The sequence below is a fragment of the Urocitellus parryii genome, unplaced genomic scaffold, assembly GCF_045843805.1.
Source record: "Urocitellus parryii isolate mUroPar1 unplaced genomic scaffold, mUroPar1.hap1 Scaffold_40, whole genome shotgun sequence".
Lineage (NCBI taxonomy): Eukaryota > Metazoa > Chordata > Mammalia > Rodentia > Sciuridae > Urocitellus > Urocitellus parryii.
In genome coordinates, this window is record NW_027553586.1 from 8,196,299 (window position 1) to 8,268,387 (window position 72,089).

The window sequence follows — 72,089 nt, forward strand, 5'->3', positions numbered from 1 at the left end:
GCTCAAGAAAGTTATGCTTATTCTGCAGTAGACCTTGAAAATAGTTTTTTATCACACCTCAGTCCAACCTTTAAAATGATGGTTTAATAGAAATATTAGCTAGTGAGTAGTCAAGTGATTGAATGTAGAAAATGTTAGAAGATTCTAGTGGTCTAATTTTCTCACCACAAAAAAAATGAATATTAGAAAATACAGGAAAGTGTTGAAAAAAGAAAGAAAAAATGCACTAAACACAAATAATGGAAAGCCAAGTTCTGTATATGAAACAGTAAAATGTGCACTTTTTGTAAAATTTAATGGGAAGGAAGAAAGTAGTATTGATTGTTCTTGATGGTAAGAACATCCCTCCATGAGCAGCATTCATGTCCTGATATTGGATGTCAGAAAGGCTAATAAATTCGAGAAAGAAATCATTCTTACTTCTGGTGTGTGTTTTGTGATGAAAAGTATCTTAAAGTCAAATTTGTGAAAATGCTTATGGATTTTTAATCTTCATAAATTTTCTGTAGACAAAAACACAACACATAAATATTTTTTAAAGAGAATAACTAAATGAGGAAGCATGAACACAGGGACTTGTAACTATTAAAAAATAGAGTGGGGTGTGGTGGCCTGTACAGATGCTGATACTCAGAAATAATAAAGTGTCCAATGTAAATTAAGCAAGAAATCACAGAACACATACCATAAATGATAATCAGTTAAACGCTAAATCCTTTTAAATATTTCATTGATTAGCTCTTAAGTAAAAGAATTGGCCCCATAAGTTAAATTGGTTTTCCTCCCTCTCTAATTGCAATTAGAAAAAAATAATGGGAACGTCTAAAACATTGTGTAGGGTCTTCTATTTTATTTCAAGATTATGATCAATATAATCAGACAACTAGTAGTAGGTATGGCTTAATTTATTTTCCTTTTAAAACTTTACATAGTTGCAGATAGAGAGTAGGCTGCTGATTTGGGTGTAAATTTTGGAAACTACTGTTTTATATGGCACTGGGGATTGAACTCGGGGTGCTTTATCACTCATATATATACAAAATTATTTGGTACTTAATTTTGAGACCTGGTCTCACTTAGTTACCAAGGCTGGTCTTGAAGTTGTGATCCTTCTGCCTCAGCCTCTATGATATTTGGGATTACAGGTATGTACCACCCCATCAGGCCTGGACACTACTTTTTTTTAAACATGCATCTAATAATCAAAATTATTTTAAATATTTTTGCCTTTTCTTTGATATAAAATATTCAATACTATCTTACCAAATTGGTTTTGAACCTAATATTTTTTTGAAAAGGCCAATATTCATGTTGAGTAGTTATACTTTTTTTTTCTTACCATAACAAGATTTACTCATTAAATTCTATCCTGAGTTAGCAAGTCAATTTTATCCGTGTTTTAGAAAAACAAATTGCTATAAATTGTTCTGGTCATGGTTTTAATAGAAGTACCTTCCTCTTAGTCACAATCAAAAAAAAAAAAAAGGTAGGAGAAAATTTAGTAAAGTCAAAAGTTAAGATTCAACATTTGGCCAGTTCTTGTTTCAACCAGATATTTATGATTTGATTTTTTCTCTTTTAAATTTCTTCTTCTGATTTCTCTGATGGCCGTTTCTATGATATTTAATAGTCAGCTTCATTTAAAAGCACTTGTTTATGTGAAAAGTGGATAGTAAGGGAAATAAAAATCTGAATCAAATTCATAATACTCAATATGTTTCTCATTATTATATACAGTTTCCTCCCACCATTCTGGGATTTCAATTTATAGAGCTTTAAATGACTTCCATTCCTCATTATATTTCACTATCAACACATGCAGAAATAATTCCTCAAAAAATATATTAAATAAGTAGCAATTTCGAGAAAACCAGATATAAATTACACCTGTGAAATTAAACAATATATGTGGAAGTTTGCTAAAGAATACTTGGCATATTCAAAGAATAAAATGAAGAAACTTACCAGAATTGTTGCTTTCCTTTATGTAATAGGGTATAGTTTATTGACATGTAGTTTCAAAAAGACATTAACATTTTCCTCATGAAAAAATAGTTGTTAGTCTTTAACATGAATTTTACTTGATTTTTTTTTTATTTTTACCCATTTATCTTGCACACTGAGAAGGTATTTGCTGGGGTAAAACACAGTGAGATACTGATCAATCAATTGTATTTTCAACTAATGTTGTAAAATACATCTCTGACACATTTGCTTGTTTTCATTTTATATAATAGCCTCATGCACAATCAGCATGAGAAGAGTTTGCTCATTAATTTTGGTATCAATAGTGGGTTAGGTACATTGAAAAGATGTTGAGAAAATTACATTTATAATGGTGGAATCTTCCAATTCTTTGTTTTCATCTTTCCTGTGGTGCTTCTGCTCTTGATATTAGTATAACTTTAATTTGCATTGTCCATGCAGTTTCTTAAAACACAAGACACTTAGAATTGAGGAAATCACACATAGTAAGTTTATTTCATAAACTGATATAAGACTCAATGAAAGACTTTAGCATTATTAATGTACATTTTATCAAAATTCCATTATATCACAATGGTATATACAGTATTAAAATTTTATACACCTAAAGGTTTTTTAACAATGAATGATAGGCACCCTAAGCAAGTATGTAGTTAGAATTATTCATTTACTGAGCTTCATTCATTCATAATATAATAGTTGACAAAAACATACATCAGAGTGTTTTTGAAAAAAATGTTTGGTGAATTACTAACAATGCAGCATGAAATTTTTATTTATTATTGGTTCATTATACCCACATCTTACATAGTAAGATTCTTATAATATTCAATAAGTTGTAGCTAAAATCATGAAATACCACATACCATATTGTACAGATTATACAAATGCTCTTATTATTTCTTCATTCTTTTTCACAAATATTTATCAGGCACTTACTATATGCTAATTAGAAATAAGTTCATTATAATTATTTCAGATATTTTTTAAAAAACCGCAAGACCTCATTTGAAAAGAGCAATATAGATTTTAGAAGTAACTACTGCTTCTCTAGTGAATAATATGTATAGAAATCTGCTAAGGTCTTGGGGTATGCAAATATGTTTGAGATGCATCAGAGATTACATATGAAAAAAACAGTACTATTTATTATATTATTTGAATAAAGTGAAATATACCAAAGGTTAAATAAAAATAACTTTTGGGAAAAAAAAGCAAAATGGTGCACTAGTATTTGAAATAAGGTAATAATAATTTTTACTATAATTAGTTGTTTCTGAGTCTCATTTCACTCTTTACTTTAATTATCTATCCATTGTGTTAAGAACCCCTATAGGTGTTAAAATATATAAGGTACATATATTGTGGTGTGAGGTGTTATTGGAAAATATTAGCATTCAGAGAATAATGCCATCAATTTTCTGTTTTGCAATATTAAAGAACTATTTTGGATTTATTGTAATGGATAGTTTTGTTTAAAGGTAACAGTAGTTTTTCAAAGTAGAAATTACTAAGAAAAATTTAGGTGGTCCCCAAAAGTTTGTAACAACCATATTTAATGAACTTTGTGTCATAATGTATAAGAAAAGTTGCTTCCCTACCTCAAACCAGACATCATTGGAATAACCTTGTGTAGTATCAGCACATACAAGTTTAGATGAGGACTTTTGCTTATTTTCTCCTTTTACTTCCCAAATACAACATGGCTTATTTTTCATAAACATATTTCTATGCTTGTTTAACCTCTCACACATCTCAGAATTCAGTAGGAGGGATCCCTGACAATCTAGAAACAAACATATCTGAAATAGTGTATAGATTAATATATGAAGAAGTTCAAAAAAATATTGATCTGGCCATGAGATGGTGCAGTAACTATATAGAAAGCTAAAAATTGAAATTGAAGGAAATATAATAATCCTGAGAATTACTATAAATCATGTAGTATTTGGAAGCAGATATTTTAAGTAGGAAGCTCTTGAGACTGATGTCCAGTGCATCTTTTATATGAATATTTGCTCTGGTTTTGAGGGCCACCAGATTTTAGCCAGTAAACTTTTGTCTTGATATTGCATAATCAGAAAGCCCAGCATCCTGTTTTTATACCTAGGCATGGTTTACTAAACATTAATTGAGTTTTTTCACAGACTTTTCCCTTATTTTAATATACCTAGCCCATTAGTCTTGTCACATTCTAATTCATTCACTCTTCAAAAAGTAATTCAATTAAATTCCCTATTGTCTTTAAAATTAAAAAAAATCAACCTAAAATAATTTCTATACTCTAAAGCATTTTATTGTAGTATCTAGAATATTTATAACTACTAAGAAATGACATTCTGTGTCTCATTTTTACCATTGTCTCTCTCATATTACTTTCCTTATAATTTGAGTATGTCCCCCAAATGCTCATGTGTTTGGAACTTAGTTTCAAAGGGAGAGAGTTGGAAAATAGTGGAAAGTGAGATCTAGTAAATTGTGGTTAGATCATTGGGGGAGATGTTCTTGGAGAGGGTTAATGTAACTTTCATGGGGCACAACATAGTTCTTTTTAAAGCTGGTTGTTACAAAAGAGCAAGTCTTTTTTCTGAATTTCTCTGACTTCCTGTCTCATTATGTTCTCTCTACCTCTCAAATGAGCCCTCACAATAATGCCACCTCATGTGTAATGCAGGTGAAGGAGCTGTCACGGGAGCTGAGAAGATTCTGGTACAGTGCACTTAAATCTTCAGAACTATGTATTCAAAACTATATTTTTATTTATTTATAAGTTGTAGTTAAATACAATACTTTTATTTTATTTATTTATTCATTTTTATGTGGTGCTGAGAATTCAACCCAGCTTCTTGCATGTGACAGGTAAGCACTCTACCACTGAGCCACAACCCCAGCCTCTCAGAAAATATTTTTATGCATTTATATCTCTTTGTATACATTGGCCTGCTTCTGGTATTTTTCTAAAACATTATAAAACAGACTAAAACAACCTCTGTGTCTTATTTCTAAAGAAGACAGGTGAGACTTTGCAATATATTATCAAAAAATTCTGTAAAAGCTTTAGAATAAAAACTGTTATGCATTCACTGAGTGACTTTTAGTGAGTGATTAAATATTTTTGAGTCTAAGGCATCTTACTATGAGAGTGGGTAGAACATCTAAGATTGCATTTTAAAAGCTCTGGTATAGTTTCGATGGTAATGGCTTAGCATTTCTGATTCTTATTTGTTTTTATATTTCAAAGGTGATATCTTGTATTTCTTATATTCCTCATGGTGCTTAGGTTAATGTATTGCCATTTACTTTGGGACTCAAATATGAATATGTGGAATTTGTTTTGTTTAGTAAAGCAAAAGCAAGAGTGGTACCTTAGAATATAGCAAAGACTCTATGAGAATGTTTTTATTTGTAATGGGAAGAATTGTCTTATTGCTAATGATTATAGAGGGAATTTACATCTTGATGACGCCCATTAATCAGAAATACTCTGAACTGACTAGATCAAACCATTAGAAAACCATGAATAAAGAGGCAGATTAAAAAAATAGGTTTGTATAACACCATTTTGAGTCTCCTATTAGAGTACAAATTATAGTATTTTTTTCTTACCAGTGAAAGGACTCAAACACATGTAGCTGCAATTTAAGCCTTCTGTAATCACACAAGTCACCATCAATCATAATACCATTGTAGGAAGAGAAATGTAGATCTTCACAGGCAGAACAATCAAATACAAAAAGTGCGATTTGCCTTATGCAAAAAAAAAAGACCTCATTATTTATGTCATACTTCTTTTAGCTCCCATGTTACATATCTTTGAGCTCAAGATATTCAGCCAGAAGAAAGTGGATTTGTTTTATGCTAGATGAGTTAAGAACTGATATAATTAGAATGTAGAGTAAATAATTTTGATTTGGGTTTCAGTTGTTTCAAGTATGATGGCTTGCCCAGGAAAGCAATGCAGAAAATATTGTCCTCCACTTCACAAAGTGGAAGCCACAGGCAATCTACAGCAGGTATTGAAATGTCGTGATGAGACATCAAACTGCAGTTGTTTTTCTCATGTTTTTGTATCATTGATTGCTGTGGATTTTGAATATTTGAAATATAAAAACTATATTGAAAAATAAACATTAATATTCTTTTGTATTTTAAGGTAATTTTTAGGCTCATAGCCTAAAGACATAATACCAAGTATAATTACCTCATATTTTTCTAATGTAATCCCAAGACAAAGGATTTGGAATTTGACTGCAATAAAATATGCAGAAAATTTTTGGAAAATATTACAAAGCATACAAATGGAAGTGAATAATCTTTGCTTACTTTGCAACTCTTTTTCATTCAAATGCTGTTGTAGCTCAAACTGGGTAATTATGATTCTTCAATTACCTTTAACTGATTATATGTCCATTTTTGCCCTAGAATTTGGAAACCACACTTCATCCACTACTGGTCTCTTGCTTAAGTCTTTACAAGTTTTTATTTCTATATTGTTGTGTGTTGATCCAATTGATTTTATTTCTCATTTAATATAATTTTATATATAATTAAATTGGTATAAATATGTCTATATTAGAGAGTGTACAATGTCCGCAGACCTTGTTCATAGGCATACGTGGCTGTAAACTCAGTTCTTCATTAATTATATGTAATGTTAATAAAATTGAGAATGATATTCAATATGATTTCTGTGTGGATTCTGTGTATAAGAAGCTTTTATTCTATTGTACCTGAAAAGCCAACATTTAATGATAAGAAACATAATCTTTACATACAACCTTCTCAGTTTACCTCTTACTACTTGGTCCTCAGAAAATTAGACTATAAAACATAGCTCATTGATTATTTTGCATAAGTATAAGGCCTCACTCAACCTTGACTCCACATCCATTTCTCTAATTCACTACCTATAGAATAACAAGGACGTCAGAATTTACTAATGTACATGAAAACAATGATCATTGACCTCATTCCATGAAAAATGAAATGTCTTCAATAAGGATGAAGTCTAGAAGGCCACGATGCACACAAGAAAAATAAATCTCTTCTTTCATGTAAGAGCTACCTTTAAGTTTGTGGAAATTCAGTCTATTAAAATCACTAGGAAATGTTAAAATGTTAAAAAGTTAAAATTTTAAAATTTATAAATCAAGATATGAAAATGTGGGGCTTATTTTCCTATATTTATATCCTTCTTATAACTCTTAATTTTACCATAAATACAAATAGAAAAAAAGTAATGATCTGACTTATGCAAATTGTATTCCACATTAAGTTTGATTAAAATGTGTAAAAGTATTAACAGATGCTAGAGTATTATTCACTCAACAGTATGTTTTACTGTTACATAGGACATTTAGTCAAGTGGAACACTATGATATCTGTCATTTAACAACAGGATGCAATACATGAGTGTTAACACATAAACAAATATTCAGTTATAAAGACATATTGCCTACATAAGTTAAATATAGGTTAAAAAATGCACTGTAAACCTGGCATGATGGTCCATGCTTGTAATCCAAGCAAACTGGGAAGCTGAGTAATTTCAGAAATTTAAATTCAGCCTCAGCAACTTAGTGTGGTTTCAACAACTTAGCAAGATAGTCTCAAAATTTGAAAAAGTGGAGAGAGGGCTTAGGAATGTGGCTCAGTATATAAAAATACCTAAACTTAAACTGAAATACAAAAAAAATAAAGTTTAAAATATTACACTTGAGTGTTAAACATCAAAAATAGATTTCATATAATTCTTTTCTCAGTATTCAAAAGTGAAAATAGTAATTTTTGATTTAGAAAAACAATTATATTCTTTCAAAGATGAGGTTCCTTCACTTTGCATATATGGTATTTATGACTGATATTTCTACAAAATAACTTGATAATGCTTAATAAATTTAAGCAAAATTTAAAGACAACTGCTTTTTTCCTAAACTTAAATGAGTTCTGTGTTTTATTCATCCTCATATACATCAAGGTGTAATATATAGATAATAACTTTACTATACTCTCACATTTATTATAAATGTTTCATTGTTATATAAGGCATACATTTTGGACAAAATCTGTTCAATGTTCACTACTAGTATGAGTTTTCAAATGTTCAATGAATTTAAAATTTAAATACATTTTGGAAGTATTATTTAACTTTTTAGAGTTTCTGGGCACAATGAATTCTCCAAAACTAAGCAGTGTTTAAGAAACATGTCGCTACATTTTTTTTTCCATTTGTATTTTCTCTCACCAGTATGTATCCACAGGTGCTGAGTATTGCTGAATACATTTTAGAGGCATTGTCACATTGTCAATTTTCACATTTCAAAATTTTCTCTACACTATGGTTATTGTGGTGAGGATTAAATATTGTCCCATTTTTAGAGTAATGGTACAATTGTCTCATTTGTAGAGCTTCTCTCCAGTGTGTTTTCTCTGATGCCTAGTAATATATGATATATAATTTAAAATGTTTCTACATTCTCTACATTTAGATGTCTTTTTTACAGAATAAGTAACCTAGTGGTGAAAAGAATTGATTTCTTATTAAAGCTTTGCTGCATTGTTTCAATTTGTAGGGGTTTTTTTCTGTATAAATTCTCTTGTTAATAAGGTTTAGTCTTTCTCTTTTTTTAATGCTTATTTTTTAGTTGTATTTGGACACAATACCTTTATTTCACTTATTTATTTTTATGTGGTGCTGAGGATTGAACCCAGGATCTCAAACATGCAAGGCTCGCACTCTACCACGGAACCACAACCCCAGACCCAAGGTTTAGTCTTTCTTTAAAAGTATTATTAATTTATTCACGTTTCAAATTCACCAGGATGTCTTCTGCTGTGGTGAAAAAAGTTTTATTTTTTATTAAAAGCTTTTCCACATTATTCACTTTTGTAGGGCTATTCTCCAGTGTGAGTTCTGTTGTGGTGAATAAGGCCTGTTTTATTGATAAAAGCTTTGCCACATTCCTTATATTTATAAGTTTTCTCTCCAGTGTAAATTCTTCTGTGGCAAATAAGGTGTAATATTTGAGTAAAAACTTTGTCACATACTTTGCATTTGTGAGGCTTCTCTCCAGTGTGAGTTCTGTTGTGGCAAATAAGGTGTGATATTTGACTGAACGCATTGCCACATTCTTTACATTTGTAAGGCTTCTCTCTAGTGTGAATTCAGCTGTGGCAAATAAAACCTGATTTTTGAGTAAAAGCTTTGCCACATTCTTTACATTTGTAGGGCATCTCTCCACTGTGATTTATGCTCTGGTGAATAAGGTTTGATGTGTCACCAAAAGCTTTGCCACATTCTGTAGATTTGTAGGGCTTCTGTCCAATGTGAGTTCCTCTGTGGTAAATAAGGTCTGATTTCGACCAAAAGCTTTGCCACAATCTTTACATTTTTAGGGCTTCTCTCTAGTGTGAGTTCTCCTGTGGACAATAAGGTTTGATTTTTGACCAAAAGCTTTGCCACAATCTTTACATTTGTAGGGCTTCTCTCCAGTGTGAGTTCTCCTGTGGCAAATAAGGTTTTATTTTTGACCAAAAGCTTTGCCACAATCTTTACATTTATAGGGCTTCTCTCCAGTGTGAGTTCTGCGGTGGCAAATTAGGAGTGGCTTTTGACCAAAAGCTTTGCCACATTCTTTACATTTGTAAGGCTTCTCTCCAGTGTGAGTTCTGATATGGCAAGTAAGGATTGATTTTCGACAAAAAGCTTTGCTACATTGTGTACATTTGTAGGGCTTCTCTCCAGTGTGAGTTCTGCTGTGGTAAATAAGGTCTGAGTTTTGACCAAAAGCTTTGCCACAATCTTTACATTTATAGGGCTTCTCTCCAGTGTGAGTTCTCCTGTGGCAAATAAGGTGTGATTTTTGACCAAAAGCTTTGCCACATTCTTTACATTTGTAGGGCTTCTCTCCAGTGTGAGTTCTCCTGTGGCAAATAAGGTGTGATTTTTTACCAAAAGCTTTGCCACAATCTTTACATTTGTAGGGCTTCTCTCCAGTGTGAGTTCTTCTGTGGTAAGTAAGGTCCGATTGTTGACGAAAACCTTTCCCACAATCTTTACATTTGTAGGGCTTCTCTCCAGTGTGAGTTCTTCTGTGCCAAATAAGGCTTGATTTTTGACCAAAAGCTTTGCCACAATCTTTACATTTGTAGGGCTTCTCTCCAGTGTGAATTCTGATGTGGCGAATAAGGTGTGATTTTTGACCAAAAGCTTTGCCACATTCTTTACATTTGTAGGGCTTCTCTCCATTGTGGGTTCCTCTGTGGTAAATAAGACCTTTTTCTTTCTTTTTACTAAAATCTTTGCAACATTCTTTATATTTGTAGGGCTTCTCTCCAGGATATATTTTCTGGTGATGAACAAAGCCTGATTTTTTATATGATTTCTGGTGTTCACTGTCACTTGTAGTTTTCCATATTTTCTTTTGTGGTAAATAGTCAAGATCACAACTTCCATATTTTGCACTTATCACTTCATGTAATATATGGTTTAGGCCTTTTTCTGGTGAATATTCTTGGATATGATTAGGAGTCATGGCTGAAATAAACAAAAACAAAAAAATATCTATTAGACTGGGATACATATATTTTGCATACATAAAATGAAATTAAGGTAAAATAAGTATATCAAGAGTGTAGCAGATTAATAAGTCCAAAGTCACCATAAATCCAAAAAATATATTAGTTCAATAAAAATGTACAGAAAAAATGACCTGGAGAATAATTCTTGTAGAGACCACAGTATCCAAGAGGAGTACATCATAAAGAAGAGTAATATAATAAAGTGTAAAAAAGAATCATTAACAGCCTTTTGTCCTTCATAAGATAGTATTGGGTATTTAGGAAATATCTACCAGCTATCTTCACTCTCAGTAGAATAAGAGAAATGTAAAACATATACAAACATTTCTGGCTTTTTCCAAGAGTGTCCAAAAAAATGGTTTTTGTCTACCATGACATAGAGACATGAAAATAACTAGTAGATTTTGAATGATAATACCATAAATATTCAAAAAGTGTAAAGAGGCAATGAATGCTTAAAAAGAAATATGAAGAAAAAATGTACTAAGAAATATACACATATATGTCTATAAAGTTTTCTTGTAAAAACATTTTAAAAGACTATAAAAACCTTGCATAGCCTATGGCCATAATATTTGGATGAATTCAACACATGACAATCAAGTACAATAAATTGATTTTTATATTTTTACATTTGTGTGATATGAGAATTTCCTTTATTGACAAATAAAACTTTGTTTTTTTTATAAATATATCATGGTATTTTATACTATATATACAAGGTAAAATGACTAAATAGAATGAGTTAACAATCCTTATTTTATATAATTATCAATTTTGTACTTTCAACATATTTTATTCCTTCTACTAGTATTTATGAAGAACATAATACACTCACTATGTGGTAAAATAAAACTCTTGACCCTATTATGCTCAATAAAATAAAAATATGGAGACTTTCACTATAATATAAACCCTACACAAAACACAGTACCTGGTGAGCAAAATTTTGCTCAGTAAATTTCTGACTTCCACATGTGAATCAAATGCTCCTACAACTTAATATTTGCATGCCACTTTTCACTTAATTCAAAGTCCTGCATATATTTTTTATAACACTTTAAGAGACAAAATATTTTATCACTAAATAATAATAGTATATAAGTACACATTTTTAAACATTTGACATTGATGGGCACACACATTGAGTCCCTACCTTTAATACTGAGAAAAATGTTGGCACTAAACACAAAAGCAGAGATATCTCTCCAATTTTCTGATTTAATTGTTCATGGATACATATTTAGTATGGGCAATTCTGGATCTTTAGGTCATCCAACTTTTAATGTTTCATGTGTAATGCTTGAGAGTACCCCAAAAATTCTATATCACGAACTACAACACAAGTCTTTTTAAGATTGTTTGAGCCATGCTGTTCCTAAATTTCTGTGACTTCTCTCAAACATGACGTACTTTTGCATCACCTCCCAATTAGCAAATGTTACAAGGATGTAGCACTGTTCTTGCCTATTTTATTTTATTTAAAAGTTTTTATACATTTTTCACAAAAATGGAGCATATAATCTACTGATGGCTCCTTTACTGAACAAATAAAAAATAATACAGCAAATATAAGCAAAGAGAAGCATGGCCAAATCCAAGTGACAAAAAATCAAAAATAAAACATTAAGAATTTAACATTAGGATACTAACAATTATTAATTACTCAAACAACATTAAATAACTATTTAAAAAAAGTTTAGATTGTGAAATTGAAAAATATTAACATCAATGGGCACAATGTTTCTGTGAATAATTTTTTAAGAAAAAATGAGAGGGGCTTTCCTAGTGTGCAAATCTGAAATTCTACAAATATGGGAGAGGCTTATCAAGCAGTACCAAGTTTAAGACAAGTCTAAGCAACTTGTAAAATACTGTAAAAATTAAAAATCTATAGGATATATAAAAAGAAGTTGGATATGTATATATATGTATATGTATATATATACACACACACACACACACACACTGTATTTTGTGTAGGGTTGGTATTATAGTCAAAAACTCTCTCTCTCTCTCTCTCTCTCTATATATATATATATATATATATATATATATATATATATATAGAAAAGAATCCAAGCATGCTACAATAAAAAACAATGATCCAGAAATTAAATCACTAATCAAAATATAAAAAAAAAATAAAAAATTTCAAAGTAGAAGTATAATGATTTATTCACTTCAAAATATTTATGATTACTAATGAATTATTGCAAAACACAAAAGAAAAATTTAATAACAGAATTGAATCTAAAATAGAAAATGTCAAGTAAGTTCCAGCAGAAAGGATGGAAAGAAACCAAGCATGATCTGCTCCTAGAGGCCCTATTTGTTTAAAGATGGATAATGCTCCTGCCTTTACATCTCATGCTTTTGCACAATTTTTAATCAGTGAGATATAGTTTTAAATCATGAAATTTCTCATAATTCTTTTGGATAAGCTTTTGTTGAGTGAGCAAACTGTATCCTAATACTTGCATTTTAAAACAAAAACAAACAAAGATCTAGCCTCTATTATATTAATATGCATTAAATATTGTTTAATTTACAGTTAATGTGCTCAATATACAGCATAAAGTTAATACTCAAAATTGGTCATCTGCATTGAATAGACATTTTATTCTCAAATAGCCATTACCAATAAAATTATGTAATATATGAGGTTCCACCTGACCAGCATGACAAGCTCCTATGCCTTTGCTCACGTTGGGAAAAGCATAGACTGCTACACTTATGCTAACATATCCTGTTTTGACTCTAGCTTCATCTTGAAAAATAGCAATTACAAATGTACATCAGTGACTTCACAAGCTGATTTCTAAGTTTCATTTAACCTTGGAAGATAAGACTTCATCAAAACAAGAGAATAATCATTCTCCTCAAAAGGGGAGAAACATTAAAAGAGGACCCCAAGATACTTAAATTCTAGTTACTTGTTGAGATATAAAACCATTAACAGCCTCAGCTCAACAGGTGTTGGCTAAAATGGGGTTAGAATGTACTCTAGATAACTTTGTTACTGCTTTGATTGCAAAACTCACACAAAACTCTTTAAATGCTTTGCTCTTAACAACAATTTTGCTCTGTTTTTGTACATCAGCTATGGGAAATTCAGTACTGCCAGATCCTAGACTTCAAGAACCCATTACAATATCTTGACTCACTTGCATAAAATTGTTATAACCTGCAGAAATGTCTCATGGTATTCATCGTTGTCTTAGCAGAATAATGTGTCCTTACCATCCATAGTATTTAATAGGTCAAAGTCCTGTGCAATTTATTCATAAAAGATCTATTCCTCTTGATAAAACTGTGATGATTCAGTGAAACTTTTCTCTAAGGCAGAATTTAATGCTTTGACATTCTCCTTGCTGGGTTTACCTGGACTAGCTCTACGGGCTTATAAAACTACTATGAAACTCGCCTATGCTATCATAAACAGTATTAGTCATGCCTCCATGGATGTAAATATGCTTAATGAAGAACAAAAACAACATTGTCAAGCCATACTTGACAATTATGCTGCAATTGATTGTCTGTTATTGTTACATCATAAAGGATATCAGAAGTTTAATACCACATGTTGCTTCAATTTAAGTTATAATAGTAATTTTATTTCAAAACACTTAGATTATCTTAAAAATATCATTAATAAGGTTCAACAAGATGAGGATTTTGGACTTGTTGGATTGGTAAACTTCATGTTTACTCAATTTCATCTGGGTCAAAAATATTCATAGGTGGATGTTTACTGATGTTGGAACTTGCTGTTGTCTATGTCTGCCCTATTTTCTGCCCCCACCAGCATTAAGAAGATAAGTAATATTATTTATTCTAAAGGCCTTAAAAAAGAGGGGAAGTATTAGGTATTCTGATCTTGGAATTGACAGGAGAGTGTGGGGTGTGATTGTAACTGGCACCCAGAGTCCCACAATTGTAGTGCCCAGCAGTTTCTCCCTGAAGATATTAAAACACCTCTACAGGTGCACTATCTAGATTCTTTGGTAATGTCCTTAGGGAGAAGGGGCTCTATATTTGTATTAACTGGACCTAATCTTGGTTAGCTATAACATGGGGTTAAAGAAACACTGCGTTAGAATGTAGTCATGGTATCAGAAGCTATGTAATTTTGGGGTATTATATGTGCAGCTGTTAAGAGAGGTGGCCAGTTTTTTTTCTTTTTTCCTTTTCACTGTGTGTGTGTGTGTGTCTCTCTCTTCTCTTTGCTCCTTTAAATGTTTCCTCACAAGAATATTTGAAACAGATCATGCTCGCGCTCACAACAAAAGGTAAGTTTTGATGGTTAATCTGAATAAACTGGGACATCACTAAAGAAGAAAACAGAGAACAACAAGGAATTTGAAAATGTGATAAATATAGGGCAGTATGTGTTCAATGATTCCAATCAAAATAAATAAACCTAAGCTTCTGAAAATTTCTTCTGCTGGGTAACTACTCTTTCAACATTTTTAGTTTGATTTTCTCCTTGACATTTGAATGACTCAACTGTGTCCGCTGCTATATGTAGTCTACAATAGTTTACATTATTAATTATACTAGGTACTACTTATCTAAAGTGAAGCATGTGTAATATACAAATAAAGAGACAGATTAAAGAATGAAATTTTATATATATATATATATATATATATACATATATATATATATATATATATATATAAAGAGAGAGAGAGAGAGAGAGAGAGAATATCTGTACTAAAAATGCCCTTTTTCTTTGAAACACAAATCTGAAACTCATTTTTATAGAGAAGTTCCCAGAAGTTACTCTGCAACACAAGTAAATTAAATAATAATTAGTAATTAATAATTTTAAATGGAAGTTAAACTTACCCAGGAAGGCCAAGTTTCTATAGTTCTCTAGCATCACATCTCTATATAAATTTTTCTGAGCAGGCTGAAGGCATTCCCACTCCTCTTCAGTAAAATCAATGGCTATATCCATAAATGTTAACAGTTCCTAAAATAAGAATATGTAAATAAATAACACATTGACCACAGGAATATTTGCAGTCTATAATGTAAATACAGTTGAAATTATAATTAGTAGACTATCATGTAGGTAGTGTTTTGGAACACAATGATACTATTATTTACTTCTGCAGAAAAAGTGATTTAAGTTCAAAAAAGTATACATACTCCACATTTATGAAACACAATATAAAATGCACACATTATCACAAAAATATATATTTTGTATTTTTTTTAATATCTTGATCTAAATTATACATATTTTTCAGATGAGAAAATCATGGTAATTAAGAAAGGGAATCCTCAAATTTTAATTGTACAATCTCTAATTAGAAATTTACTAATGTGTAGAATCTTATTTGTTATTTCTCTGATAGAGCTGTCTATTCTGAATGTGTAGTGAGATCTCTAGTAATTCCAATATCAATGGTATAAGAGAAATTTTGAAATGCAACAAGGTAGGCAGACCACTTAATGGAAATATTTAATAGTTTATTTAAGTTTAAACATTTTATGGTTTTTATGCATGTTATTAATATAAAAAATAGCAACAACAATCCTGTTTGAATTTTCCTTTTTATAATTTTAACATTTTTAACATACAAAATTGTATATATATATATATATATATATATATATATATATACAATATACACAAACTTTGATCGATGTTTATATTGTATGATATTTATAATAGAATATACATTTGGGTCTTCAAACAAATATGTTATTTTTTTTTTATTTTATTGGTTCTTTCTAATTCTACCTGACAGTAAATTGATTTTTATAGTATTATGCAAGCATGGGATATATCTTATCCTAATTAAAATCCTGTTCTTGTTGGTGGCTACAATGGTAGGATTCACTTATAGACATATATCTTTTATATTTCTATCATTGTCCCTTTTATTTATTTATTTGCTTATTTATTTTTGTTTACCATTGTGCCATCTACTGATCTTCCTTTCTTACCCTTCCCCACTTTATAAGATTTAGATTTTCACATATCAGCAATAACTTTCAATATTTGGTTTTAAATAAATGGTTTGTTTTACTTAGGAGAAAATCTCCAGATTTATCCTTTTCCTGACAAATGTCATAAAGTCATTCTTCTTTATGGCCGATTCATAATTTATTGTGTACATAAACAACATTTTTTATCCTGTCATCATTGAATGGACCCATTCATCACTGAATGGTTGGTTTTATATCTTAGCTATTGTGAATTGTGCTGCTATAAACATTAATGTGGCTGTGTCAATGTAGTATGCTGATTTTATGTCCTTTGGACATATACAGTGCAGTAAAAAAACTGGGTAAAATTGTGGTTCCATTTCTTTAACAATATCCATACAGGTTATTATGTTTCACTTAGACCTCCATACAGCTGGAAAAATTGGAATTCATCTATACCTGAGGTGAAAATAAAACATACAAAAAAATTAGTAAGCCATAAAATGACTAGAATTTATTATCAAATCATACATCCCAATAAAAAGTAAAATTCAAAAACTAAAAGTAAACAAAGTCTTAAGCAAAGAGCAAAATTAGAAGCTATTAAAGATAAACTTAACACAGAGTTACCATAATCAATTTTTTGTGCTTTTCAAAAGCAAATGAGCCCAGTCTAGTAATGGACAACTGTAGTTCCAGTGACTGAGGAGGATAAGAAAAAAGGTTCATAAATTCTAAGACAATATTATATATAATATTGTCTTATATATATTGTATTGAGCAACTTAGTGAGGCACTTAGCAACTCAGCAATACTCTGTCTCTAAATAAAATATAAAAAAAGGACTGAGGATGTGGCTTTATTGTTAAGCACCCTTGGGTTCAATATTCAGTACAAATTTAATTAAAAAAGCAGATACAATTAAAAAAGCACTAGCAAATTAGAAAATTCAATGAATAAAAATTATATCAATTATTCAGTATATATTTGCAAATATAGGCATATATAATGATTTCTCACTTTATGGAAATAAACTCTGGAAAATTTATCCTAAGAATCTTCCGAAATTTTCCAATACTCTGAGTGCAATGACAGAATCTAGATGGTATAGACTAGTACATGGCTAAGATATTTGCTAGATCCATGGTTGTACATAAAGTCTACTGCTGACCAAAATACCATGATGCCACATGATTGATGTTATGAAGTAAAATCAATCAGGGTAAACCTCATAATAAAATAAATGGTGGAACTACAGAAAACACCAACAACAAAACTCTTAAAACATGCTAGGATATTGGGAAAAGAGTGCAATAATAAAATGCTACTTTATCCCTTCACTCATAAAACATAACAACATATTTTGAAACATTAAATGCTGAATATAAGTTATTAATAAATAATACTGAAATATATAAGAAAGTACAACGCTCAAAAGTTTACATACAAAAGATAGGGTTCATATGGTGGTGCACACCTGAAATATCTACTATTCTGGAGTCTAAGGCATGAAGTTCAAAATTTAAGGCCAACTGAAGAAATTGAGCAAACCCCATCTGGAAATAAAATTTAAAACAGAGCTGAGAATATACTCAGCATTAAGACACCTTGGTTGAATCCCTAATATCACAAAAGAAAAAAATAGCTTTTTTTGTTTTCAAAATTATACAATATAATAGACTTAAACTTATGAATTACAAAATATTAATGCAAAAAAATCGATTCATCAAATGATTACATTAAAAGCTGCAAAACTGACAAGTTAAAAATAAACCCTAATTTCCTCACATATAATCAAACACTTATAAGAATAATAAATACAACAGAATGCACAAGAAAAACAAAAAATTCTTGAAGAGTCACTTTAAAAAGGATATATCTAAGTGTTCAATAATCATAAAAACTCCAAATCATTAGAAATTAGGTAACATTGAATAAAATCACATTGTATAGATGAATTAAATAGTATTGATGAATATGTAGAATAAATGCATTCACAAAAAAAGGAAAATAATAATTTAAGCTTTTATTATACATTTGTAGAAACTGTTTTGTAATCATATGTATATGATACACCCACACAGGAAACAGGGACTAAAATTACAGCAACTGTTCATGAGAATACATCCACATTCTTCCAGAGTTGAAACCAAGGGGCATGGCTAAAGAGGAAGAAATAATTATTAAATTTTGTAAAATGTAAATTCTAGGAGCTAGAATTTTTGTTGATGTACTATATCCAGTTTGACAAATACTATAAAATACCATGTATGTTTTATGCTGATGTCAAATGAATGTTGCATTTCATATGCAAGTATGTTTACAAAAGGAATATGCAGTATTTGAGAAAATAAAAATACAGAAAAGAACATAAAAGACTCAAATATTAAACATATTTACAAAAGATAGAACCATTATAAAAATGATCATTTTTCCCAAGGTACCCTTTAATAATAACTGGTCATAATTGTACCATTCTTTACTTTTTTTAAAGAAGAAATCAAAGCAAAAACTTCTAAAATTTTCCTGGAAAGATGAAATGTATATAAAATTAGACAAGTACTCTCTCACATGTAAGAACAAATGTACTAGTGATCATTACCTGAAAATAATGCATGTTACAATATTACAACAGTGTAGTAATTTTAAGATAAAGAAATCACAATACAGAAAACTACATAGGGCAGTTTATATTTATGCAAATATCCTTTTATTGTTAATTATTATAAATATATAAATCAAAACATATCAATAAAATATTTAGTGTTAATGAATGCTACAATCCTACTTCAAGGTAGATGTTAGAATAAAAGGCCTAGATTACAAAAGCGACTTGTGTGCAGAATGTGTATGACACTTGAATTATACACAAGCATCCACCACATAGCAGATATAAAGAGAGATAATTTTAAAAAATAAAATAAAAATAAATAAAAGCAGAATATAAGCCTACCTCCATTTATGGATACACCAAATAAATATATACTCCTGTTTTGAGTCCTTCTAAAAACTGTAAAGAAATTAGAGGCACACAAATTGGAAAACAGAAAAAAAAATATATCCACCAAGAGGAGATAAGTAGAATGCACTTGAAGATTTTTCTGATTTGAGCAATATGCAAAATTAGTGGAACAAAATGCCCAAACCCAGTGTTAATATGAATAAAGGAAGATCGATTTGCATTTGAAATATGTTATTTAACTCTAAATTGCCTGTAGTTTAAATGCTAATTTATCTGTACACACAGAGGAAGGAATAAGATATACATGAGTATTTACTTCAGGGGGGAAAAATAAGTGGTTTTCTATGGCCATGCAAGATCCATGGGCTTTATTCCATTAGACCAGAGTGGAAGAGGTGTTAAATCTTAAGGTAACCCCTTAATCCCTTAGAGGGATTTGCCAACATTCTCTAAAAATGCAAATAGCTGTTGCTGACAGTTCAACTTTTATCTAGACAGTACCAAAAAATTAACAGGGAAATGCAGAACATCACTGAAAGCCAAAGTGGAAGTTTAGCACTTCCTGATCTCTCTCACCCAGCTCACTTTACTAATAACACCAGAACTAACCAATTCTTTCTGTAAGTAATTTGTCCTGATATTAACTTTTTCCATTCAATGGACTAAATCTGAAACCTCAAAGCATTGAAAGCACTGGTAATTGTGCAGGCGCAAATCTCCCTAGATAAAAAAGTAGTGTTTTCACATTGGTGTGAAAACATTGTAATGGGCTAAAATCTCGAATATTAGTGAAGAAAAATGATTACAACCACAGATCCCTCTTTATTTCTAAAATAGGTGCACATCAATTCTTTTTCCAGTGAGCATAAGGCACCCTGGAATCTAAAAAGCTTGCATCAGAATTTTAGTGCACCATCCAACTATAAGATTTTCTGTATTAGCACAGCTGTTAGAATGGCTACTCTCAAAAAGTGGAATAGTAAGTAGTACTCCAATTATATGACTATGGAAGAAAGAAACACTGTGCTAGACTATAAAATTAGCGAAGACATTGAAAAAAAATGGAAGTTGAGAGTTCTCTCAGTTATTTCTTTGAGAAACTAAGCTCTCTACATTTATATTGCCCTTGAATAAGAAAAGCCCCAAGTACTGGTCTGAACTTATGAGAGGTATTAGATTGCCAGGTGTGGGATCCTCATATTACATAGTTCTGAAACACAGTTCCAGGAGAATACCAGAGTAGGGAATGAGAATGCTCTCCTATACATGCCACAAAAGGAAATCTGAGCATAAAGACGCTCTGACAGGTTGTCTGTCTTTGGAGACACAAAGGCAGAATAGAAACACATAAATTTTCTAAGATCAAGTGATTCTTTTTTACTTTTCAATCATGTAAAATGCTCATAAACAACAACAAAACATTTTGCTTTTGATATTTTTCTATGGTACTGGGGATTTGAAACAGCAGTATGTTAATTCTGGGCTACATACCCAGCCATGTTTTAAAATTTTGAGACAGGTTTTTCTAATTGTCTAATTAGTCTACCTAAGTTTCTGATGTTTACCTTGAAATTGCAATCTTACTGACTTAGCCACTTGAGTCTCTGGAATTAATATGCATGTATCATTGCACCCAGAGAGAAAAAAAAATAATTTAAAGTCTCATCCAGTTTTTGGTATAACAATTGAAAATACCATGTTCATTTGAAATATAATATGGGTAAAGTAACTGATAATATTGCAAAAATGTAACTGATAATACTGGGAAAGGGGGAAGTTGTCATTGAACAGGAAGCTAAAATTTTATGTATAAATACAACTCAAAATACTGGAGCATAAATTTAAAATCACACTCAGCAACTGTTTGAAGATAAAAAAAAAATATGAAAAAGTACCAGGTATGTAGCTAAGTGGTACAGTACCTCTGGCTCAATCCACAATACCACAATCTCCAAAAAGAAGGAGAATGAATTCAGGAATAAAGAAAAACTGAGATACCTATAGAGTATCTCACCCCACTCCTGGAAGAAAAAATACATGGAGTTGTGATTTGGATGATCTCCTCACTCCAGAATCCACAACACAATCTGAGAAGATTCAGAAATATTGCCACAAATGTTCTCACATAGAATTTAAGGTAGAGGCTCAAGATATTCTATAGGATACTATAGGACTTCCAGTGTCTACTGTTAATATATGGCCCAGTTGACTGGCCAGTGGAAATTCATGGCTGACCTTTCTCAGGAGAAGACACAGGACTACAGAAATCAAAGATTACACCAGGGATTCTAGCCAACCATAGCCAGTTCCCACCATAGTCAGTGCAGCCAGTTTTAACCAGACTCACCATGCAGTCTCAGGATTTCACTGCACACTCATCATTTACTGTATTTTTAGGAACCACATGTCCTCTCTATAAATCACAAAGTACCTACACAGGAGAAAAAAATCAGGTTCACGGAACATAATGAGGAAGCCTAGAAATGGATACCCACTCTGGCAGACTTCAAAGCAGATGGTCACAACTTGCTTCTCTTTACTGAATATGTGTAGATTGAACAATTCTTAAATAAGGTGTCCTGATTAGAAACAACTTATGTCTTCATATGCTCAATCTGAGTCTAGTGAGTTTTTTGAGAGTCAGGAGATAACCTCAAATCCATAAATAAATGATGTCAAATTGTAGTGTCTTGTCTGTACATTTATTTATTTATTAATTTGTTTGTTTGTTTATTTATTTATTTATTTGTTTGTTTGTTTGTTTGTTTGTTTTTGAGGCTCTGGGAATTGAAATACAGATCCTCAGGCTGCAGCGAATTTAAGGCAAGGTATCCTTGGAGAAGTAAAATCCAGCCAACCCAGAAAAGCATTTGCATTTAAACTTGCATATGTGGCCTTTTGTATTTGAAGATTATATATGTAAATATATTATTTATTGATGGAAATAATACAGTGAAAATCTTGTAAAATTTCAGTTAACTTCTCTTGTATGGAAACAGATTGAACATTAAAATTATATGAGGTGGAAAGATAATTATATTTTAGAATTTATATAAAAATAGTAAAATTCAATTTTATACTATAACCCATAATTTCCACTATGTGAAAATTACCATTATGTATTTAAAATATTACTAACAAAGTATATGTATTTTTGGAACAGCACCCTCAACACTATGTCAAGACTCCAGAAAATCTCAGTTCACAGAACCATATTTGAGAGTTATGCTTGTCCTGAGTTCAGGAAGATGAAGGACATGATCATTTCTTTTATGATATAGGTGAAAGATACATTTATTTTTTTTAACCAATATTTCTCCTGAGATATAAAAAACTAGAGAGAAACTGCCCTGAGTGAGGGCAAGGAGATTTAAACAGAAAGTGTATGGTGTGTGTGTGTGTGTGTGTGTGTGTGTATAATAATTATATATATATATATATATATATATATATATATATAATTATATATAATTTATATTTATATTATATATAATTTTATTTATAATATATAATATTATTATATATATATATAATAATTATATATATTTTTTTTTTTCCTCAGTTCCAAAGATTTGAGTATATTATTTAAATTGATTAATGGTATATTCCTCATTTTATGCCATGGTCTTAGACTCAGTGTCCTGTCTATAACATTCTCTTTTTCTTCCTAGGATGAAAGCCCCTTAAGAAAGTGGGCTTGAAATGAAGATGAATTGTGTTGCTATCATAATATCATACACCTGTAATCCCAAGTAGGGGATTTGAAATTTTGCTTCTTTAAGAATAGTACTAAAACACAATAAATAGAAACAAGAGACACTAGATGGGATGAATTCAAACTGAAAAGACTCTTCTCAGCAAAGGAAACACTCAGTGAGGCAAAAAGTGATACCAGAGAATAGGAGCAAATTTTTACCAGATGCACATCAAAAAGAAACCTAATTTCCAGGATATATAAAGAAGTTAAAGAACTTAATAACAAAAAACAAATTTCCCAATCCTTAAATGAAATGGGCTAAGTAACTGAAGAGACACACTTCTTAGAAGATAAACAATCAATCAATAAATAAAAAAAGTTCAACATCTCTAGCAATTAAAGAATCGCAAATCAAAACTACTCCAAAATGTAATCTTACTTCAATCAGAATTGCAATTATTAAAAATACAAGCAAAAATATATGTTGGCGAGGATATGAGGAAAAAGGCCCACTGTTACACTCTTAGTAGGACTCTAAATTGGTGACACCAGTCTGGAAAAGAATAAGGAGATTTCTTAGAAAACTTGGAAAGAAACCAAAATTTACCCAGCTATCCCACTCCTCAGTTTAGACCAACAAAACCTAAAAACAGCATAATACAGAGGCATATCCACATCAATGTTCATAGCAAAAGAATTCACAATTGGTAAACTATAGAACCAATCTATATGTTCTTCCCTAGATGAATGGATAAAAAAAAATATGGTCTATTTACACAGTGGAATACTGCTGAGCATTAAAAGAGAATAAAATTATGGAATTGGGAAGTAAATGGATGGAGTTGGAGAATATCATGTTAAGGCAGATAATCCAATCCTCCTAAACCAAAGACAATAATGTTTCCACTGCTAAGTGGATGGTGATCCACAATGAGGGAAGTGGGAGGTATCATGGAAGAAATGAAGAAACTTTGAATAAAACAAAGAGGAGGGAGGTGATAGAAGATGGTATAGAGGTAGGTAAGATGGTGGAATGAGATGAAAATCTTGTTGTACACAAAGTAGAGTTACATGGGTTTTGTAACAATACTTTCTGAACAACAAGAGAAATAAAATCTTGTGCTCCATTTGTGTGCTACGAAGTGAAATGCATTCTGCTCTATTAGCAAGTTAGAACAAATTAATAAATTGTTTGTTGAAAATTCAGGAAAGAGACTTGCCTTTCCCTAGATCTATATATAAACATATATGCCTATATATATATATATATATATATATATATATAAATTGTTCATAAATTATACATTAAGGGCTGGGGATGTGGCTCAAGTGGCAGCGCTCTCGCCTGGCATGTGTGCGGCCCGGGTTCAATCCTCAGCACCACATACCAACAAAGATGTTGTGTCTGCCGAGAACTAAAAAATAAATATTAAAAATTCTCTCTCTCTCTCTCTCTCTCTCTCTCTCTCTCTCTCTGTCTCTCTCTCCTCTCTCACTCTCTCTTTGAAAAAAAAAGAAATTTCTTTCCTTCCTTCCTCCCTTCCTTCCTCCCCTCCCTTCCTTCCTCCCCTCCCTTCCTTCCTTCCTTCCTTTAAAAATAAATAAATAAATAAATAAATTATATGTTATATATATAATATATAACATATTTAGTGTATAATTTATGAACAATTTTTTCATATTTATATCAATTTTATTAAAGAAATGACAACAGAAGCATTACAATTCTTATTTCATGTATAGAACACAATTTTTCATATCTCTCGTTGTATATAAAGTATGGTGATACAAATTTGTGTCTTTGTGCATGTACTTTTGATGATGGTCTCTATCACATTCCACCATTCTTGCTAATCCCCTGCCCCCTTTATTTTCCTCCCACCCCTCTTCTTTATTGAGAATCCATCTATTTCTCTCATGCTCCCCCTTCCCACCCTATTATGAGTCAGCCTCCTTATATTTGGCTTTTTTATTTGAATTGGATAACATCACTCAGCATTATCTTCTCCAATGCTATCCATTTACCTTCAAATGGCAGATATGATTATATAACTAGAAGACTCAAAAAACTCCACCAGAAAACTTCTAGAACTAGTAAAAAAATTTAGCAAAGTAGCAGGATATAAAATCAACACCCATAAATCAAAGGCATTTTTGTATATCAGTGAAAAATCTTCTGAGAAAGAAATGAAGATAACTACCTCATTTACAATAACTTCCAAAAAAATAAGATACTTGGGAAGCAACTTAATGAAAAAGGTCAAATATCTAAACAAGAAAAACTACAGAACCCTAAAGAAAAAATAAAAAAAGACCTTAGACGATGGAAAGATCTACTTTGCTCATGAATAAGCAGAATTAATATTATCAAAATGACAGTGCTACCAAAGCACTGTACAGATTTACTGCAATTCTGATCAAAATCCTAATGGCATTCTTAATAGAAATAGTAAAAGCAACCATGAAATTTATGTGGAAAAATAAGAGACCAAGAATAGCTAAAGTAATCCTTAGCAGAAAGAGTGAAGCAGGTGGCATCACTATACCAGACCTTAAACCATACTACAGAACAATGGTAACAAAAACAGCATTGCATTTGCAAGGAAAAACAGACTGCAGACGAATGGTACAGAATAGAGATCACAGAGACTAACCCACAAAATTATAATTAGTATATATTAGACAAAGGTGTCAAAACATGCACTGGAGAAAAGATAGCCTCTTCAACAAACCATTATCTCTCACCATGCCCAAAACTCAACTCCAAGTGTATCAAGATCCTAGAAATTAAACCAGATACTCTGTGTCCAGTGGAATAAAATACAGGGTCTAATCCTCATCATGTGGTATTAGGCCCCAATTTCTTTAATAAGACACTGAAAGAACAAGAATTAAAACAAATAATCAATAAATGGGGTAGAATCAAACTAAAAAAATTTATTCTCAGCAAAAGAAACAATCTGTGAGGTGAAGACAGAGCCTACATTTTAGGAGGAATATTTTATCCCTCACATATCAGATAGAGCACCAATCTCTTGGATACATAAAAAACTCAAAAAAACTAAACAAATAATAATAACAGTGATGTTTATGATGATGATGATGATGATGATAATAATAATAATAATAACAATAATAATAATGATAACCCAATCAAGAAATGGGCCAAGGATCTGAACAGAGAGTTCTTATAAGAGAATATACAATCAATCAACATTTTTTTTATATATCTGATTGGTTATGGTCCTCCTTTTTCAGGACCAAGAACAGTTCTGGTTCAGTTTCTAAGGAAGGGAAACAGGAGCAAGAATTATTCTCAACTCTCCTTTATAAATTACCAAATAAATTATCTGTGTCATTTTCAAAACATAGCTGGACATGGGAAATATAGGTTTGGAGCAGAGAACATTTTTATTAGAAACACAGTGTAAAAGAAAGAAAAAAGAAAAACATAGTTATTTTTACCACATTGAACCACAAGAGAAACAGAACCTGGAATTCAGAAAAGAAAGATTCAAACTTTTACACTTGGGAATGTGGATGACATGGATGCCTAAAGTGAAAAGGTTATTACAAGCTTTTGAAAGAAAATTCATGTGAGTGGCAGATAATGGTTAACCAAATAGAATCTGCACAGTGTATTCCAGGGGCTTTGTCAGCTGTGCACTACAGAACATACAGGTATTCATAGCCTCATGAAGAACATTGTTCATCTGTGCCCTCTAAAATTATTCCTATTGTACAGATGAAAAAAACATGTGTATCTGGATATTAAATGGCAATTCAGCAGCCCCCAGAAAACCAACAGAGACAGAACTGTGTGAAATTTCTTCAAAGACCATCAATGTATTGTTAGCTCCTGACACAGGGATGTAAGTCTAGGGAAATATTATTTTCTCTCCATTTTGAAGAGAGTGCATTGAGGATACATTTCAGGGGCAACATAAAAACTTTTTTTCTTTCATGTTAAGAAACTCTTCAGAAACAGAGCTCACAAGACAGATTTCATAGAAGGGTAAATGCCTGGAGATTACAAAATATATTAAAACAAAACAAAACAAAACAAAACAAACAAACAAACAAACAACAACAACAAAAAAAAAAAAAACATCAGTGGCCCTGAGTGACTCGGGAAGGAAATAAATCTAAAAGGCTTATTAGAAACTGAAAAGCAAAAAAGTAACTATTTTTAAAATTAAATATGTTCATTAGTTCCTATCTCCACAACATGTCATTAAGTAAACAACAAATTATGTATGGATATTTCTAGGATTGGCCAAATTTTATTTCATATTATTTTATATTAAATCCCAAAATACAGATAATAGAATTCATGATTCACTGCCAAAAAATATTACAGAAATTTTTTTTAAGGAGTGGATGTTTAGTAAGTATGTCATTTAACAATTTTATTACCATATGATTTTAAAGAAATTTATTCATTTTCCTTCAGCCATAGTGTAGAGAAATTTCTTATTTATTTTTCCTGTAGTAATTAACAATGATAAGCCCTAGAATCCACTTTAAATAATCTACCCTTACAATCATACAAGAAACCTAAAATAAATGATGAGTAAAGAAAAAAATCAATTTTAAAAAATAATTTAAACCTTTTTCTTTTTTTTGAAATCAATCTCTAGCTGCATTTTTGGATCCTTTTATCATCTTTTAAGCCAAAAATACATAAAAGACTTCTGTATGAACTTCAAATTCATACATGAGATATGTTTATTATCTATAAAATTCAAAATCTTTAGAAATTTAAGAAATACAAAATAAAAACCCATCATGGGAAAAATTAAGTTATATTGATGAACATTTAAAACAAATTAATAATCATTAACTCAAAAGAAGTTTAAATTAGTATCTATTTGTGCAAATTATTTTGCTATTGAATATACAAGATACTCCCCCTCACAGAGACTTACTGAAATTAGAGCATATGTGATCATGATAACATATAAGTATGCAATGGTACTCTTCCAAACACTTGAAGCCCAAGGGCATGGCTCAATACAATATATATCTTGGAAGAGATAAATAATAATCTGTAGGAAAAATGGTCACTGGGGCCAGTCACATTTCATAATATATCCAGTTTTAAAAAGAGCATAAAACACTATGTATAAATTTTACATAGGTGCCTTATGCAAGTGGTATTTCACATGTGTACATTTTTAGAAACCAAATATGTACAACTTATGAGAAAATAAAAGTCACAAAAAGCACATAAAAGACTGAATTATACATCCCATGTAAAAAATAAAACTCATCATTAGAAAGGTGATCATTTTCCCCCAAATTAACCGACACTATATCTCACCAAAACTGCTATGTAAAATATGAATATATCACAGTGAAGTCTACTTTTATGTGTATTCTGTAAAGCAATAATTAAAAAAAAACTATAAATAAATATATGATAGAAGAAACTTGGAGAATAGGGAAAGGGGAACTACTGGATACTGAAGGGGAGCAAAAATATATTTCATGTTTTATGGTTATGTCAAAATAAACCTGACTATTAAATACAACAATAATGTAATAATAAAGAAAAAAAATCATCAAGCTTTACTTTAAATGAAGTAAGAAACCAAAGCATAAATTTTTAAAACTTGTAACTTTAGCCAAAAACCTTTTCAATTATAAGAGCAAAAAAAGAACTTATCATGGCCTACTATTCGTATATATTGTGAAAATATAATATTACAATAATAAAGAATCACAATATAAATAAGATTCCCATATCAATACACATGTATGTAAAAACACTATGCTTTATTGCAATAGCAAATTATAGATAAATCAAACCATAACAAAAATAATCTCAGCAACTTAGCTAGGACCTTTCTCAAAATAAATTTAAACCTGTTAGGGATGCTTACTGGTGAAGAGTCCTTGCTTCCCCAATGCTGAAGTATAACACCAGAGAAGTCCACCAAGGCAAGTTTAGAGTGGAAAATAGAAGCTTTATTAGAACAGTAGAAAAAACTTCTCCCCAGAAGAAAAAGGGGACCAAAGAGGTAGAATCCATGAAAGGGATTTTTTTAAAACTAAGGTCTTTTTAGCTTTTTTATAGCTAAGGTCTTCCTTCAGCTATCATGCATTCCTGTCACATTGCTGTCCTTTGTTCTGTTTTCTTGCAGTGTTGGAATATAGGTGGGAAGGCCCAAAGTGTGGAGGACAGGTGGGCTGAAGGAGTAATCTGGGCAGGAATGGCTATTGGATTAGCATCTCCATGTTTGCTGTAAGCTGCTTCTTTAAAATTTCCTTAGGATGGGCTCAGGGCCTTGGGGACATTTTCAATTCCCCTCATCCTGGACTCCATCCTCAATATGGTGTTTATTCTTGATTTTATTGGATATTAGACCCAATTTACTTAACTACACTAACTACCTATCTGTAAATCTGGCTCCACTACCAAGGATATGGCTAAGTAGTACAGTATCCCTGAGTTCACCTAACTTTAACAAAATAATAATAATGAAGAAAGTAAAAATAAAAGAATGTCAAAATGAATATTAGCTAGCTAAAAAGGAATTTAGGTACCCTGCAGGAAAATGGACCTTGGAGATTTGATTTTGATAATTATTCCGCCTGTCAATCTCCAGCATCTGGTAAGACACTGGGATGCAGGAACACACCTGCCACATAGTATTTTATGCAGATTCTGAGGATGCCCTTTGAGCATAAAGAAGGCAGCAAAGAGTCTCTGCCACTGACATGTTCCCCACCTGGTTGGCCAGTAGGACTGAGGACATAGTGGCCAAGTGGAGGAGTTAAGCCTGCAGACTCCAGAGATTGCCCAGAGTCCCAATGTGCTAGCTCCTATTTTCAACACAGCCAGTCTTGTGGTTCCAATAGTCTTCCTTCCCCAGCCTGCTAGGCCAATGCACACTCACCATTTCCTGGTTCTCAGGAGTAGGACTACTTGGGATCCTCAGTTTCTGCACAGCAGAACAACAAGTGACTCTGAAATGTGAGACTACAGATGGCAAAAATGGAGGACTCAGGATATAAGAAGTGAAAGCCCACCTTCCTCCTCCCTGATGACACACGATTGGACAGTTCCCACAAAATGCTTTTGATTGGAAGGGGCTTCGGATCATGAACATTGAATCTGAGTGAAGTGAGCCCTTTTTTTGAGTTACAGGGAAGATTATCCAATTCAAGCATGAATAAGAGCTAGAATTTCAGGTCGTTGAGTGCTGTGTTTTTTTTTTTTGTTTGTTTGTTTGTTTTTGTTTTGTTTTGTTTTAAACTGAGAAATGTACTCCAGAGTCTCAGGCTGCTATTATTTTAAGGCAAGGTTGTTTTCCCATTAGTGGGAACTAACCCAACCAACAGAACATTTTCATTTAAACTTACATATAAAGTAATTTCAGTTTATGGATTATATATGCTTGTATATTACTTAGGAATTAATATAAAATAATGACAATAATTATCAAATTTTATTTATTTATTTATTTATTTTTTATCTGTTCTTTTTCAGTTACAGATTGAACTTTGAACTGGAAAGAAAACCCCTAAAGTAAAAATGGGATTGTGGCTCAGCTGTAGAGTGTTCACCTCCCATGTGCAAGATCCTGGTATCAATCCTCAGTACCACATAAAAATATATAAGTGAAATAAAGGTATTGTGTCCAGCTACATCTAAAAAAAATACATAAAAAAACATAAGGTACAAGGTGAGAAACCAGCCTTTACCTCAGAGCAAAGACTGTCCAAGGAAGGGGGCATGACTCTTGTCCTTGGAAAGACACACAGAGCACTCCTAGGCTCATACCCACCCTGCTGAGTTTTTTATCTACTAATAACAGGAGAGATCTGCTGTGCCTGGTGTCCCTGACTCAGTCAGGCTAAGTGGGGATCCATAGAAACCCCGTAGCAGCCACCAATCAGCATGAGACAGGGAAAATTCCTGGGATTCCAAATGAAACTTCCAGTAGTTTATGGTGGTTGATAACATTTTGGGAAACCATATAGTTCAGCATATAATCCCCTCATGGCCTAAGCCAATCTGTTCAAATGAATCCCCATCTTGTACTAACCAATCATCTTACCCAACTTGTTCCCAACAGTGAATGTGCTAATCATGTTTTAGAGTTGTTTATGATTTTCCCAAGGTGTGTGATGATTTGCTAAGATATGCTATGATCTATGTGGGGTTCCTGCCTTCCCCAAAAAGTTATAAAACTACTGCAAACCCCAGGCTCAGGGCCTCTAAGCCACCAGTTTCTGTGTGCATGGAGGACTGAGCTAGCTTGCAATAAACACCTCTTCGGTGCTTACATTGATATTGGTCTCCAGTGGTCTTTTGGGGGTCCCACATTTGAGCACAGCAGTCTCTCCTGAAACCCATGGAAAAAGAATTCAGCACTCCAGTTCTCTACAATTGTAGTTTTATAGCACAAAAAGTCACAAAAGGGAGGTGACTTGAAAACTTAAACGAATAACAGGATTTTCACAAGCATAATACAAAGGCACGGGGCTGGGGATGTGGCTCAAGCGGTAGCACGCTCGTCTGGCATGCGTGCAGCCCGGGTTCGATCCTCAGCACCACATACAAACAAAGATGTTGTGTCTGCCAAATACTAAAAAATAAATATTAAAAAAAAAATACAAAGGCACGTAGTAGGTTAAAGGTCTAAATGGTTTAGCACTTAGGGAGTAAATTTAGATCACAACATCAGAATTTATGATGCACCACTAAAGTTTCGGCATAAGTTGTTATTTGGTCAGGGAAAGCCAGAATTTATGAGTCATCACTAAAGTTTCAGGGAGGGTTGTTATCTCATCAGAGAAAACCAGACATGGGTGAGTCCAAGGCACTGGTAGTCATTTCAAGCAAATCACAGTAATTTATAATGAAGCAGAAATTAACTTTTCATGCCTTTGTGATGAGATGGCTCCCAATCTTAAAAGTTAATTAGGCTAGATTTTTCACTTGCTATAGCCATAGCTTTTAAAGTATATGTTTCATACTTTAAAAGTATGAGAATTAAATTATTAATAATAATTACTACTAATTTTTTAAAAGACTGAATAAAATAAGAAATTAGATATTTGTTATTAAATGCATAACATTTTTGATTAATATGGAAAATTTTGACAATGATAAGAAGACTTTTAATATAAGGGATTCAATATTATAAGTCCCTCATGTTCAGTGGGTCAGTCCTTCTATGATATTCATTTTTTTAGGTCATTTTGAATTACACTTCTGCAAATGTTTGTTAAGTATACAAATTTAAGATTTTGTATTTTTTAAAGTAGAAAAATGGCAGATTTGAGCTCCTTCAGGATTTTAAAACTTATAAGCAATTTGGGGCATCTTAGCACTTTTTTTTTTCATATTTTCACACAGTCCAATTCTAGAGATGAATGAGTTGGAGATATAGTCTACTGTTCTGAGCAAAAGAGAAACTGCCTTAGGATATATCTACAGCTTTTAACTTTTCTAACTTTTCAGAATTTTTGGTGATTTGAAAAAAATTATTTACTTTTAGAAGTGAATTGTTTGAAATTAATTATTTATCTTTCCTGCATTATTTTTCAGACTCATTGATTTTTTTAGAAGAACTAACAGAACAGAATTCCAAAAGTGTTCCATGTAAATTTAAAGGTATGTTTCTAATAATCAAAATAGAAAGCAGAAGCAAAACATCATCTAGTTTGGTGGTTCTGCCTCAAACTAAAGAGTTATTTATTTATTTCTGCTATTATTCACTAGGTTCCTGAGGTTGCAGAAATCACCAACCAATACAAATAAAAGTCTTGTTAGTTTGATTCTCACAACAAATTCAAGCTAATATGCACTAGTATCACTGTAGTTTCAACCAAAGGGTGTTTCTAAATAATAAAAATATGTATACATGAATATATAAATAAATATAAAATAAAATATTAGATTAGATAGATTTTTTTTTACTGGATAATCATTTTGTACATATTTCCCTTTAGACACAGTTCTGCGAACAAAGTGTCACAAATAAGACATAAATCCTACATTGCTACACAGAGTAATTAAGGCACATACTAAGTAAGAGCTTGGTATAAAACTTGGCATAGAAACATAAATAACTAGAGAACATCATAGAGAATTATACCTAAGTGCTAAGTAGCAAATTCATAGTCTTTAAGTACATGAAGAGACAAGCGATCATAGCAAATTTTATAACTCAGTTGCTGCTAATATACAGAGATAGAGATATTTATTAAGAGATGGTTTTATACAGATTTTTGGTTTAAAAAGGGAAAGATCAAATAATGGAGGTGATTTAAACATTAGCAATAATATTTTTCTGCATTCAGTACCTTTTTTGCAAATATATGAATTGTAATTAATTCCAACCAGTAAAATGCAGAAATAGCGTAAAGATTATTCACTAGGAGTAAAACTACTTAAAAAGAGAACCAAAACTTCCATTCCTGTTGAAATGTTTATTCCTGACAAAAATACTGCTTATTTTGAACCATTTCTGTCGATATGATTTTTTTGTAATATAATATTTTGGTGATTTTTTGCATATTACTTAATATATTTATGCTTCACATTTTATCTTTTGTCCTATTTTACTACCTACATTCTGAAAGAAAAAAATTCTAACTCCTAAACTCTCTTGATATTTGAGATATCTTTTAATTTCTAAGCTTATATCATTTCTATAATGAATACTGTGCTTTCAGTAAAGAATGACTATTTTTATGCTCCTGGCTAATTTACAGGAGTTTTGTTGTGTTCTTTGGTTTTATTTACAGTGACGTTAAAAAAAAAGTTAATGTTAAACCAAAACACAAAAGACCACCAACTCAAATTTTAAATCAAATTAAATCAAGATTGTATTGTGTACACAAAAGCTAGCCAGGACTGTCTCTTACAAGATTCCATGCTACAGATCATCCCCCTGATCTTCAGGAAAATGTTTTTACAGCACAAAAAGTTACAAAGGAGGTGGGTGTCTAAGGTACTTACAGCTAACAAGACTTTGACAATCATTATACAAAGGCAAATAACAGGTTAAGGATCTACGTGGCTAACATTTCAAGGTGGAAAATAAATTCAGCTCCAGACATTAGAATTTATAAGTTGCCACTGAGATTTAGAGAGATTTGTTATTTGGTCAGCAGGAGCCAGAATTTTTGAGGCACCAGTAAGGTTTTAGAGAGGGTTGTTATCTGGTAAGGGATAGCCAGGCATAGGTGAATTCAAAACACAGGTAGAAATTACAAGCAAGTTTAAAACATCAAAATATTGTCAGGCCAAAGAGAAATTTTAGTTTTCTTACACAAAACAGAAATAAACTTTTTACCTCTAAAAGCTCTAAGAGAAGATTTTATTTATTTTTGTATTTTCTCATATCTAATGGCTTCTGGCATTCCTTTGTTTGTGACCATAAATGCTTCTCTTCTGTGTTTATGGGGCTTCCAAAACAAAAAAATATAGATAAGCCTTTCTCATAGGGAAGATTTTTCAAACATAGCAAATAACTACCCTTTAACCCACAGGGTCTGACAACCATATTATAGGATATGAAAGACACTCCAATATGCTTGTTCTTCCAACCATTGTTTGCAGAGATTGACAAAAGTCAATTCATTGCACAGAATGAATGAGGTGAATTTCTGCTCTGCAGTCCAGAACAGGATGTAAAAGAGCCCCCAAAGTGAGTTTAAGACAGGGCTTTACATGACATAGCTGACAAAACCCTAAAAACAAAAGAAAACATAAAAGAAACATAAAAGAAAACAAAAAATTCAGAGAGAACCATACCCACATAATCTCATTTGACAGAATCAAATTCATAAGAGGAACAGAGGACAGAGGTAAATCTAAAGGGATTTAAACATATTTTCTTTTTCAAAATTGCTATTAATGTCTCCCAGGATTATAGAATTCTGGATCTCCTCAGTTACTACTTTATCGTTACCTTCAACCTACAATGCATGAGGCTCACTGAATTTACCCTCATACTCATGTACTTATCACTTATTTTTTTCTATAGAAATGCATATGTATATTAATATATTTTTCCCACATTTCCAAGATTCTACCCTGAAAATTTCTGTGATATCACTTCCCTGAAATGCATTTTCAGTATTTTATGTCAGTTCATCTAAGTATTCCATATCATGTGTTGGAAAAGTTGAGACAACTCGAAGGCCCTTCTTATTTGACTATTTATAAACTATAATTAAACGTCAACCCCAGTACCTCCAAAGAACTTAAGTCTCATTCACCTTTCTTATTCATAGTGCTTTATTTTTTAAGTAGGTAGCAGAAATTTTATTTTGCAGAAGATTAAGTGATTTAAAGCCATTCAGTGTACTTTGGAGGATTCCAAAAACCTATGGTTGTGGTTCTTAAACAACCTTATCACTGAAAGATCTAGATTACACTCCAGGTTGGACACTGATACAATGCTTCCATGGGAAATGGTTTCTTGGTTGTGAATATTGTCTTTCCCTTTCCCCTATAGTCTTGCAAATGTGTGGATTGTGTGAAGTTTTAGAATCACTATTTTCAACACAGTTAGCATGGACCCATTTGATAATAGAAGAAATCTATATTCTGAAAAAAAGACCTTTCACCAAGGCCTAAAGAAGTGATAAAATAATCCCTGGAAAAAATAACAGTCATCCATTAGATTATTTTTTAAAAAAACACTAAGAATAAGTTTAGTTAGTAATACATTACCATACTAGGAAAAGTGATATAAATGCAATTTTAATTTTTAAAGTTATTTCTGATTACTACAAAGAGAGTATAAAAAGCTGGGTACATGGGCTGGAGTTGTGTCTCAGTTGTAGACTACTTTGCTAGAATGTGCAAAGCACTGAGTTTGATTCTCAGCAATACATATAAAGATTTTTTGTTGTTTTATTTTTTAAATACATGACAGTTGAATGCATTAAAATTCTTATTACACATATAGAACAATTTTTCATAACCTCTGTTTGTATATAAAGTATGTTCACATCAATTTCTGTCTTCATATATGTACTTTTTGAGAGAGAGAGAGAGAGAGAGAGAGAGAGAGAGAGAGAGAACACAACATTTTTGTTTGTATGTGGTGCTGAGGATAGAACCCTGGCCGCACTCATGACAGGCAAGTGCACTACTACTTGAGCCATATCCCCAGCCAAATATATGTACTTTAGATAATAGTGTCTATCACATTCCACAATCCTTGCTAATCTTTACCCAACACTCCTACACTGGCTACTTCACATAAACTTGCCTCAGGGATTCAATGCATTAATCAAATAGATTTTATTCAGCCTATGCAATGTTGTTGGAATGGCTATTATTAAAAAAATCTAAAATTGTCATGTGTGGCGGCATATGCCTGAAATTCTAGAAGCTATGGAAAATGACACAGGAGAATTTTTAGTACAAAGACAGCCTCAGTAACATAACAAGGCAACAATCAACTTAATGAGACCCTGTCTCAAAATATAACATAAAAAAGAATGTGGATGTATCTCAGTGGTATGCAACTCTGGGTTCAATACCCAGCACCAAACCATACAAAACCAAGCAAATATCTTATAATTAATAGGGATTCAAGGGTACACAAATATGTAAAAATATTGGTGACAATATAAATTTAATAAGTATATATTTATAAAAGTGTTAAGGTTCTTTAAAAGCCCAAAATAAAAATGCCACATAATCCACTAGTAATAATTTGGGATAGCAGTGCAAAATCGTACAAGCCTGTACTCCCAGTGGCTTAGGAGAATAAGAGGTAGAAAACTAGGGATTTATTCTCAAGTTAAAGACCAGCCTCAAGAACTTGGCAAGGTCCTAAGAAGCTCAGTAAAACCTTCTCTCAAAAATAAATAAATAAATAAATAAAAGTGTTGGGGACTGGGTATGTAGCACACTAGTAAAGTGCCTTGGGGTTAATCTCCAGTATTTAAATAAATAAAAATAAATAAATAATAATTGTTGGTAAAAAAAAAAATGCCATACAATCCAGTAATAATAACTTTGGGTATATATGTAGAAAATTTGGAATCATTTTGCTAAATATATTGCCACACATCAATTTTTTATTGTACCTTTATTCACAGTATCTAATAAAAGAAAACAAATAAAGTACCTTTTAGATAGAAAGTATATCATAAAATGCCTTCCAGCTGCAAAGCATCCAATTAGTCCCTTCAGAAGCTACACACTTAAAATTCAAACTGGTCCCTAGAAGACTCAGAGAGTGGTGTTTTCTAAATACTCCAAAAAAATTGGAATCTCTGGGAACCTTGTTTCAGATAGTCTAAAACTCAGAACTAGGTCATATGGGAGGTCAGAATGAGAACACAAGACATAGTAAATTCTTTAATGGGAAATCTTAGACACTGACATAACCAAAAGCAGAATTGCAGATAAAAAATAGATTCTGTTTCACTGATTTCTGGGTTATGAATTCAAATCAAATTTATATTAGAAAAAAAGTTAAGGCTACTGGTTAAAATCTACATAAAACTGGTATTAAAAATGTACCAGGGGCTGGGTGTGTTAGTGCAAGCCTTTAATCCCAGTTGCTGAAGAGGCTGAGGAAGAATTATCAAAATTTCAAAGCCAGCATTAGCAGAAGCGAGGTGCTAAGAAACATAGTGAGATCCTGTCTCTAAATAAAGTAAAACAAAAATCCTGGGGATTTGTCTTAGTAGTCAAGTGCTCATGAGTTCAATCTCCAATATCCCCCATAAAAAAATGTACCAGGTGGCTGGGGCTGGGGCTCAGTGAAGCTCACTTGTCTAGCACATGTGAGGTACTGGAATATAAGGTCTATCTACAACTTCATATATATAGTAACAAGATATTGACATGGACTTTGATCTAAATTGCATGTACTTTAGCCCTTAAGATTGAAGTTTGTTGGGGCTGGGGATGTGGCTCAAGCAGTGGCGGGCTTGCCTGGCATGCATGCAGCCCGGGATCGATCCTCAGCACCACATACAAACAAAGATGTTGTGTCCACTCAAAATTGAAAAATAAATATTATATTAAAAAAATCTCTCTCTCTCCCTCTCTCTCTCTCACACACACACTCTCTTTAAAAAAATTGAAATTGGCCAGGCATGGTGGTGCATGCCTAACTGAGACATCATGAATCCAAAACCAGTCTCATCAATGGTGAGGCACTAAGCAACTCTGTGAAACCCTGTCTCTAAGTAAAATACAAAATAGGGGTAGGGATGTGGCTCAGTGGTAGAGTGCCCCTGACTTCAATCCCCAGTCTCCCCCCCCAAAAAAAATGTGGCTGAGTAAATATCTCAGCTTGTAGAGTGCTTGCCTTCTAAGCATGAGGCCCTGGGGTCAATCCCCAGTACAGAGAGTGAGAGAGAGAGAGAGAGAGAGAGATTGAAATTGCATGTAATTTAAATTCAGGTTAGTCCCACTTTTATTTTTTCTGCCACTAGAATAAAAGAGTTTCCTGAAATATTTGGAGTGTTTGTGTGGGTTATTTATTTATTTATTTATTGTTTACTTATTCTTATGTGTTGCTGAGGATCAAACCCAGGGCCTTGCACGTGCTAGGTGAGTGCTCCATCACTGAGCCACAACCCCAGATTGTTTGACCATAAATAAATAAACAAACAAACAAATTAATAAATAAATAAACTCTCAATTAATGACCCATTACAGTTTTTAAAAATCCTTAATTGGGACACATAAACTGTAAGGGTCTGGCGAAATGTCAGAGGAAGAGACCACCAAGAGACTGACTCATGCAATTGCAGAAAGAGATTTATTGGGGATCCATTCCAGCATGCTTGGGCTCTGTGCCCACTCAAGAAGGGAGCAGCCCCGAGCCCAGAGCAGAGGTTAAGCAGTGCTTAAGTACACCTTTTGGGAAGGGCGGGGGCTCTGCATACATCTGAACAAAACATCATGAGGTGTGGGAAAATTGAACAACAACTCTGAGACATGATTAGCACATTCATTGGTGGGAACAGGTCGGGCGGGGGTGATTAGTCACTCCTAAGTGGGGTACACATTCAAACTGATTGGTTTGGGCCTTGAATGCCTACGTGCCAGGCTACACAGGGTCCTAGGTTATTAAACAACCAGAGGGTCAATTCCAGGCATTGTCTTAACTGCCTCAGGAATTTCAGGTTTAGGGCGTAGCAGAGGAACTTAAAAATACCTGGTCCTTTACATTTTAACCCAGGCTTTGCAGCTTAGAAACTTTACCCTTTCAAAATCTCATTTAGGAGTGATTCATTCTTTTTAATGTCACCTAATTTTATTCTGCTTTCTTCTCATGTGAAAATCTCAGAATGATAAATTAAAATCTTTTAAAAATGCCCTCCAGTTCTTGAAGAAAAACATTATAAATGATGCATATATTTGAAATAAAACATGGGAAAATAACTAATAATGATGAAAGTGGAGTTTTCAGATTAACCAAAATTTCTCAGTTTGCAAATTGAATCTGGGTGCTTGTCTCATGAATTTTGAAGAAAAAAAATCTATTTAAGCAAGAAGAAATAGAACGCCCACCATCTTAGAAGTTTACTGATGGTTTTGGGCAGAACAGGAAGCATAATGCATTTAGAATAGGCTTTGGAAAAGGCATCCTGACTACCATATGGGTTCACTTTCATTCTTTCTATGACCCATCCTTTTTTCTTCAAATTCAATCAGGAATCATCACTGGGGCAAAGGACATGGTTGAAGGTGTTCCCACAAGAGGGCTTCGAGGTCTTTTACATTTGAAATAGGCCTTAATGGTTCTAATTAACATCTTTCAGTTAGCCACCAGGTGTGTTTGAGTGAGGCACATTATCCACATTACATGGTCATTATACTATCTATTCTATTTTATACTTATTTTCTGTGAACAGAGAACCCTAGTTTTGGATATGTGAACAGAGAGCTAGAAAACTAGGGGTTTATTGTAAGACCTATGGAGAGCTTAACTGAAGTTCTGGATTTCATATTTTTGTTTTGGATTTGAGATACTGCTTCTGCTACATTTAAAAATCTCAGGACTCATGAAGAGAATGAGTTAAAAGCCAGCATCATCAAACTTGTGAGGCCCTCAGAAATTGAAAGGGACCCTGTCTCTAAATAAAAATATTAAAAAAGAGGAGGGAATGTGAATCTGTGGATGAACACCTCTGGGTTGAATTTCTGGTACCAAAAAGAAAACAACATACACATACACACACACACAAAAAAATAATAATAATAATAATAATAAACAAACAAACCCTCATGAGTATCAATCCCTAAAATTAATAGCCTCTCTCATGCATGAATACAATAAATGGATTTATAGTTTTCTCCTGGTAATTATCTCAGTCTTCACTATGCAATCTGGACACATGCTGGACTCATGGCACATGGAAGCCCACAAAGGGCTTTAGAAAGAAGCTGAAAACACCATACAATTATGGAATAAAATGCCCAGGTTTTCAACTGCAGATCTAAGCCTCACTAGACAAGTCAGAGGGAGGTGAAAGCTAAGCTACCACAGAGAGACCCTCTAGCCACAAGACTCTGGAGAGGAACACGAGGAGTCCCTAGCCATGACTGCCAGTTTCCACCATTACCACTCCTGTCAGCTTTAAGCCACCTTCCTACCCAGTCTCAATATAACAAGGCACACTTACCATTTCCTGGCTCTCAGGGTTCTCAGCGTTCTCCCTGTGGTTTGTTTTCAGATTCTGCATAGCACAGACACCTGGGCTCCAGATCCAGGACAGAAGCATACAAAAAGATTTAAAAAGTGGCGGGTTCCAGACACCAAGGGAACAGAAGATTGTGGAAGCCCTCCCCCTCATCACTGGCTGTGTGAGGATTGGACAGTTCTCACCTAAGTGACTGATTGGTCAAGGCTTCAGGCACTGCCTCCAACTTGAGCCAAGTGGGCACAGAATCAAAGTCTAAATGACAGGCTGCTCCATTGTCATTGTTAACCAACTACAGATCAGGGCTGAGAATATAGCTTAGTCAGTAGAGTGCTTGTTTTGCTGATATAAGGCCATGGATTCAAACCCCTGCACTACTCGCACACACTCTCCCCCCCCCAAAAAAAAAAAGATTAAGTAAAGGACTTTGGGGACTAGGGTTATGGATCAGTGGTAGAGAACTTCCCTAGCATGCATGAGGTACTGGGTTGAATATGAAGCACCGCATTAAAAAGCCACCCAAGAGGGGGATGTGGCTCAAGCGGTAGCACACTCACCTGGCATGTGGGCGGCCCAAGTTCGATCCTCAGCACCACATACAAACAAAGAAGATGCGTCCTCCAAAAACTAAAAATAAATAATTAAAAAATCCAACAAACAAACTACTAATGATACTGTGTCCATCTACAACAAAAAATATTCAAGAAAAAAAATACTTTGTATTGGACTTGTGCACCCTCACTACAGAACTCATAAACACTTTTTATAAATAATATATTCATATATGTCTTCAGACAATGTATAAAATTCTCCTGTGATGTCTTTTCAAGTAACTTATATTACAGGTATGCTTCACAACCTGAAATCCTCCCCACCTCACTTATGATTATGATTATTATTATTATTATTATTATTATTATTATTATCATTAGAGGCCTGTTAGTTGCATTAAATGCCTCTGTATGGGGTTATTTTAAGGCAAACTTTTTTTTTCCAATAATACGACTTAGCCCAGAGAGAAATGTATTGACACTTATAACTGTTTATAAGGTTAAAGCAGTTTGTGAATAAATATGTATATATATTTTTATGAAAATGATATCACAATTACTTTAATATATTTTTTAATGTTTCTATTCTTTTTCTCATAAAAAAACAGTTTGAACTTTAAACTCTTTAGTAATGTTCTTATATCCCTTCCCCCAAAAAAGTGACTCACAAGTATAATTCAAATCATTGGGACTCATAAATTTTTGATCTTTTATTTTAACTAGTGAAATCTAAAGATTTTCTTTTTATTTTCACCTTTAAATGAAGCACACTTTTATAGCTTTCTTGTTGTTTAACTGACCTTTAATATTCTGCAATTTTTACCCCCATTCTGATCACTTCGGACTATTGATGTTTTCATGGAGGGGATCTCAAAGTGGTTATGCACAAGGTACGAAATGGATATAGTAAGATATAAGACTGATGATTCCTGAGTATGTAGATTTTGCTATACAAAATAAGTACTGGTGGATGATATGGGGGTAGGGAGAAAAAGAGCAATGAAAAAAAGAAGAAAAACTTGAACAGTAGAGGGGTTCACATGCTACAAGTCTACAATGATAGCGTGAATATAGAGGGTAGTGTTCTTGGAAGCAGCAATAAAATTTGAGGGAAAGTAAAAGGTAATTTTTTGCACAGTTCCCAAGTGAGAGAGCCAGGTGAATGGGTTCTGTGTTCAACTATTCCCACCTAGGAGTGGAATTTATAGTTAATAGGGTATGTCTCAGTAAGTAGTAAAGCACCATTTTTATGTACCTTTACACTTTTTCATGGATACAAGCTGACTTTGACAATTCCAGTCACATTACAACTTTGCACTTGTTAGCTATTCATTAATTAATTAATTCATTACATTATTTTTTATTAATTCACTTTTTCTTTACTTGTCATTGTTCTTATATTACTGGTGATTACATAATTGCATAATATTCTGAATGTTGACTTTTGGTTAAATATTGTTTTATGTGTTTATTCATACATTTACTTTTCATTGAAATGTTTTTCTTTTGCCAATTTTAGACCTCAATCTTCATTTATGAAGACTAGATAAAATCACATTATTCCAAATAACTCAAGGATTTATCATCTTTGCAGAACCCTAATCACCTGCTAAAGTTGAACCAGTCTGGGTCAAATAAAAGTTGTGTCAAAACTCCTCTTTTTTCTTATATACACTTTAATAAAGGATTTCTCTCTCACTTTTATATTTTGGAGAGTAGACTAACTTCCCAAGCATTAGTTAATATCTTAGATGAGTTTTCCAACTAGCTTACTATTACTTTTAAATTATTTACATCTTTGACACTAACAGTGTCACTAATTCTTTTTTTTTTTGCAAGATCTCTCTCTCTCTCTCTCTCTCTCTCTCTCTCTCTCTCTCTCTCATATGACAAATTGAAATCAGATATGCTTCTTTGCTAAGAAACACTCTCAGCCTTGAATAAAATATTCTATAAAGAAAAAGGGTTTTGCTGATTTTCTTAGAGCCTCACTAAGTTGCTGAGGCTGGCTGACTTAATCTAATGTTATAGAAGTTATATATATATATATATATATATATATATATATATATATATATATATATATATATATAGAGAGAGAGAGAGAGAGAGAGAGAGAGAAAGAGAGAGAGAGAGAGGGTAGTGTTCATTTGACTCTTTCTCTTGGGGACTGTGCCAGAGTTACCGTCTTCTTTCACTTCTACCTTATTTCTGCCTCCAAAGAAACTACCCTTTACCCTCATACTATCATTAATCCACCATTAGACTTTTTAAATCTGAACTCTTGAGTTGGTCATTCTTTCCCTCTTTCCTTCACAGCAATTTTTTCTCTACCCGTACCTATTCCACCAATACTTTTTCATGAATACTCACTACTACATACTCATTATCCACCAATGTCACATCCTAATCCATCCCTGTTCTGCTTTTTCCATGGATCACTTTGAGATCCCCTCCACCCAGATATTAATAGTCCAGAGTAAGGTCAGGTAAAGGTGTTATATATACAGGTTTTTAAATGTCATTTACATAACAATAAGCCTATTAAAATTGGGATGTATTTTGTCTTAGGTTAAAAAAGAAAATCTACAGACTGCACTGTTATACTGAATTGTTTAAAATTTATTAATCTCAATAATTTGGAAAAAGAAATTCTATAAAAAGGAGAATAAAGAAAAGAACATAATACATACAATTGACAAATTTGAATACACACCAAGTGTACATATCAAAAAGTGTCATATATCAGTGCTTTCAAAAGACAAATTAATTTGAAATAAATGTAGTTAATGTGAGATGTAGTAATCATTTATTAATTATATATAATGGTAGTATACATGTACATGTACAAAATGCATCTCATATAATTATGAGTATACATTGCAAAAAATGAACTCTACAGTATTTTTTTAAATTTTGCTGACAACACTATAAATACCTACATCTAGGTTTATGTATTACCAAATGTTCAGGATACATTTTGTACTTCATAAAGTTTACAACTCACCAACAGACATTTTTTTTTCAGTTTTTAAAAAGGAGTAGTATTTATTTTCAGTTAGAACATAATGCCATAATTTATCTTTAATTTTTAAATATTTTCTTAATTATATATGACAACAGAATGCATTACAATTCTTATTACACATATAGAGCACAGTTTTTCATTTCTCTGGTTTTATACAAATTATATTTACATGAATTTATTTCTTTATACATATATGTTATATAACAATATACATCATATTCCACCATTATTTTTAACCCCATGATCCCTCCCCTCACCTCCCAACCCCCAAAAGGTCATTTTGATACACAATGATGTATGCTATAAAGTTATAAAAAAGAGTATACACTTTATAATAATATGAACAGATAAAGTTTTGTAACTAATACATAGCATAATAATAATAATAATAATAATAATAATAAACTTGCCATTTAGACAGTAATAAATCATACATCTAGCACTATTGACATCTTTTAAAAAAATTGATTTCTTTTCCAAAAAAAGGGGCAGTTATTTGTGGGGGAAAATGGTATTCTATGCTTTCTTAATATCAAGAATAAATTATTTTCAGAAGTAATATATATTTCAATATAAAAATAAAATAGAACCAGGTTCCATGGCACACACCCTAATCCCAATGGATTGTGAGGCTAAGGCAAGATAATCCTGAGTTCAAAGCCAGCTTCAGAAACATAGCAAGGCCCTAAGCAACTATGTGTGACCCAGTCTCTGTGTGCCCATTATTTAAATTTCCAGTAAGAAACAACAACAACAAAAAGAATACAATATATTGATGAGGACACAGAACAAATTATCATGAACTAAAGATGGAGTAGAAATTGCTGTTATTTCATCATGAAAACTGTATATATGAAATACTCCTCACCAAGCAGCTTAGACCTGTAGAAATTATAGTATGTGTAAAATGACAGTGTACAAGTATGTGATAGCATAAGATTAGAGCTATACTTGTCAATACAGTAGAAATCTGTGGCCTAGGAGGAAAGACGAGGTGATTCAGAAAAATAAAAATAATAAAGTTTGAGAAAAAAATGGTTTCTGGAGCCCAGAAAGATTTTTGGTTTAAATTAGAGTACAAAATACCACATAAGTATTATACTGAAGTTACATCTGTTAAATACATCACATGTACAATGGATTTCAAGGAAAATATGTGGAACTCATATCAAACTAAATAAAAACTTACAAAAGCACATAAAATAGCATGTGTGTAAATAAAACTAATCATTATAAAGACAACTATTTTAACTCAATTTAATATATAATATTTTCCTATCAAAATTTTAGCATGTTTTTCTTTAAATACGAGAGCTGGACCTGTTGGTGCACAATTGTAATCCCAGTACCTTGGGAAGTGTATTGTGAGCTCAAAGACAGCATCAGCAAAAGTGAGGCCCTAAGCAACTCATTGAGATACCATGTCTAAATGTCATACAAAATATGTTTCGGGATTTGGCTCAATTCCCCTGAGTTTACTTCCAAGTGCCAAATAAAAGAAAAGAAAAGAAGGGACCAAAAAATTTTCTTAGAAATAAAATATATGTAAAATACCACAAAACCTTTAATAAAAAAACCAAATAATATAGTTATTGTTATGAGACACATTTAACGTATATTATGAAACTATATTGTAATAATACAGACCAATATATCATGATATAAATCAAATCTGAAACCATATATAGATCAATAGTATTGTTTTTTTTTAAGAGAGAGTGAGAGAGGGAGGGAGAGAGAGAGAGAGAGAGAATTTTTGTTTAATATTTATTTTTTAGTTCTCTGTGGACACAACATCTTTGTTGGTATGTGGTGCTGAGGATCGAACCCGGGCCGCACGCATGCCAGACGAGCGCGCTACCGCTTGAGCCATATCCCCAGCCCCAATAGTATTGTTAAGAGCAATAGAAAGGCATATGTAAAACCGACCATATGAAAAATAACATTAGAAGTGAATGAATAAATTTATCCAACTTAAAGTTAGAATTGGGACATAGAGGCAAAATTCACTGTTAGAGTGTGTGTGCAAAATGTGCAAGATAGTCAGTTCCAAACTTAGCAACACTATAAAAAGCAAATATTAACAGGGAATGATGTTGAAAATAAAGCAGAATATTAAATGAGACACTCTCCCTCCATCTATAGATAAATTTAAGGAAAAAACTACTGTGAGTATCTCTTTGGCAAAATCATGAATTAGTAGAGAGATTTAGATACACTGGATATGAGTCCAGTCTTAAGAAATGTACCATATTTGAGACAAAATTCCCAATTACCATCATCACCTCCAGTGAACAGAAATATGAGGGGCTGAGGATGTAGCTCAGTTTTTAGAATGCTTGCCTTGTATGCACAAGACCCTGGGTTCAATCTCTAGCACCACAAAAAAAAAGAAAAAAAAAGAAGGAAATATGAAAGAGATGATACAAAAAATGATGATATCTAGGAGCCATAAAATTTTTCACAAGTGTTTCATCAGTTGTGACCAAGACACAAAAATACCCAAATATCAAAGCTTTCAAATTTATCTAAACAAAATCTACCAACATATTTTCCCAATTGCTGTTCCTGACAGATGAAGTTCACTGAAATAGGTGAAATAGGGAGGAATCCAGTAAACTACTCTTAGCTTGAGTGAGATTTTAGCACTTCCTGAATCCTGCCCCAACCCTGATACACTAGTAATAAGGCCAGAACTACCAATTCCTCCTAGAAAATATTTTTTGTGTGTGTGGGTGTGTGTATGTGTGTATTGAATGTTTCACATTTAACATATTTTGTTTATGTTACTATGTCCCTGATACACTAGTAATAATGCCAGAACTACCAATTGCTCCTAGAAAGATTTTTTTGTGTGTGTGTGTGTGTGGATGTGTGTGTCGATGTGTGTACTGAATATCTCAACTTTAACATATTTTATTTACCTTACTATGTCCTGAAGTTCCAAACTCAAGAACAAAAGGTGATTGAGCTTATGTAAATCTCTGTAAATTTCAAACAAATTAATTTACATTCTTTTCCCAGAACTTTTATGAACTATGATACCAAACAGCTTTTCAGAAAGGAGCTTAAAAAACAATGATCCCTGTTTATTCCAACAAATCTTTACAGAATAGTCCTACTTTGGCTACTTCATATAAACTTTCCTCAGGGAAAAAATGAATCAGTCAAAGAGATTTTCTTTAGCCTGGGCAGTGTTGTTGAAAAGGTTATTATAATAATCTGAAAGAGCTAGGTGTGGTGGCAAATATACTAGAGGCTGGAGAGGCAAGTCAGGAGGATTGTGATTTGAAAGACAGCCTTAACAACATAGAAAGGCTATAAGCAACTTATTGAGAGATTAGTGATATATCACCCGTCTCAAAAAAAAAAAAAAAAAAAAGGACTGGAGACATAACTCAGTGGTAAGCACCCTCGGAGTTCAATTTTTAGCACCAAACCACACCAAACTAAACAAATATCTGAAAGATAGTAGGGATTCCAGAGTATAGGTGTATATGCATAGATAAAAATTTTGGTTACAACATAAAGTTAATAAAGATACTTTTGAAAAAAGTTTCATGGTTCTTTTTTTTAAAGAGAGAGCGAGAGAGAGAGAGGGAGAGAGAGAGAGAATTTTAATATTTATTTATTCATTTTAGTTTTTGGTAGACACAACATCTTTATTTGTACGTGGTGCTGAGGATAAAACCCAGTGCCACACGAATGCCAGGCAAGTGCACTACAGCTTGAGCCACATTCCCAGTCCCTATCATGGTTCATAAGACCTCAAAATAAAACTGCCAAATAATCCACTAATAATAATTTTTTTGAAGCAGGGTATCATTGTGAATGTCTGTACTCTCAGTAGCTTGGGAGGATGAAACAGGAGGAAATTAAATGCAAGACCAGCCTCAGAAACTTGGCAATGGCTTAAGTGACTCAGTGATATCCTGTCTTACTAAAAAAATAGGGATGTAACACAGTGGTAAAGTGCCTAAATATGTAAAAATAAATAACAACAATTCTTGGTTTAAAAAATGCCCTATAACCCAGTAATTATAATTCTGGATAAATATCTAAAGAAATTTAAACACTTTTGTTAAAGAAATTACTTCACTTCCATTTTTATTGTAGATTTATTCACAGTATCTAATAAAATGAATCAAATGAAGTGCCTTTTAGATGCAAGGTATTGATGAAAAGGTTTCTTCCAGCTGCAGATCATCAATCTACTTGCCTTAAAGGCTGCATACTTATAATTAAAACTGCTCCCTAAAAGGCAAGACTCAGATATGGATTCTTCTGAGTACTCCAAGAAATTTTGGTACCTCTGGACAAATTCTGTAAGACTTTTCCAAACTAAGGAGTAGGTAAATTTTGGAGTTTGGAATGTGGACAATATACAGTAAATTTCTCAAGGGGGAATCTTAATTCAGAGACTGTGATAATGTCTGGGGAAGAAAGAGGAAGTAAAATCAGAGTTTGAGATAAAACTAGACTTTGCTTCACTGATTTCTAGGTTATTGATTTAATCCAAACAAATATAGGAAAAGGGTTAAAGCTACCAATTAAAATTTATGTAAAACAGGTATTTAAAAAGTACCAGGAAAGAGCTGAAGGTGTTGCTCAGTGGTACAGTGCTTGCCTAGCATATATGAGGCCCTGAGCTTAATTCTCAGTGCCCCATATAAATAAATTAAATATAAATATATATTTAAAAAAATACCAGTTAAGGATTCAGGGTTGTTGCTCAGTAGTGGAGTGCTTGGCTAGTATGCATGAGGCAGTCTGTTTGATACTGGACCCACATTAATAATAATAATAATAATAATAATAATAATAAAAAAGATATTTTGTTCATCCACAACTAAGAAAAAATTATTTTAAACAAGTACAACAGTGCTATGGCCTGTAACCTTCTAATTATCTGTGTTCTAATGAAGCCCTTGCAATTGAACTTTCTTGTTATTTAAATTAAAATCCAGTTCCACTTTTATTTCCTGCCACACCAGGACAAAGGAGTTTGCTTGAATATTATGAATGCTTCTAAATGTCACTTTAATAAAGTTGTTTTACATATTTAAAAACTCAGTTGAAAGCAAACTTGGTGGCACAGGCCATAACCCCTGTGGCACAGAAGAATTATACATGGGTATCATGAGTCAAAGTTACCATCAGCAAAAGGAAGGCACTAAGCAACTAAGTGAGACCCTCTCTCTAAATAAATACAAAAAAGGACTGGGGATGTATCTCAGTGCCCCTGAGTTAAATACCTGGTACAAAAAAAAAAAAAAGAAGAAAAAAATTCAATTGAGGACAAATACATCAAACAAACAAACAAACAAACAAACAAAAAACACCTTAATTTTGGACAAATTAACTACACTATTGTGAGGATAGCTTTACGACTGGCCTAAAAAAACTCCATTTTAAAAACTTCACTTTGAAACATGCAGCCTCACCAAGGATGCCTAAAGAAGCCCTGCAGTATTGCCCTCAGACATAAACAAATCACTTCCCCTCACCTTGATAAACAGAGTGAGGCCTCTGGCAGGTTGTCCTCACCTAATAAGAGGGAAAGGTGAGAAGACCAAGGTGCAGACCACCAGACCAGATGTTTCTGGCCCTCGAGTAAATGATGTCATGAAAAAATCTGGTGGTAACTAACCAGGATTGAAAAAAGGGTAAAAAAGCTGCAAAATTTAGTATAAAGAGTAGAGCAAATGAATAGATGTTCAGCCAGCTCAATAAAAAATGCACTTGAGCTGGCGAGGCTTATGAGGACTTGGAATGACATCTCATCACTTCTCATCATTTGTATTATCCTCACCACTCTTAAACTCTACAGCCACACCTTAGTGAGAGGGGGAAAGGTAAAAGATTATGTGATGTTCTTCTCATGTGATGAAAACTTAATTTCAGTGGAAAGAAACCCAATGGGGAAAATAAAACCAAGAGGCAAGATCTCTCACACACCCAAAATATATACTTTCATGAATTTTATCAAAATTACTTTAAAATTTCATTTAACTTTTGTGCTGTCTGGTCTTATGAGAAAGAAAATTTTGTTTTAGACTTCTAAACAATGTCCTAAGGCATTAATATTTTCCCAGAGGGAAAAACAATATAATGCATTAGTATAATTTAAAAATTTCTAGTATTCATAATAAAAATTAAGAAGGATAGCTTAAATCAATTTAATAACTTAAACCACTATATCCAAAATATTATTATTTTTGAAAATATAAATTGACTAATAAATAAATGTATTTTTCAAGCTTCATCCTAAAATTCACTCTTGACCTCTCAGGGATATCTATGTTCATCACAGCTATATTCCATGTTTGAGATCTATAAATACGCTGACCTCAGCAAGGTGAAAAAAAAAATGGACAACTCAGTTCTCTGTCATAGGTTATGGAATAAACATACCAAACAACATTCTCTCTGAGAGAACAGGAGAGACTCTGCACTTTGAGAGAGAAGCCATCTACAACTCAGAAGTGTACAAAAGTGGAAACTGTTTCTCACAGGATTCTGGGCACAAATCCATTTTTATTTTAGATATCATACTTTAACCAAAAGAGATTGGTATCACTGGAGAGAAGACTCTAGGTCATCAGATCATCAGTAACCTAGAAACTAGAGTCTAAACATTTAAAAAAAATTATTTTGCAGTTTTGTCTTTAGCCTAATGCACCGTTGTGATTTCAATTTTCTTCTTTAGTATGGGGTACTCTGAGAATATCATCAAACATTAAAGGCATAGAAGTCTACACATATTTCCATATAATTCAATAAATCTTGTCAAGAGATTAAAGTTTAAATTTAAATTAATAAAAATTTAACCAGTACCTATAAGGCACAATATGTTTTTCACATACTTCTGTTCCACATGTGATTGCATCCTGGCATTCAGCCCATGTTTAGTGAATTAGATATCTATCACTGAATAAGAAGAAACCAAATAAAAATTATTGTCTCAAGTGTGGGCTTATCATCAATTAAGCCTGGGTTCATATGGGATCTTTTTACTGCATTAGATGATAGTTGCTAAGGTTACTGAACTTCAGTTGCCAAAAAAAAAAGTTGCCAAAAAAAAAAGCATGCTTCTTCTCAGAATCAAATAAATTAAGGTGGGCTCATTCTCATGGAGGTGACAGTGTTTTGAAATTAAAAACAAAGTATTCAATGTGTTTCCTGACTAATACACTTTCATAGTCACAGATTTACATAAGCCACTCACAAAAAATAAGAGCTCAGATCCAAAATTTGGGAAATATACTCTGCACTTTGGCTACAAGAGGAGTAAAAACACATTGTCAACTTTATGAGTACAGATAGGGCTAAAGAATTGCTAATATGTTGACACTCTGTATCATTCTGCTTTTTGTAATGGATGAGGTTTACATAGCTGTTCAGTGTGAAAGAATATTTGAAAGGTCTCCTGAATATTAAGCAACTTTACTGGAATTCAGGAACAATTCTCTGTGACCCCAAAGCCACAACTCACATCCTGTAGACTACATGAATTATCAGTCTTTCATTATTGTCTTAGAAGTTAGATAGTGGTACAAAAAAGCAGAATTTTTTTTGTACCAAGGACTGGACTCATAACACTTTATCACAAATCACATCTCCAACCCATTTGTTTTTAAAGACAAGCCAAGTTCTCACTAAGATGCTTAAGGCCCCACAGTTGCTGAGTCTAGCCTTGAACTTAAAATCCTTCTTCCTCAGCCTCTTGAGTCACTAAAATTACAGACACGCATTACACTATTGGCTCTTGTTTCCTGGTTTATGAATAGGCAAAATTGAAATGATAAGCAGAGAAGCAGCTGTTATAATCACCCCTTTATTAATTCTGGCTTAATTTCTAAGGTTTAAATATTGAAACACATATTACAATGTATACTGAAGGTAACATTATCTATTATAGTCAACAGTCTGTTGATCTCAATTTTATCCAGACAATTTTTTTACTGCCTAAACTTTGATTTAATTTGAAAATGTGACTCAATATGTTTGAACTTCTGGTTTTTCTCCTGGCATTATTAGGATACTAGGTTAAAACCATACAGCCTATGGAAAATTATGGTGTGGTTATAGCTAAAGAGAAGACTATATGATAAATAAAATTTTAAACTCATGAGGATGAGGTATTTTTCTTTATTTTTATGTAACCTTGGTGAATAAGATACAGAGTACACAGCCAAACCTTAAATCTTACAAAGCAGGCTCTAACTCTAGTTAATAAAGAAAAATATCAAATACAAAAAGTTGTGTTGCAAAATCACATAGCAGTTGGTTTGTTATCAGCAGCACAGGAATGGGTTTCTGCCATATAATAATATCAGTATGACTTCAATACATATGATATCTTTAGATGCAGCCACACAACAGTTGATCAATGATAAGCTGCAAGAATGATGAGCTTGTTTAGATACCATCTGGAGATGGCTTTTAGTAATCCTACACAGTGGGATTGTGTTCTAGTCATATCACAATACAGCATATTTTTTGAGGCCTGTGGATGCAAAGCTCTTACCTCCTTGCTAATAGATCATTGCAGAACACTTCAGGTGTGTAGATTTTTTGATGATGAAACCTATAAGGGTGGATCATTGGAAAGGCCAAACATGGCTATAGCTACTCTGTTGTTGATGCTTCCAAAAGGTTACTGTTATTATTATGATGATGATGATTATTAGTATTATTATCATTTATTTAAGTAATGAATACCTTTATTAAGTGTATACATTCATTGTCATAAACATTTTCTTCTGAGTATGTGTTCACTATGAAAAATATTGATCATGCACCTTTGTTTTCTGGCCTATATATGAAAGGGCTTATGGAATAATGCAGGATTCTGAGGGCTAAATGCTCTGAGATACCTGGGAGCTATTGTTACCTCTGCATAAGCATGACTACACTGCCAACTCTTCCTCACATCTTTCAATTGATAGAGACCAAAATTTTACATCCTGGGTCTCAACACCCACACAGAAACTCACATAGTCTTTAGTATATTTGCAGGTGAGAGATATCTCAGTCCTGATAGATTAATGGAGATTTTTAGGGGAGTAGTGGCAACTATGGACATGAAGAAGCATACAACACTTTGTTGCCTCAGTCCATTTACAGTGAACTCCTGTGGAGAGCTGTTACATAGTGGGATTAGTTACTTGTAAACAGAAATAAGGATTCTGACTGCACTGTGTGCAAACATAAACCTTGGAATTTGAACTATCAATGAACTGCTGAAGCCCAGGCCTCAGCCCCTGGCCAAAGAAAAAAGTGGCAGCAGTGGCATAGATGATTTGGAGAAGTAGTCAAATGAGTCATGGGCAGCTGCTCTAGTCATGGGATGAATGGTTTCTATAGATCTGACAGCAAAAACTGATGCAAGTGTATGAGAGACTACCACAATGAGAAATTGCAAATAATCAAGAAGTATAGGAATCCAAGGTATATCCAGTAGAGTAAGATCTCTGTATTTTTAAAATACCCATCAACCTTCTCCATTGTAATGATTGAGTCTGGGGAGAAGAAGGAGGATAAAGGCCTTCAAGTCCAGTAAATGGATGATGCATAAAGTGAAACAACAGCAGCCAATGGCTCCAGTGAACAACTGGCATGGCCAGCCCAGGTAACCAAGTTTAGCCCTTTTTACCTGTTAAGCAGGACTGGTGGACTTACAAAATAATTTACCCAGGTGGCAAGAGAGCAAGATTATTATTTTTTGTCTGTAAGAATTAGAGATAAATAGCATTCTGTGTTGCACCTTAAGAATGGAGAGGTTAGCATTGCTCCTTACAGTAGAAGTTGCAAAATGCTCAATGCCATGAGGCATTTAAGGACAAAAAAAGACCAAGTATGTTAGTACCTGGCCAGGCTTCCAGAGGACTGTATTTTTAGCAAGTAACCAAGGTAATAAACACTCATATTCAATCTATGTACTCAAGGTCAAAAACATTTGTTTGTGAGCATGCTCTTACATCAGTAAAATGTTGTTGATATGCCTTCTTTGTCTGACCTGCATAAAAAAAAGTTCTATTTAATAATTTGGGGGGATGAGGGATAGAAGCTAGAATTTGGTTATGGGCAATTGCTGCCTTCAAAAGTAGCATGCCTACCACCCCAAAGTTCCTCACATCTTCATTCAACTGCTTGAGCCCCAAACCTTGCTTTTTTGATATAAGCCCCTGCACAACAGCCACAGATGTGAAATCATTTTTAATTTGAGACTATCACAAATTCTCTGCTTTATGCACGGTGTTGGGTGCAGAGCAGGCTGAACTGTGTTGTCTGCAGGGCAGGCTGAACAGATGTTGGCTGCAAGATAGCCCATGCACTCAAACCCCCCACTATCTGGTCCTTTATCACCTGTTTGCCTCAAGTCTGAACATTCAACCCCGCTGAAGGCTGAGCACTCAACCCCCCTTGGGTCAACAAGGCAGCTTGCTGACCAAGAGGCCTTATTAGATTTGGGCTATAAAAACTCCCTGCTGCTGGGCCCCCCTCTCTCTTGCTCTTTCTCTCTTGCTCCCTCTCTCTTGCTATCTCTCTTGCTTCCTCTCTCTCTCTCTCTCTCTCTCTCTCTCTCTCTCTCCCTCTCTCTCTCTCCCTCTTTCCTTCTTTTCTTTCTCTTTGTTGCACTGTTGCAATAAAGATCTCTTGGTCACTCCGAGTGCTGTGGTCACTTTCCTTTCATTGGTGCCAAAACACAGGACAGGGTTAAAACCCACTTTTGGGTCCCTCTTCTTTTAGAAGTGCCACTCACCGGATAGCCTGAACCCATTTTCTCGACCACCAGAACTCCATCCACCACCGACCTTCGATTGGTGAGTTTCCCCTTCCTGGAGTCCCAAACCAAATGATGGTGTCAGGAGGATTTGACCATTGATTGTCCGGCAAATCTCTTTGCCCACCTGAGGGGAGGAAAATACCCCACCACAGCCTTTAAGGCTATGGTGGCCCTAAGGGACTTCTTCCTAGGGCAGAATAGACTCCTGGGTTCAAAATTATTCCCCTTTCCCTTCCCCTTCCCAGCTGGTAGTTTCCCAGCATAGGCTTTATAGGACTCCCTGGAAGGACTCTGTAACCTCCAGGGACACATAACAGAGAACTGAACATCACACCCCACCCAGACCTTCACGGTCTTGGTGACTCTCCTAAAATCCTAGTCCTCAGACGCTTGCCCTTCCCTTACTCTCTCTCCCCCTGTCTCTCACTTTCCCCTCTTTCCAGCCCTGGGAGTATCCGGCCTCTCCAGGAGCGGGTCCCGAAAAGCCTTGGCCAAGGTTTTCCACAGCTCTGCCTCTGTCCAGGATGAGAGCTTCGACTGTCAGGATTCGGTGACGATCAATCTCTGCAGCTCGAACCTGCCACTAAGGCACTCCTGATTTTTGGCTCTAGTGGGGACGCCCTTTTTGCCAATAAATCAGTTTCTCCTACAATGCCTCTTGGATAACCTCAAAACCCTCTCCTTGACACCAGATATCAAACCCCCCAAAATTGATCAAATATAGCACCCAGGCCTGGCCCACTTATCCCTTAGACAACCAAAGCAGATGCCCCCCCTCTTGGGTTCCTGGATCCCTCCATTCTAAGGCATCTCTACAATTACTGTGAGCATTCACAACCACTGATCCCCAATCTCCTCCTCCTCCAAACTCATCCACTATTTTTGACCCTACTGATGAATTTCCACCCTATCACATGGCTCAAATAGGTCCTCACCCTCAATCTTCTGCCCCAGCCCCTCTACTGTCTCCCCCACCTGAACAACCTGACTTTTCCTCTCCACTCACTAGATCAAATACCTAAACAACCGCCTTTCCTCAAACCATTGCCTCTTTTCTGAGGTAGCAGGTACTGAAGGAATCCCTTCACCCACTCACTCCTCTCTTCTCCTGTCAGCGCCCACACCAGGTCCCACCAGGTCCTCTTACCAACTAACCCAAAGCTCAAACAAGCTGAGGAGAGCCCTTGGACCCCTATCAGAGATCTGGTGAAAATGGCCTTTAAAGTTGCTTTGTCATCACTGAAAACAGGTTACTAAAAATTATCCCTTACAGCCTTTTTCCGGATATTCACTCCCATCTTCCCCTCTGCTCTACCTGTTCACTGCTCAAGTTTTCTAGGGAAAATCCTATTCTTTTACATCACTCCTCACTCATTCTCAGATCCACTGAACTGCTCTCAACCCCACCTTCCAGTCTCCCCCTTCCCTACCAGACCCACAGAAAGGTCTTAACTAACCTTCTCCAGAAATCTTAATTAAGACTGATTTTAGGACTTTCAGCAAAAGAATCTCTACAAAATAGTTTAATGTAGATAAACTTCCTATTTTCTTGTTGCCTTGTTTTACTTGGTCACTGGCTGGAAAAATCAGCACTCAAAAAGCTAGACACCCCCTTACTAGTTTTTCACAAAATGTGTGAACAAGACCTCTGGCCTTGAGCTGGGGCTTCACAGAAAAGGCTACATTTCTAAGATAAGGAAGTTACCAACTGGGCTCCATGATAACAGCTGGCAGGGGTGGGGGGTGGGGGAAGAGGAGAGAAAGGGAAGAAAAAACTCTCCCCCTCCCAAGTGTCCTTGAAGGGTTAACTTGCCCAGAACAGAGGGAAAAAAAACTGCTTTTTGTGAACTTCTGCAGACTGCAAACTTCTGAGCCCCTTCCCTTACATGTTGGGTACAAAATTCTGAAACAACCTAAACTTGGGGTTAAGGGGATTAATTGATTACAACAGAAGCAATGCCCTCTGAATCCGGTTGCAACCAAATAAAACTGTTTCCCTATCTTCAGTACTATCTTAGGTGCCTTGCCTTGTCCATCCCTACAACAGTATAATTCTATATACTTAAACATTGTTCATGTTTCCATGAAATGGGCAAAGATGTGATTAATTATGTGCTGCAAGTAACAAAATATCTCTTATTAAAATGGAATAATTTGCCTAAGTTCAGAAATTTACAAGGATTGTTTTAAAGTGTGAATAAAGAAGGAGTTAACCGATAGGAAAGAGAAATTAGAAGGTTCTAAGTATGGATTTAATACAAGGAGAATGTGTTTCTGGATAAGAGAGTCTATTAAGTAAATAAGAGGGTTTAAGCAAGTGATAAAGAAGGTCTATGTACCTTGGCTATATAGGTTTGAGTAAGTGATAAAGAAGGTTTATGTAAGTTGGTTATAAATGTAAGTTTTTTGAGCAAGTAATCTTGAAGGAATTAAGCATTATACAGCCATGGTCAAACAACAACTGTTATTTTGCAATATTGTAATATGTTATTTCTTTAAGAACTAAACTTGATTAATATAAAAACATCAATAGTAATTATAGTACTATTACTCTTCTCTGTATATTAAATGTGTTCATATTTTCCAGGTATATGTCATTAAAATAGAAGCTTTTAAAAAATTACATCAGGCTTGTGTTCTCCAAAAGGTTGCATGGTTATTTTAGGCTTATAAAAATAACATAAGAAATTTATTTATATCATTTAATGTTTTATAACTGGACCTGTTATCAATAAGATTAATATAAAGTTCTATACACTGGGTACAATTTAAATGTAATATACTGTATTACCTAGTATCCATGTGACATCAAGCAACAACATATAAACTTTATAAAATGATATTTAAAAACAAAGATCAGTTCTGTAGTAGAACACTTTACCTAAGATTTATAAATCTTAGCCTTACCTGAGGTAAGGCTGTGCTTCCCATCTTACTACATGTCAGAATGACTCCAAAATAGGCCAGAATTCAGCTAAAACCCAATACTCTTAATTTAAGTGAAACTGACTTTGCTGGATGTTTATGATCAAGATTAAAGTTAAACTAAAATGGCCAAGAAAACCAATATTTGGCTCTGGCCTCTGAGTCAGTCTGAATCCAGGGAACAGGAAAATTCTCTAAAGAGCTTTGCAACTCTGGGCCACATAACCTCCTGATCAGAGAGATTAATGAGACCACTAGAGAATGAAAAGCCAATCAGTGCACTTGCTGTGAATAGGAGGGTCATTGGAGAAGGGAGACATCCCTGATGCTTCCGAGGGAAGGCACATAGTCAAGCAACACCTGGACCCATCCTAGTGCAAATGGCACTAACAGAACTAAGAAGCTGCTCTCAAGTTCCCCCACAAGCGACCCCTATGGGAACTCGGCTGACTCTTAACAAAAGATAGAAACAAAGTCAATTTTGACAAACTTGATCTTAAACACCTACCAAAAACAGTTAAGCCAAAACATAGTCATTCCTAGGATTAATAAAAGACAAGAACAGCTAGAAAAGAGGAGACAGCAACTAAGCCAACAGACTCCATGGGGAATGTTCAGTCAAGTATGGCCTTGGCTCCTCCCCTTCACAGGACCCCTATTAGTCCTCTCTATGTTTCTCCTAATAGGACCATGTCTATTAAATTGCCTTCAGAAGTTCATGCCAGATCAGATACACAAATTCACCAACAAGCTGGTCAATCAACTACTTCTTAAGACTACCAGCCCTGATGCCCAAGATGGAGACCTGCGACTCATGACCAACTCCTCTGGCTCCAGAGATTCTGTGCCCATCTAAAACCCTCTCTAATTCCTTTTTCCAGTTTTCACAACCCCTCTTTCACTTCCTAGGAATGAGAACTACTCTCCAGAAGGTCCACTCTGCTTATTCTGTCTGCTCTACAGTATCCCCACAAGGAAGCATCAAAACCTAAACTCCCCCTGGTACCACATGTTTCCCACCTTAAAAAGGCACTTGTTCTAAATGTCCAGTCCTGGACTTCCACCATGCCCACCAAACTCAAAATTTCTAGCCAACCCTCTTCTTCTTTTACTAATCATTATTCTTTCTCAAGTTTTTATCTCAAACCATAGATACTGCTTCTACATCCAAGTGACATGACACCAGGATGACACCACCCACTCTCAGTTTATGGGTCAAGGCGATTGCCCTTCCACTGGCTGCAATCCAGCTGTCACCCTTAACATTACTGGATTCAACAAAGCCACCTCCAATACTTCCTAGAGTCCCTGCTATAGGACCAGTGGCTGATACCAAGAATCTCCTCCATCCAGGAATGGTTTGATGCCATCAAGGACTTGTGGCTTCAAGGAACTTTTATGGACTTTACCCCTACCACATTAGTTGTCTGTAGCCACTGAGTGTTATTTCTGGCTGCCCTGGTGTTCTCAGACCTGTCCCCCAGAACATTCCTCCACTTCCCCATCTAGGTCTAACACCACCCACCATTAAGCAGGAAGGAGCCAGAGGACTTTACGTCATCCCCGTGTCACTTAGAAAAACAAAAAGGGAGGAATGTTGGGTGCAGAGCAGGCTGAACTGTGTTGTCTGCAGGGCAGGCTGAACAGATGTTGGCTGCAAGATAGCCCATGCACTCAAACCCCCCTCTATCTGGTCCTTTATCACCTGTTTGCCTCAAGTCTGAACATTCAACCCCGCTGAAGGCTGAGCACTCAACCCCCCTTGGGCCAGCAAGGCAGCTTGCAGACCCAGAGGCCCTATTAGATTTGGGCTATAAAAACTCCCTCCTGCCAGGCCCCCCTCTCTCTTGCTCTCTCTCTCTTGCTCTCTCTCTCTCTTGATCTCTCTCTTGCTCCCTCTCTCTTGCTATCTCTCTTGCTTTCTCTGTCTCTCTCCTGCGTGTGCTTCCCCTCTCTCTCTCTCTCTCTCTCTCTCTCTCTCTCTCTCTCTCTCTCTCTCTCTTTCCTTCTTTCTTTTCTCTTTGTTGCACTGCTGCAATAAAGATCTCTTGGTCACTCTGAGTGTTGTGGTCACTTTCCTTTCACAAGGAGTATTGTGTTGTTTTGTAGACATACTGCCAGATAAAATTCATATAATGGATATTTAGTATATTATTTATTTTAGATTACACATATGGCCTTAATGTTGACTCAACCTCACTTTTTAAATGTAGTGTTTCTTATTCTCCATTTACAAAACTTTTGTGATACAGATACAGTCCATTTGTTGCAGTTTTCATAGCATCCTGCATTTTCATCACGACTGAAATGAAATATGCCTGTTTTCAAATTTCTCCTGATAAGAAATTTAAAAAATATTGCTTGTTCTTGATTTTTCAATTCAATTTTCAGCAATTCCCCAAGTTTATTTTAAATCCTTGCTATAAGCTTTAGACTTTTTCTCAAACATATTATCCCCATTGAATAAAAAGTTCATCAGATGTAAAAATTTTGTTTTTCTTTTTTTTATTCTTTCTTTTCTTTTTTTAAGGGGAGAGGAATGAATACTTAACCTAGAGTAGTTCTCCTAAATCCCTATATCATCAGGCTTTTAAAATTGTATTTTATTTTATTTTTGGTTTTCACACAAAGTCTTGCTTAGTTTCTTAGGGCCCTCTCATATTATTTAGGCTGAATTTGAAATTGTGATTCTTCTGCTTAAGTTTCCCAAATTATTAAGATTGCTGACATGAGCCACATATGTGTGTAACCCCCCTCCCCTTTTTGAATAAATGTCACTACTTAAAAATAATGATAAATCATGACTTCTAAAGGAGGTAAGTTTTGCCTTTGGGTCAGGCATATTTGATCTTGATATGTACTTAAAAATTGTGGGCACACAACAAAGCAGCTTTGTAAGATCCTGTTTCAAAATTTAAAAAAAGAAAAGAAAAAAATTGAGGATATAGCTCAGGAATATTAATTCTCTCAGTTTAACCACCAGCACTACACTCGTATAAACACACACACTCTCTATCTCTCTCTCACACACACACACACACACACACACACACAGTACTTGTGGGATTTTGAAAATATTTTTTGACACTGAAATATTTTTGACACTGACATTAACCTCATCTATTACAAAAGGCAGAATTAGTGACACAATATCATGGGTCCTTTAGCCTTATCTGTGTATAGAAATTTGGTAATGTGATTGTACTCCTACTCTAGCCAAATGCAGAATGCATTCTACAAACTTTGGGTCAGGGCTCTTCATCTTTTATTATGGCTTTCATAAAGTTGTGGCCATGAAAGATTACTAGTCAGGTACCTATTCAGGAAATATTTTTAATGTTTTTGCTTTTGCTTTTAGAACACTGTCTCCTCAATGAGAACAAGCTCACCTTAATTTATTAGATTCTGAGATATCATGTGAAGAAGATTCAGGGTGCCTTTTTTTTGGCAGCCAGATCACCCTCTGAAGTTCAGTAATATTAACAGCTAAACATATACAGCAAAAATATTGCAGATGAATGCAGTTCAATCCAAATGTGAACTAGTAAGTTTTAGAGTGACTTCTTATATAATTATACACAACAATATACCCACTGGAGAGAAAATGTCAGGTTTTAATCATATGTGGTACAGTGAATATCTGGAAAACAGCAGATATCTTATAAGAAGTATTTTAATTTCTTTTATTTAAGTTCATATTCCCAGCCCTGATCCTTAGTCTTTTAACAATGAAAATGGACCAGCTTGCCTTTTGGACTTGATTCTGGGCCCACTCGGCTTAGGTTGGAGTCAGTGCCTGAAGACTTGTCCAATCAGTCTCTTAGGTGCCATTCTTTTAATCATTTTGTAGGCTTTCTGTCATGGATCAGGAGCCCAAATTTCTGTGCTAAGAAGAAGCTGAAAATAAATCATAGGGAGAACTCTGAAAACCCTGAAAGCAAGAAAATAATAAGTGTGCCTTGTTATCTTGATACTGGATAAGTAGGTTGTTTGAAGCTGGCAAGAGTGGCAATGGCAGAAAATGAAAATTGTGGCTAGGGACTTGTTGTGAGGGGGCAACAATTGTGATATATGCAGTACAGGAGAGAAATAAAGAATTTCCATGCACTTCTGCCACTTTCAATGCTTTATTCATTCAATTACTCAACATAATTTCACTCTATAGGTTCTTAATCAAGAAACAACAATTCTTAATGTTCTGTACTGCGATAGACATAATCCATTCAGAGCTAACAATTATAAATTAATTATAAGCACTGCAAAGCACACATAATAATGACAGGCTAATTACAGACATTCCCTCTGCATGCTAAGTTCAAAAGTCTCAAGCCTTAGGCTTTATGTCTAGCATATGCGCACTCATTCAGGCCAGGGTGATGAGGACAAAAACCAAGGCAGGGCTTTCCTGGTGTGGAGCAGATGACTGGTTGAGGAGAGGATGATAGAGAGAAGTTGCAGCTCTCACCAGGGTCCAGACAAGGGCATAGAGTTGGAGAGTGGTGAGTATTATGCAGAGGATCAGGAAATGAAGACAACTAATGGGATGTCAGGTCCTCATCAGGCTCTCCAGCTCAAGTGCATCTCTGTTTTGGCTGGCTGAATCCCTGTTCATTAGCTGTATTATTTACATACAATTTTGGGCTTTTTGACCCCCCTTGCAATCTTCTTCAGCTACCATCAGTTTTCTCATTATCATTTACCCTGGGGTCAGAAACATCTTGTCTGGTGGTCTCCACCCTGATATTTTTGCCTTTCTCTCTTATCAGGTTAGGAGAGCCTGCCAGGGGCTTCACTCTATTTATCAGGTTGAGGGGAAATAACTCCTTTGAGGCCATACTGGAGTGCTCTGTGTGTGTGTGCCTGGTGAGACAGCAGGTTTGAAACTAGAATTTTTAAAATAGAGTTGTGTAGGCTCAGGCCTTCACAGGACTCCTCACAGGGTCTCTGTGGCAGATAAACCTCCATCCCCCACCCTTACTAGTCTAGTGAAGCTTAGATCAGCAGTTAAAAACCTGGGAATTTTGTTCCATTATTGTATGGTGTTTTCAGCTTGTCTCTAAAGCCCTTTGTGGGAATCCATGTCCAGCATGTTCCCACATTGTGTGGTGAAGACTGAAGAGAACCCCAACTTCATTTTTTGTTTCCATGCACAAGAGAGATTGTACTTTTTGAGCTTGTTATGGAGGGTTTTTTTTGTGTGTGTGTTTTGTTTTCTTTTTGGTACCAGGAATTCAACCCAGGGGTGTTCAGCCACTGAATCACATCCCCAGGCCTTTTTAAATATTTTTATATAGAGACAGGATCTCTTTGAGTTTCTTAGGGCCTCATTAAGTTGCTGATACTGGACTTTAACTCAATGTTCCTCATGACTCCTGAGCTTTTTTAATGTAGGGGAAGCAGTATCACAAATTCAGATCAACAATATAAATTCCAGAACTTCAGCTTAGCTCTTCCTAGGTCTGAGAATAAACCTCTAGTTTTCTAGCTCTCTGTTCACATATTCAAATCTAGGGTTCTTTTTTCATAGTGAATTAGTATAAAATAGAAGGTATAGTAAAATGACAGTGTAATCAGGATAATGAACCTCATTCTAACACAGCTGGAGGCTAACTGGAAGATATGTTAATGAGTACCATTAAGGCCTATTTCAAATGTAAAAAAAACCTTAATGCCCACTTTTGGAAACACCTTCAACAAAGTCCTTTGTCCCTGGTGAAGTTGCAACAGGAAATATGGGTCACGGAAAACATGAAAATGAACCCATATGGTAGTCAGGATGCCTTTTCTAAAACCTATTTTAAATAAATTTTTTCCATGTCTGCAGAAAAACATTTGTAAACTTTTAAGATGGCACACAAAAATGAGTTTATCTGGTATCATTCCCCATCCCACATGGTGGGAGTTCTATTTCGACTTGCTTAAATAAATAGATTTTATTCTTCAAAATTTGTGAGACAAGCACCCAGATGCAATCGGCAAAGTGAGAAATTTTGTTTCATCTCAAAACTCTACTTTCAACATTATCAATGACTATATTCCCATATTTCCTTTCATTTTTCTTCAAAAACTAGAGAGCATTTTTAAAAGATTTGATTTATCATTTGTGTAGGAATGGCAGAAAAGCTCCATAAACTCAACAAGCAGGACTGTAGAGGCCTGTCACAGAAGAGAAGGGAGAAGGGGGAAGAAGAGAGAGGGAAGGGGGAAGAGAGGGGGAGGGGGATGGGGAGAGGGAGAGAAAGAGAGTGTTGATATTTATGAGCTCAGTGGGGATGAGGAGGAGCAGTGGGGCGTGGGCTCTTACTTCTTTATTGGCTGAGAGTTCACGCCACTTTGGGGATTTGGAGGTGTGCCACTGTGCCATTAAAAGTTCACGACATTCAGTGTCATGGACCTGAGCTCCTGGAAGAGAAACGCTCCAGGCACCATCTTGTTTTTTTTTTTTTTTTTTTTTAAGAGAGAGAGAGAGAGGAGAGAGAGAGAAAAAAAATTATTATTTTATTTATTTTTTTTTTTTTTTAGTTTTCAGCGGACACAACATCTTTGTTTGTAGGTGGTGCTGAGGATGGAACCTGGGCCCCGCATGCATGCCAGGTGAGTGCTCTACCACTTGAGCCACATTCTCAGCTCCTCCAAGCACCATCTTTACCAACAATCCGAGCTTTTTACATATGAATAAAGCAGAATAAAATTAGGTGACATTAAAAAGTATTAATCTCTTCTAAAGGAGGTAGTGTAGTTTATGTGTCCCAATAAAGGTCCTCAATTCATTTTGTTTTCATATGTAAAACCTTTTTATTAAAATGGCCCTGACCCATACAAACATTCCAAACATTTCAGTAAACACCTTTCTCTGGTGGGACAGGAAAATAAAAGTGGGACTAACTTGAATTCAAAGGACATGAAAGATCAATCTCTCTCTTTTTTGTTTCCTTTTTTTTTTTGTTTCTTGTTTTTTGTTTTTTGTGGTACTTGGAATTAAACCCAGGGCCTCATGATTAGAAGGCAAGCACTCTACCAGCTGAGCTATATCCCCAGTCCCATATTTTGGGAGGCAAAACCAGGGATTGAAGTCATGGGCGCTCTACCACTGAGCCATATCCCTCCCTTATTTTTTATTTTTACTTAGAGAAAGGTTTTCACTGAGTTGCTTAGCTTCTCACCATTGCTGAGACTGACTTCAAATTCAGGATCCTCCTATCTCAACCTCTGAAGCAGCTGAGATTACAGGCATGCACCACCATGCATGGCCAACTTCCATCTCAAAAACTAAAGTACACAGCAAATTAGGTCACAGTCTTTCAACAAATAGGTAGACTATGTAAAAACCTATTTTTTAGTTGTTTATAGACCTTTATTTTATTTTCTTATATGTAGTGCTGAGAATTAAGCCAAGTGCCAGACAAATTAGCTACTGTTAGACCAGGAAGCAAGAAAAAACCACCGACTCCAATTAAAATCAAATTAAAGCAAGCTTATTATTTCAAGCTGGTATGCCTTTCCCTCCCAAAACGGCGGGAACAAGACAGCACCCCAGCTTTCCTGAAGCCCAGCTTTATAGCCCAGAAAGTTACCCAAAGGGGGTTACAGATAACAGAACTCTGACAAGCATCACACTAAAGGTAGTTTACATTTTTTTGCTGGCCCCAACATCAGAATTTATGAAGACCATTAGAGCCTCAGAGAGAGTCATTGTCTGGCCAGGGAAGGCCAATATTTTTGATGTGTCAATAAGATTCAGAGAGGGCTGCTATCTGGTCAGAGAGCCAGGCATGGGTGAGTTCAAGGCATGAGCAGGCATTTCAAGCAGGTTCAGAATTTGCAGTAATTTATAGTAAAGCTGAAATTATCTTCTCATGGTTTTGTGGCGAGATGCCCAATTTTAGGAAAAGATCAGTTTGGGTCTATCACTACCATTGAGCTCCAGCCCCAGTCCCCTGATATATATATATATATTATGGTGGATACTAGAGATTAAATTTAGGAACACTGGACTACTGAGATAAAGTCTCAGGGTTATTTTTTACTTCATTTAGAGATGAGAATTCACTGAGTCATTTAGCACCTCACTTTTGCTAAGGCTGTTTTGAAATTTGATCCTTTTGCCTCAGCCTCTCCAGCAACTGGGATTACAGGCCTGCACCAACACACCCAGCCTTTGGTATATTTTCAATACATATTATAAATAGATTTTAACCAGTAGCCTTAAGTCTTTTCTAATATATGTTTGGATTGAATCCATAACCCACAAATCAGTGAAACAGAGAATCTAGTTTTATCTCTTATTTATTTATTGAGACAGGGTTTACTGATATGCTTAGGACTTTGCCAAGTTTTTGAGTCTGGTCTCTAACTTGAGATCCTCCTGTCTCACCCTTCTAAGCCACAGAGAGTACAGGCATGTACAACCTTATAGTTGTACCACAAATTATTACTAGTGGATTATGTAGCATTTTTATTTTGGGCTTTTAAAGAACCTTAACAATTTTATCAAAAATATATTTATTAAATTTATGCTGTTGTCAACATTTTTACATGTTTTTGTACCCTGAATCCTTGTGTTTATTATTTTTTTAAATTTTTTGTTTGGTGCTGAGTATTGAACCCAGGGGTGCTTTCCACTGAGACACATCCACTGTCTTTTTTATGTTATAATTTGAGACAGACTCTCACTAAGTTTCTTGGAGCCTTGTTAAGTGAATGAGGCTGTCTTCAAACTACCAATTCTCCTGCCTCATTTTCCTGAACTTCTAGGATTCCAGGCATGTTTCACCACTCATGACAATTTTACATTATTATAATAGCCATTACGACAGCACTGTACAGGCTGCAGGAAATTCATTTGATTTATGAATTAAATCCCTGAGGCAAGTTTATGTGAAGTAGCCATTGTAAAAGTGTTCTGTAAAGATTCCTTGGGAATAAACAGCGATTTTTTTTCTAACCTCTTTTGTGAATGACTGTTGGAAACCATAGTCCATAAAAATCCTAGAAAAAAGAATGCAAATTTATTTGTTTGCAGTTTAAACATATTTGCACATGCCCAGTCGCCTTTGCATCTAACACTTTAAACTTCAGAACATAGTAACTTGAACAAAATTTGTTAAAGTTGAAACAGTGCACAAACAAATTTCTTTTAGGATCAATTGGTAGTTGTGGAGTTATTACTGTGGTCAGCAGAATTGGGCCAAGGCTCCGGAAGGTCTCACTCAGGGTATTGGTGATTTACTTTATTCTACACTATTATACCCACAATACAATACTGCCAGCAATAGTAGTTGAGAAAATATGCTGATAATGTCTTGAGCTAAACTGGCACCTTTGATATTTGCCTACTTCTCTGCACTGATCCCAGCTGAGTAATTAACATGGAACCAAAATGTGAATAGGGTATTTCCTGGGCTTAATGTTTTGGGGTCAGCTGCTCCATTAGGGTGGGGAGTGCGTCTGAAACCAGGCTGGTGCAAGTATTTTTGTATATGTTCCTTTGCTCTGGCTGAGGTCTATCATTTAAAATGACAAAAAAATTTAGAGTAATGTGCTTGGACAGTTTACATCAAGAAGAAATGCCGCAGTCTGGCTGGGCACAAATAACTGAGCTGCCACAAAGCCTTGTAGGTTCAAACAGCAACTACTTTATTTCAACTCTCAATGGCACTGCAAGCGTGCTTTTTCGCCAACGCCACTCACATTGCCCTTCCAGAAACCCCCCACACTGGAAATCCCTTCTCCGGCACTTCCCCAACCAATGGGAACTCTCCAGGAATCCACAGGAGAACTCCAAAGTAGAGCAAGAACTTCAAAGTAGCGGGAGTCCAAGGGAGGAAGAGCCACCCCATTGCCCGACAGTAAAGGTCAAATATACAATACAATCAATCCAGCATCACAGCAATTAGATATAGCTTAACTCAAATCATCATCTTTATGGTTCCCTGGCTTAACCTTTCCAACATTCCCTGTCACCTTTCAAACATTCCCTCTGGCAAATGCCAGGCATCATTCTGACTGTCCATGGCTCTCAACAAAGAAACAACAGCTAGAATTTATCTCAACAATTTATCTCATACAATATATAGGTTATCATTGAATATGTTGGAAGTTTAATCAAGGTTTATTGATTAGAGAACAAGCTGATCTAGAGAGGATGTAAAGTACCACCAAGTCCTATGTTTTCAAAACAAAAAGAAATGTGAGATATATAGGCATGCCGAAGAATTTTTTTCTTTTTTCTTTGTTTATTTTATTTTATTTTTAAAATAGAAAGCAAATAGAGAAAAAAGGAGACCAAGGTGGGAAATATAATTACTGGCAGGACTATGAAACATTAAAAAATAGAATCTAGATTTCAGAAAAGAAAGATTTGACATATTCTATTTGGAGATGTGGATGGCAGAAGTGTCCATGATAAGAATGTTGTAAGCTTCTGAAAGAAAATTGATATGGTGGGCTGGGGATGTGGCTCAAGTGGTAGCGCACTCACCTGGCATGCGTGCGGCCTGGGTTCGATCCTCACCACCACGTACCAACAAAGATGTTGTGTCCACCGAGAACTAAAAAATAAATATTAAAAATTCTCTCTCTCTCTCTCTCTCTCTCTCAAAAAAGAAAAGAAAATTGATATGGTGAAAGAAGCTTATGTAACCCAGATCCTTACTTAAGCCACTTTCTGCCCCCCAAATAAGCCATGGTAGGTAAACCACTGCTTGACTCTACTGCTGAATACTGAATAAAGAAAAGATTGCCAATGAGAGGTTTGCTTCATACCTTCCACCTTTGCCATGTTTGTGTCATTTATGCTATTGTTAATCAATCCAAAATTATACAAACAGTAATGACATTTCAGCCCCTTAATTTGTCAGTGAATTCCTTACCATTTTGATGGGGGCTCACAGCAGGCCTAGCAGGTGCCCTGGAGAAGACTTGGACCTGAATGGCAGCATTAGAACCTTATTTTCCTCTTTCTGAAATTAATCAATATTTTGAGATGACTTTCTGGCTGGAGTCAGAAAACAGGAATCATTTCAGAAGAATTTAGTCAGCTAAGAAATGTGTCAAACCCAGCTGGGCACTTGGCTCAGTAGTTGACTGGTCACAAATATCTGCAGTGGCCTCATGATTGACAGCCTTGCACAAAGAAAGATCAACCTTGGTGCTTTCTCAGTTTTCAGGTAAATCACATGGATCCCAGACACTGGGCACTCATCTGCCTTCCTAAAAAACCTGCAAAGCCACTATCCTGTTCTTCATTCTTTTTTTTTTTTTTTTTTTTTTTTTATTGGTCGTTCATAACACTACATGGTTCTTAATACATCATATTACACGGTTTGATTCAAGTGGATTATGAACTCCCGCTTTTACCCCATATACAGATTGCTGTATCACACCAGTTTCCCTTCCATTAATTGACATATTGCCTTTCTAGTGTCTGATGTATTCTGCTGTCTGTCCTATTCTCTACTGTCCCCCCTCCCCTCCCCTCCCCTCCCCTCCCCTCCCCTCCCCTTTTCTCTCTCTACCCCTTCTACTGTACATCCTTTCTTCCATTTGTATTATCTTGTCTTACCCCTCCTTTCCTCTTATATGACATTTTGTATAACCCTGAGGATCGCCTTCCATTTCCATGCAATTTCCCTTCTCACTCCCTTTCCCTCCCACCTCTTATCCCTGTTTAATGTAAATCTTCTTCTCAAGCTCTTCGTCCCTACCCTGTCCTTGTTTACTCCCCTTATATCAAAGGAGTCATTTGGTATTTGTTTTTTAAAGATTGACTAGCTTCACTTAGCATAATCTGCTCTAATGCCATCCATTTCCCTCCAAACTCTATGATTTTGTCATTTTTTAATGCAGAATAATACTCCATAGTATATAAATGCCACATTTTTTTTATCCATTCATCTATTGAAGGGCATCTAGGCTGGTTCCACAGTCTTGCTATCGTGAATTGACTGTTCTTCATTCTTAACAGTTGCTGAACACTCTGTGCTTTTCAAGGCAAATAAATAAATAAATAACAGCATCATGACTGCTCACCCCAGCCTGCTTGTTTTATACAAACAGAGTTGATCTGTTTCAAAAGGAGCTAAGTGGGGCTGGGATCCTGGCTCAGTGGTAGAGCACTTACCTAGCATGTGTGAGGTCCTGGTTTCGATCCTCAGCATCATATTAGATAAATAAGTAAATGTACTGTGTTCATCCACAACTAAAAATTATTTTTAAAAAAGAGGCTAAGTGTTCTGTCTTGCTCCCCAAGTTGTGGAAAAAGTCACATAATCATTAAGAGAGACTCAAGGAAGATGCAGGCAGGGGGTGCCAGCAGGAAGAAGTCCACAGCTGAGGAGGGTCTGACTCCTGGCGCTCAGGACTTTCTAGAGGGAAGAAAAGGAACCCAGCGCCTCCCTAGGAACCGTGTCCCTGGCGGCGGCGGCTGGGTCCCCTGTCAGCCGAACTGGATGGGTTTACAGCGGGTTTATCGAGGTCCCCAGTCCTGGGAAGGCAGTGTCCCCCTCTCGGTCTTTCTTCTTCTTTTAGTTCGCTTGGGTCTAGGGTCGGCACCAGGTGAGCAAGTTGCCTCGGGAGTGGGGGGGGGGCACGACAGGCCCAAGGGCAGCAGAGCCTGGCAGCAGGGGAGGCCGGAGCTCCCAGTCCCCTATGTGGAGATGCAGGATGCCTGTATTGACTGCGGGCTGTGCTCCGGGCTCCATGCACCGGGCCTTGTCCCCGGTTCACTGGGTTCCGCAGGTTCCAGGGCTTGGTGGTGGCACTGGCACTCTGTTCTAGGGCTCTTACTTGTCGCTCTCCATCACTGTGAAGGGACCAGCGTTGGGGCCTGCTTTCCTGAGGCTGTGGGTGCCTCCTGCTGTGTGCCCTGGAGGCCGGGCTGCCCAGATTTTGGAAAGGACCAGAGTGCAGCATCTGCTTCATGAACCTGAAAGTGCCTCATTGGGGAAACTGACTCCAGTATGGAGCTCCTGGTCCTGAAGGGATCTCAGGGGACATGTGAGTTGCGGCATGGCCTGCAGAATGTGGGTCTTGAGAGGAGTTGGCAGACCTTAGGCCAGGCGACAGCAAAGAAGCCCCACAGTTTACTCTCTGGGCTGGCTGCCAGGCACTGTCAGGTAGAGCCAGCTGGGGCTACCCATGGGAGATCAAAAAGATGAAAACAACACCTCCAGTCCCAGGATGGCAGAGCCTAACAGAGGGGCATTTTCTAAAAGATGAAGAGGTGAAAATGGTCAAAACTAGTATATTTTAAAGTTGAAATGAAAGCTTGCAAAATTTTGGGACCGTATTTTTGTGTAACTTGTGCCTAAAGAAATATTAGGTCATTGACTCTCTTCTACTTGTTTTAGTTTTAGTTTTTATTTTATTTTAGCAAAGAATTGGTTTTGCCAGCATTTTCCTCAGGAGCTGAGCATTACCCACAGCAGGGAAGACAAACTTACAATTCTCAGGTTGATTTTGACTTCAAGTCTGCGATCTAGCACTTCTAAATGTTGAGGAAAATAATTTCTTGCTGTATTTTCCATGTGTGATTCCTTACCTTATCCTCAAGGACCCGGTGATATTTGTTTATTGGTTTCATAAGCATCTATTTAAATGTAGTTCTTGTATGAAATACTCCCAGCTGCCAGAGGGTGTAGTTTGTCAGAGAAAGCTGCTAGTGGCTTCACTTTTCAAGAATGTAAGTCATTTTCTTTCTTTGATTTCAGGGAGTTGATATTACACAGCATCTGAACTTTGTGGGGACAATTTTCCATAGGACATCTGTCATTAAAAAAGGCTGTTGGGTTTCCTTCCTAAGAGCAGTGCATAAATTTAAGCCAGGCAATGTTAAAGGATAAGAAGTTTTTCAGCATCTAGATTATTATAAGACTACTGTAGAAATAAATTGTAACAACCAATACCTACTAAAATCCACCTCCAGATGGTACCCAGACAAGCATATCATTCATGCAAATGATCATTGGTCAGTT